We start from the raw sequence: 72,089 nt of genomic DNA on the forward strand, positions 1-72,089 counted from the left end.
CAGATATATGCTCCTAGTCTATCACTTGTTTTTTGTATAGTCTTTATAGTGCCAATTTAAGTACTCATGGATTTTGGCAAGAATTAGTGTGATGCCAAAGGGATGCCTGTGTTATTTTCACTTTTAACTATTTACCATGCAAAAGGATTTGCTACCTTTTAAATTTGGTTATTTAAGTAAATGCTACTTGTCTCATTCTTAGATCTTGTTTTGCACATCAATGAATAATAAGATTGGATTTAGAGAATTGGTTCCAAATGGGGGAGGGAGGGAGCGGGAAGAAACAATGTATTAGTGATAGATTTTTTCATAAAGCTGAATTTTATTACTCGATATATTGAAATACCTTGTATACAATTTTTGGAGATTTTACTGGTTACTTAGACCCTAAAGTATAGAAAACACTGAACTAATTTAGTTCACCAGTCTCTTTCATTGTTAACATTCCCTGATTCTGTGATTTATTCTTCCCATGTCTTTCTAAATTCCAAGGGAAAGGAAATGTCATATAAAACGTCTTGTGAATCAACAAGCTTAAGGGAACTTACTGGCTGTATCAATCAGGATAGAATAGTTTATGCTGCACTAACAAAACAACTAAAAATTCTCAGTGGCTTACAATAACCAAGTTTATTTCTCATGTTCATCTCAGATTAACAAGGGGAATCTTGTTATTAGTTCCTTTGCCATATGTCACAAAAAAACTTCATTTTGACAGGCACTTTAACAATCTAGGAGTCTCCAAATTAAAACATATAATTTCAGCTCACATTTTATGGCCAAAGAAAATCATGTGGACCCTCCCACATTCAACAGGACAGGGGTATATATTTCACCTGCCGGAGGAGCAACCAACCAACAGTTGTATTTGTGAATAATAATGCACTATGTGTGTAAGTATGAGATCATAAATAAAAACTATAAGAGAAAAAAAGTAATTTCTTTTGGAGTGAACATTTGAAACACAAGAGAGAATAACACTTACTACTTCTGTAATCTTCTAAACATATTAGTATTATCTAAGCAAATTTCCAGATTCCAAAATACTTTTATATACAATATTTTATTTAATTTTCATAACAATCCAACGAAGAAGAATGCAGGACTCAGTAGTAGGTAAGAGCTCACTGTGCAGTTAGACTGCTTGGCTTTTAATCTCAGTCCCAACATTTCCTATGATGTGACCATGGACAAATCCCTTTACTTAATTTTCCAGTGTCTCTGTTTCCTCCTTTTATGGATAATGTCAGTGTGTGTGTGTCTGAGAGAGAGGAATCAAAGTTATAATGTATGGAAATAGCACACAGTTACACTCAGTAAATATTGTCAGGATTGTTAGTGGTTTTTGTATTTCTGTCATATTCTCCAATAGTACTATCATCCTTCCTTTCTAAATGAGGACCTACATGAAATCTGCACACTTTAATGTTTTCCCTAAATTTCACAGTGTAGATAGCAAATCGTGGATTTAAAATTAGATTTTTGATTTAGTGACTTTCCTCACATTCTAGTCACACTTAATTAATTTGACCCAGTCTTATGCTAATCTGGACTTTAAGGCAAAAGTTTTTTTTCCAATACATTGATATAAATGTTTCAGGAAAACAGAAGATTAGTTGAGATTGGGAGAGGATATTGTAGAAAGAAAAAGGAAAACAAAGAGATACAGAGTAATTAGAGACAAGGCAGGGCAGCAAAACGAATAGGGGAGGGAAGTCTGTGGTTTGCTCAGGAACAGGAGTGATAGTGGCCAATCTGGTGACACTGTGGAGATCAGATTAGACTGCTTGTGCACATTAGATTTTAAAAATTGGGGCAGGGCTGTAGAAGTGCATATTAAAAGGAAGAGGTTATAGGAAATCTGTAAAATCCTGAATCCAGCATTTTTTGTTTCCAACTGAAGACAAATTAAAACCAGACCTCCGAGATTTTTGTTATTTTATGACTGGAAAACATTGAACTGTGGTTTCGGGAGATTGCTAGTTTGAAGAAGTCTGTGTGGTAAGTTATTTTCACATTTTTTTGAATATTATATAAAAGTCCTTCCTCACTCCCTCCACACACTTTTTGTCTTGAAAGAAGTGGTTTCTGTTAAATGATTTGATAAGGCCCAAAATTTTACAATCTATTTTAGTTTTGTTAACAGCTCATATTTCAGTGCCCAGAAGCAGCAAAATACTATTTATGTTGGAAATGTGTCTAAATCTTGACTCAAAATGCTGCTGATTTCAGAGATCTGGGATGCAAATGATTTTCTTTGCCTTCTTTTCTCTAATTTTCACATGTGACTTATACTGAGCTCAGGTTCATTTCCTTTTTTTTTGTCTTTTCTATTTTTTTCAGGGGTGTTGTGAGTGCACATTTACTGTTTTTAGAAAATTGAACATAATTGTAAAATTCAGAGGAATTATGACTTTTTTTCACTATGAGAAACCACTAACTTGATCAAGTCTTATGATAATACTACGACAGCTTTAGAATACTGAAAACTGAAATTTAAAAATGTGAAAAGGAAAATCACTTGGAGATAAATATAAATAATGAAATAATGTGCATATGTGTGACATTAAAGTATTTCCATTACAATTGTTAATAATACATGTATTAAATTACTTGCTATAAAGTTATTTAATGATAAGGCATCTAGTCTAAAAACTACAAGTGAGAAGAATAGTTAACTTGTCTCTTTGTGGTCAGAGTTAATTCATTTGTATGGTTATAACCCTTAATATATGGTATAAATATGTGGGTACTTTAGATAGGGTCAAAGTAATATTTATGTAGGTAGAAAGGAAACTATAGAGAGAAATACAAGTTTCTTGTAGATTACTACAAGGAGGTTGCTTAATATTTTTTAGAGCTCCTTCATTTTATTTCATTCGTGGCTATTGTGTGATTTAAGTAGCCTTTAGGTACTAGGTACATTTATAGTAGTCGATGTGTTGAGAGAAATCCTGAATTTACTCTACAGTCCTCCCTCTATAATGTTATTCATACTGTAAATATTAAATAAAACAACAAATACCTCATGTAACATTGGTTAGAAACAACACTTTTGAGAACTTTAGATACTGTTGGTAATTTTGAGTTAACAGAATTTTCTGCTTCTTAACATTGGATATATTTCATTGACACTTCAGATAAAAAATCCTCCTTAAGGATTATTGATTTGTTGTTGGGATATGATCAAATGTCTTATTTCATGTTTTTAAGGAATTCCCAGGATATCTTCTTAGGCAAATTATAGTAACATTAGAACTCTGGAGTAAAGGGAAATTTTTGCTTTGTAGTGCAATACAGGAAATATAAGATATGGGCAACAGAGCATTGATATGAATATTAATAACTCTGATTGGCTTCTCTGAAGGTAACTCTTTTAAGATAACAATTCCAGGAGTACACATGACAAGTATTTCAGATTCTTATCATTTTGTTTTCTTTTTGATGATGCCAAAGATGTCAAGGATTTCTTTGCACATTTTACTTTATGAGATAAAAATATATTTTAGTTGTTTTAATGCCTCTCCCATGGGAATTTACCTCTTCATATCACTTGTTTGAAGTGAAAATTAAGGTTAAATTAGAAAATACATGACAACATCTGACCTTAGTCGAAGCTTATTTTATATTTGTATAACTCCACCTACCCTTCGATGTTACTAACATTCCCCAAATTATGTCTGCAAGTAATTCCTTATTTTAATAGCATCCTAAATGCATTGTGAAAAATTTTGATTTGTTATTAAAAGAACAGTTCAAAGTTGACTGATGAGGGAGTGATTAGAAGTATATTTAAAAAACAGCATGGGTCTGTCAGAAATCCTCATGTGAGAGAGAGAGAGAGAGAGAGAGAGCGCTGGAGGGGGACAGGGATAGGGAAGGAAGGAAAGGTGTGTAGGAGAAAGGAAAGAATGAAGGAAAAGGGAAAAATGTGGAAAAATTACAGGTGGAAAACATTGCTAATTCCTTCTCCTCTGCATGTGCTCCTCTGGGGGATATGAAAGTACTTATGAGAAGTAGAAAGAATTATTACTGTTTGTAAAGTGTGGAATGCAAAGAGAATGGCCAAGTGATAGTAGAATGTGGGTGGGAAGAATTCATAAGTTTGTAGAAGTTTTAATATAACCAGTAGTAAAAATAACGACAAAGTAGTAACAGGAACATGATAGCAATCGAATCAATTGAGCTTTTATGTACCTATACACTGGGATAACAGCTTTAATTGCATTAATTTATTTGATCATGATAACGACACTATGATGTACATATTTTTCTAGTTCATAGATAAAATTTGATGGGCTACTTTCCAGCATCACAAAGTTGATAAATGGAAACGTCACAATTAATATTAATAATATGTCTAATTAATATTATTAACCATTACATTTTAGCATTTGCAATTTTAATCAAGTATGAAGGTTAACTGAAACCCCTCTTCTCTAACTCTCAACTTTTTATGCAATCAACTGTATATCAATCACCATCTAGTCAGTCTTCTGTCCTATTCCCATTATAATCCTTATCCGCACCCAGTTGGTCTGTCATATTCCTTGCAAATTTTCCTTCTCTGTTTGCTTTTGAAATTCTTTCTCTGGTATTGAAACTTCTCTCCTTCTTTGAAAGCACCTCTTCATCCTCCTCTTCTTACTCCCACTGCCCCATCATTTATGGAGACTGGTGGATTTTGCCCAAAGTTGTGAAATTGTATTCAACATGTCTCTTGGTACTTTGTCAGCTCTGGAGAGCACAGCTTTCCAGCCCTCATAATTCAGCCAGTGTGCATTGGCCTGTGCATATTAGCTGCTTAGAGACTGCATTTGTTCTGTAGGGTGTTTGTGCTGTATCAGTTGTTAAGTATTTTGTCTGTCTTTTCTCAAACTATTATTGCTTTGTTGAAATCTCCCAAATTTCTCTCTTTCTTTATCCACATGCTTTTTAAAAATTTGTTCTTAAACTTAACGTTTGAGTTTAAATGTGGTACCTAAAGCTCAGTATGTCCCCATATTAGGTCTTCAGTTTCCCTAAACCAAATCTACCTCTAAATTGTATCGTTAGTGGTAAAGACATAGCCATTCTTTCACTCACCCCAACATCAAATCACCGAGAAAGTCTTTCTTTGTTATGTCCCCTTACATCTAATTAGCTACCATTTTTTGTAGAGTCCATCTCCACCAAATCTATAGCATCTCTCCTCTCTGTATTATCATTAATTATTGCTGAGTGACAATGACTCATGCCTCACAATTCTATGGGTTGACTAGGTAGTTCTTCTGCTGTCTCAGTTGTGGCATGTCATTCAACGACTGTCTGCTGGTGTGTCAACTCAAAGGGATGGAATGCCTAGTGACAACTAGACCTCTTCCTGTGCTCTATCATCCCAGTTATGCTCACAGCACGATGTCTCAGTTTCAAGAAATCAAGCTTCCTTGTGCAAATTCTAATCAGACTTCTGCTTGTGTCTGGTCTGCTGAAATCTCACTGGACAAAAAAAGTCACAAGCCCATTCCATAGTCTATATAAGAAGAGACTCCACACAAGTCTGGATACCTGTACTTTTCATTGATTGTGTGTCCTTTATTGTAACAATCTACCACACTCTCCTAATTTTCGTTCTTACTACTGTAATACTACTTCAGATTTCCATCACTGTACTGTTTACTAATGCACATATTTTCTAGTCTTTCTGTCTCACTTCTCTATGCTTTCCAATCAATCTGAAATGCACCAAAAGTAATAATTGATTTACTTTCCTTTTTAAAACAAAGAGACAAACAGACAAAACCTTCAAAAGCTTCTTATAGCTTCCAGAAGAAAGTGTGTTTTCTTCTCCCTGACTTTGAGTTTTCCCAATACAGCTCTCCTACCTTAACTCCTAAGGCAACTAACATATGGTCTAAAACAGTCTGTTGACTTCTTTCCATTCTCGTTGTCCCTTTCCTATATTTGACAATTATGTTTTTTTTCTTTTACTTGAGAACAATTTTAACTTATTTCAGTAGAGTGAAATCCATTCTTCAAGTCAATTTTATATTCCCCTATTCTCACCTGTCAGTAATGATTTTTCCTATCAGTGAAATCTTGAGGCACTTTACTCATAACTATCTTAAAATAGTGATCACATTCTTAACTTTATTATTGTTGTTTGTTTTTGTGTGTGTATGCATTCCTTCTCTGACTGAACATAACCTCTAGACAGCTTTGTCTAATAGAAATATAATATATAATGTAAATCAAATGTCATTTAACATTTTTAGTAGCCACTTTAAAAGAATCAAAAAGAAACTAGGCAAATTAATTTTAATAATAAATTTTATTTAGCCTAACATATCACAAAATATAATTTCTACATGTAAGCAACATAGAAGCTATTAATTTTTTACATTCTGTTTACACACTAACTCTGAAATCCATAGTGTATTTTATACCTTTATAATGTATCAGTTCAGGCTAGCTATAGTTCAACTCCTCATTAGCCAATGGTTGCTACCATATTGGACATCAGAGCTTCAGAATTCTAGGAATTCATTGGTGTAAAACAGAGAGTGCTGACTGGTAGACCTATTATCAAATTCTGCCTATGTTATCTACCACAGGAGTCTAAACAAATCACTCGAACTGTCTGTGCCTTAGTTCCTTCATACGTACGAAGTTTTTGCAAGGATTGGAGTCAAGTTTTTAACACAATTTCAGACATAGGGTTTATTTATTTCAAAAAAATCAATGAGGACATATCCCATGGCATGCTAATGTCCTGCACAATACCTGAAACTTAAAAGTTTGTATGTCAAAGCCATTTATTGAGCAAATAAGACATTATGGCAATCAGTTTGCTAGGTTCTGGGAGTGGCAGATATGAAATCTACCTTTAATGAGTTTGGTCCACAATGGCAAACATGTAAAACCTTAATTATTAACAATACATATTTGATATAATTCAAAGATAGTTTAAAATGTTAAATAAATTAACAAGGTATCGTACAGCAGAGGAGTTATTCACCACACCTGGGAATATGAGGATAATTGTCACAAAGATGTTGCTTCAAGTGAATGTGGAAGGAAGAGTAGTTACTATTTCCACAAGGGTAGTGGAAGGGTATTACAGGAAGAAGGAAAGCACTTGAAAAATCATAGAGACACGCAATTGTGTGTAAAATACAAAGAACTTCTCTTTTGCAATGTGTAGTGTTCACATGGTTGACCGGCAGATTGATGAAAGGAGAACATTAGGATTGACAGAAGAATAATTGAAGGTCAATAGCATTCTTAATACCCTTCCCCACAGCTGTCACTTCCTTGTTTTTCCTCATCTTAATAAATGGTATCACCACCTAAGAACTATATTTTTAATATTTTTATTTTCCTTCTTCTTAAGCTTTAATTTATTCAGAAACCTATTGTCTCTTTACCTCTGAAATATATCCTGTCCATGCCCTAGTCCGAGGCACTCACCTCTTTCCTAGTCCACTATGGAAGTCCTTTAATTGATCTCCCTTTCTCCAATCTTATCCTTGTATTATCTGATTACTATATCTTCCCAGAGGCAAGAGTGATTTTCTTGGAAAGTATAGCAAATCTTTCAGTTTCCCTTCCTATAGCCTAGTTTAGTCTTTCATATTCTAAAAGGTCCTACCTGATCTGGCCTACCTGACACCACCTCATTTTACCCTGTTTTTATCATCAATGCCTTTTGTTCTTTTTAATAATTTTCCTTGAGTATTCTAAGCATTTTCTTTCTTTGCCTTTTATTCTTGGTCTTTCCTCTATTTAAATTGCTACTGTTCTGATCCTTCAATGACTGGCTTCTTCTAATCCTTCACATCACAGAGGAAAGTCACTCCCTAAGGGATGCCTTCCCTGACTATCCAGACTATGATACCTCTGTTAAGTTACTCTCTACTTTGTTATCTTGTTACTTTATACTTGCTCTAATTGCTATCTGAAATTTTGGTATCATCAATGTAAACACTATTACTGTTATTATTTACTTGTATATTTTCTACTCCTTCCACTAGAATGCTACTAGAATGCAAGTTTCCGAGAGCAGATGCCTGTCTTTCTTGCTCATCATTGCTTCCTGAACATCATCCATAGTGCTTGGCAAAAAGCAGACAATCACTTAATACTGATTGATGGATGGATGAAGTTTTTCCCACCTGGATGAAAGAGCATATACTTTCATAGGTTTTCACTTACATTAAGAAGGAAAAGGGATTTGAATTCATTTATTTAGTATTTTATCAGGTAAAAGGGATACTTGGCTGTAGGGAAAAACAACTATCACCACCACCATAAACAGTGATAGCTGCTGTATTAAGCAGCTAATTTGATGGAGGGTGAACAAGGTCTGTTTCTCCAATTTACTGACATTTAAATCCCACGTACATTTTAAATCTCAAGGTAGAAATTTCAGTAATTAAAAATTTGGACTGGGGATGAAATACTGAACTAAATTGAATAATCTGTTTTGGTTTTTTTTTTTTTTTTTTGGTACGGAATCATTACAAATGTTTGCCAATAGATAGAGCAATATTCTGAGTATGAATTCAGTTGGTTTTGAATGTTATTTTCTTTCCATTAGTGAAGGACATCAGAAATAAGATTTAGTCCTAATAAAATAATACATGAGAGAGTCACAAGAAAATACAGACAGAAAATTAAGTGATATCATAATGTGGGGAGTGAGGGTTAACTGACCAAAGCACAGCAAGGCAGATGGGATCCCCATCAGCATTTTAGGGTGGGGGAGGCTACAAAGGATACAGGTCTTCTGTGGGGGTCCCCTCTGCACCTGCACATAGCTAGAGCAACTGAGGGGCTTGAGGCTCAAGAGCTCTGACACAGCCATTGGTGCCCGGACTTCCTGCCCTCTCATCTGGATGCCCTACAGCTCCCACCCTGGCTTCTTCTTCAGGCCTGGAATTCACAGCTTCATACTCCTGGGTAGAGCCAAATTGATCCTTCTGGATTTGAGCTATATAGAGCACATCAGTGTCAGGCAGTGCCTTCACGATGCTGGAATACAATCTAGGAGCAGAATGAGAAACATGAGAAATAAGTTGATTCAATTAAAAAAATAGAAATTCTAGAAATAAAGAATATATTATCTGAACTGAAAAACCTGATAGAAAACTCCAACAACAGAATTAATCAATCTGAGGAAAGAATCAGTGAGTTCGAAGACAAAACTTATGAAATTATCAAATCAGATAAGCAAAAAGAAAAAGTGAAACAGAAATATAGCAAATAAGGGGTCCTCTCAAGTGAAATAACATCTCATAATTGGCATACCCAAAGGAGAGGGATCTTGGCATAAGGAAAAAAAAATTGAGCATTTCAAGTGCCATAAATAGTGTAAAGCTATTTTCTATATAATATTAGTTTCCTGGTTACAACGCTATAGAGTTCTAATGCAAAATGATAGTTTTTCCTATATTTCCACTAGGTAATTGATCTGAGCATTGAGGCAATTTTAAGCAGTGAGCACTTAGGAAATGGCCGTGTGACAGAGTTCAAGTATGGTGCAAAACTAGGCACAGTTATTCGCAAATGGAATGGAGAGACGTCTTAGTTAAGTAAACAAAATATGATTTGCCCTTTGAATTATTTGACAGAACTATTAGTCATATTACCCCAATATGAGTTATCTTCTTTGACTCTTATTTAGACTGTCAAGGAATCCATTATTAATGACGCATTATAGTTCCACAGACCCCAACTGATTTTTTTTTTTTATTTAGAATGTCAATCACAAGGAAGTACATCTAGCAATGCAAAACATCACCTGGGGATTTTAATCTGTGTATGATATGACTATACCAGGTTTGCCTAATATTTTCATGTAATCTGTTAAAGCCAGGTATTTATTAAAATGATCTTGCCATTTATAAAGTACCTACAAAGTTGACCTACTGTGGAATTTACATGGACTATATGATTGAAGTATTAGAATGTTTACATCAAAACAATACAGTACTGAACCCTTATTTTAATCCAGTGTGCCATTCTGTATGATTTGATATGGATGTTGACTTTTCAGAAGTCTGTCTAAATATAGTGAAACATGTAAAAGGGCCTATTTTTATTACAAAAATCTTAGTCCTGAAACATGAATGGAATACAAGTAATCTGTACATATACACAAACATGGAATGTGTTTGTAGACAACATATGTATACATATACATTTATAAGTATATAAAAATCCCACAGGATAAGAACTTAATTAGGGAGAGAATATAATCTGAGGATGCTATACAGAAAGAGATGCAGATTTAGGTTACTCTAAAGCTATTGTAAAAGAATTCATATGTTATATATATTATTGTTTTTTAAATAGAAACTGGGAAGAAGGTTGGGGTTTTGTTCCTTCTAACAGAGCACTTGTCTTTGTGGATAGCCATGACAGTCAACATGGACATGGAGCTGGAGGAGCATTGATTTTCACATGCTGGAACTCTCGGTAGGAAACTGAGTCCACAAAACAAACTCTACATTTGTTTTTTTATCTGTTGTTTAAGGATCGTAGAAACACTCTATTTTTCTATGATAATATCATTTTGTAACTTTCAGACTGTATAAAATGGCAGTTGGATTTATGTTTGCTCATCCCTATGGATTTACATGAGTAATGTCAAGCTACCATTGGCCAAGAAATTTTTAGAATGGAAATGTAAATTTTGGAGTTCAAAATATCATTTTCCAAAGAAAAACAAGGCAATTTTGTTCTAATTTCACATGAGGCTATTACATTTAGTATTTTTTCATCAAATAATTATTAGGTGTAAATCTGAAGGAGGACTCTGATTTTATTAAAACAGAGGATATAAAAGAAGTAAGGTTCATGTTAACTGTTTTCAAAGTGTACGCAAATGCTTTCAGAAATTTGACAAGCTTGCCCTCCCACAGGAAAACAAAACAAAAAGAAAACTCTAAGTACAGGGACTAAAATATGTACTTCTAATAAATACCTACTTTATAGGGTTGATATGAGGATTATACACACTAACACTTGTAACAAACATTAAACAGTGCCTGTCCATAGTTAGAGCAATATAAAAAATTGTTAAATGCCTTTTTTAAAAAGTTCTATGAAATTCAAATAAATTATTTAGTTGAACTGAAGTTAAATAGGTAAAATGTCTTATAAGAAGAAGGAAATTATGTGTATCAATGAACAGGAATTTGCAAACTATTCCAGGAAAGGTGAGAATGAGAAAAACCTTTGAGAATATGGTAAAAGCATTGAACTGACTAGCAATTTCAGAAAAGGACTGAGAAATAGGATTGGGAAGATATTTTGAAAGGTAGTGAAAGGTTTTCTTTGTAAACTGAAGATTTCGGAAGCAGCATCATGCAGAAACTTCATACCTAATGCAGAAATTCTTTTTCCCACCAAGTCAGACAGATGTCTATCTAGCATTTTTCTAAGTTTCTATTGATTTCAGAAGCCCACTACTTTGTGCAGCAACTCACAGCTGTTGTTAAAGCTGTGAGTTTAGAAGGTGTCCCTTTTTATTGAGCCAAATTCTTATAATTTCCTCTACATGGTTTTATTTCTGATGCCAGGAGTCATGGGCTATTTCCATTTACCTTTTCCCTGTAAAATTTCCACTTTTCCAAGACTTCTGCATGCTAAAATCTCTTTGTGTTTTTCACTATTCATTAAGTGACATGATTTTAAGATAGATACTAGTAACTCTCCTACTCTTTTTGAAATAAATATCTCTAAAAGTGCCAATCAGAAAATCATAATATTAAAAATTTGGTCAGTTTATAAAGAATATTAGGATGTGTTCATGTAAAGGAGCGTGTGAAAGACACACATATTTATTTGGCAATTATCATACTGAAGGCACTTTTCATGCACACTGTTTAATTTTTATAGCAACCAAGCAATATCCCCATTTTACAGAAGAGAAAATTGAGGCACAGAGAAGTTACAATATTGACTACGTTTCCTTAGCTAGTTCTAATGGAGCCTATATTTTCATTCTGGTGTTTCTGACACTAATGTCCTTGCCATGTTAATGACATTGCACTGCTTGCAGAGATACTAAGAAGCCGTTGTAGTTCTTTGGAAAGAAAGAGGATAAAAATGTTACTCTTTTTTGAAATACGGCACTAGAGAATCAGAGGTGAGATATGATGAGGATTCAGTAAAGGGCTGTAAAAACAACGAAGGCTTTGGATTCTAAATAAAGATACTGCAGAGACTTATGGAGTAGGGTAGATTGGGTTTGATCTAATGGAAAAGGAAGAGACAAATACATGTCTGTAAAAATCTGAGGGTTGGTTTGTTTGTTTACTTTCCTAATTAAGGATGTTAATAATTGGATTGGGCCACCATATGATAATGGAGTAATTAAAGAAGTTACTATAAATGAAGACACTACTTGTGGCAATGACTGGATCTGTGAACATTGATGACATTAAAAAAGGTGGGAATATTTATTTAGAGATATCCCCTCACAGTAAACATTTCTTAACGTTTTATCTTAAACTGTTAAAGCTTTTAGCATATCAGCATTTTATGATATTGTGCTTTTAGGACCATGGTTATTTTCCATAATGTAGTCGATGGCCAGGATTTTACAAACTGGTGGGATAATGGTAGCAACCAAGTGGCTTTTGGAAGAGGAAACAGGATTCATTGTTTTTAATAACGACAACTGGTAAGTAGATATTAAGTAAAAATTTTATTTCATACTAGTATGTTTTTTGTTTACCCTTTTCCCTTCCTGCTCATTTATTTTTTTCATACCTGAAAAAAATTCTTCAGTCAGTGGATTAAAAAAAACATAGAATTTAGAAAAAGGCAGAAGAAAAATGACGATGGCTTATTCTTTTGTCCTCTGATGTTTATAAGGGCTATGTGTTGTAAGTAGAGTCCCTTATGTACACCCTTGCCATATCGCGTGTCTGTATATGATGCACATATATATGCTCACACCCCCTAGCCCCATACACAATGTAGTTAATATAAGAGCAGTGACATCACTAAAAGAACTTGTCTTGTAGTCCTGTTTTTTAATCATGGGAAAATACTGACTCAATACTGAAATATCTTTTTTCTAGCTCTTTTTCTCTATTACTCCCCTAACTGATTCTTTGGTATACTTTCTTTACTTGTCTGACTCTCTGTGACAAATGTTTTTAAAGCATATGTATAGAGAGCATGTATCTTATGCTCAATGATTTGCCTCAGAGGATTTTTGCATTTTAGTTCAGAAACTTCTCATTACTGGAATTCAATTTGTGATGCTCATATTGTCTACCTGTCGTAGAACGATTCCCAGGACTCTTTGCTAACATCAGAAATGTCTAAGTTCAAGGCCAACTTTGGCTCATGCTTAGCTCATTCTAGCCTAAGTTACATTTTACTGGCCAATAAATATATAAGAAAGTATGTCTCCTTTTTTCCTGAAAGAGCCCATTGCTAGTTCTTTAATTTCTTTCTTTTGTGGATGGGAAACCAAAATGAATTTGTTTGAGATTTCTTTATGTTTCAAAGTAGGTACTTTTTCACGTACATGCTAGATTATTTTCAACTCCAGTCCGGGTTTTCTTTAGCCTCAGAGACAAAAACAACAACAAAAAGAGATTTTTAAAGAGATAATCCCATCTAGTACTTTAAGTATAATCAGTATTTTCTTAAGTTCATATTAGGATAATTTACTTTAAATTTTTAAAAATTATTTATGTATGTATTCTTTTCTATTTATCATTATATAATGTAATCATGTTTTGTGGCTTCTTACCAACTTCTCACTACAGGTAATACTTTTATTCAAGAGTACGTTTTCTTCAAATCTTCACTGCTATTCTTCAAGCTTTACTTTTTGGTAATATTCACTACAGACTAGAGAATTATTAGGTCCTATGTATGGTTACTTTTTCCCTGAGATAGCAATCCACATCCACTGGAGGGGTCTTTGTGTTTGAATTGTCTTCTTATTTCAACGGTTTAGAATTCCACAGCACAAAGCGAATGTTTAAGAGCTATCTATATTTTTGCATCTAATTGTATAGAATTTAAGTTAAATCTTAAATTTTATTTTACAGGTCATTATCTTCAACTTTGCAAATTAGTCTTCCTTCTGGATCATATTGTGATATCATCTCTGGAGTTAAAATTGGTAGTGATTGCACAGGAATTAAAATCTATGCTTCTGTCAATGGCAATGCTCATTTGTCTACAGTAACTCTGCTGAAGATCCATTTATTGCAATTCATGCTAATTCTAAATTATGGAATTCAAACTAAATACATATCAAGAGCTATAGACAAGTATGTTTATTTTCTTGTAAGTACATTAATTCTTATAATTTATGACTTTTTATTAAAAGTTATAATTAATAACTTAAAAAACTGGAAAAAGCATTTAAAAAAATCACATATAATTATAGAATTACAAGGTAACTCCAAAGAACATGATGTTATGTTTGAGAAGATTCACTTTAACCTCTTTGCCAGAGGAATTTCTGAGAACTCAGAAAGGCACCATTTTTATTTTTATTTTGTTAAGGACTTTATTTTTGAGATTATCCTTACTTTTTTGCTTTAGCAATTTTTTCCTTTTTGCCAAATTATTTTTATCAGATTGAATGTGTAGTCATGTACCACATAACTACATTTTGGTCAACAAAGAACAACATATATGACAGTGGTCAAAGCAATAGGCCATAACGTATAGCCTAGTTGGTAGCAGGCTACAGCATTTAGGATTGTGTTTGAAAATGATGAGATCTCCCAGTGACACATTTCTCAGAACATTTTATTTATTTATTTATTTATTTATTTATTTATTTATTTATTTATCTGTTTGTTTGTCTATTTATTTATCTATCTATCTATCTATTTATTTGTTTGTTTATTTATTTATTTATTTATTATTTCGTATATTCATGAGATGCAAAACTGATTGTCTCCCCTCCTGCCCATGATGTGGTGGCCAGATTTATCTTGGGGACATATCTATTACCAGAAATTGCTTTTGTACCCTTTGTCCCCTTACAATTATCCCCCAACCTCCTTCCCCCTCCCGCTCTTCCCTCAACTTCAATTTGTAGCCCGAGGAATGTTCCCTCCCTCTATTGGATCATGGGACTACTGTGGTCTTTCTTTCCTGCCTTCCTTTCTCTCTTAGCTCCCACAAATGAGTGAGCACATGAGGTATTTATCCCTCTGTGCTTTGCTTGTTTCATTCAACATAAGTTTCTCCATGTTTATCCATTTTGCTGCAAATGGGAGTATTTCATTCTTTTTTATGGCAAAGTAGTATTCCATAGTGTATATATACCACATTTTCCTTATCTACTCATCTATTAATGGACATTTAGGTTGGTTCCATATCTTGGCTATTGTAAACAGAGCTGCAATAAACATGGAAGTGCAGGTATCTCTTTAACATTATGATTTCCATTCGTCTGGATATATACCCAGAAGAGGGATTGCTAGATCATATGGAAGATCTATCTGCAGTTGTTTGAGAAACCTCCAAATTGTTTTCCAAAATGGTTATACTTATTTACATTCCCACCAACAGTGCAGTAGTGTTCCCTTCTCTCCACACCCTTGCCAGTATTTGTTATTCTCAGTGTTTTAAATAATGGCCAGTCTAACTGCAGTGAGGTGGTATCTCGATGTGGTTTTAATTTGCATTTCCCTGATGACTAGTGATGTTGAGCACTTTTTCATGTATCTGTTGGCCATTGTATGTCTTCCTTTGAAAAATGTCTATTCAGCTCCTTTGCCCGTTTTTTAATTGGGTCATTTATTTTTTTACTGTATAATTGCTTGAGTTCTATGCATATTCTGGATATTAGTCCTTTCTCAGATGCATAGATGGCAAAAATTTTCTCCCACTCTGTAGGTTGTCTTTTCACTCTATTGATTGTTTCTTTTGCTGTGCAGAAACTTTTTAGCTTGATATACTCCCATTTGTTTATTTTTTCTTTTGCTGCTTGTGCTTTTGGGCTCATGTACATAAAGCCTGTGCCCTGACCTAACTTCTGAAGTGTTTCACCTATATTTTCCCTTAGTAATTTTATGGTTTCGGGTCTTATACCTAGGTCTTTAATCCATTTTGAGTTGATTTTAGTGTATGGTGAGAGATGTATATCTAGTTTCATTCTTCTGCATATGGACATCCAGTTTTCCCAGCACCACTTGCTGAAGAGGCAATCTTTTCCCCAATGTAGATTTTTGTTGCCTTTGTCTAATATCAGATGGCTATAAGCCTGAGGAGTGATTTCTGGGTTCTCAATTCTACTCCACTGGTCTGAATGTCTATTTTTATACCAGTACCATGCTGTTTTGGTTACAACAGCTTTGTAGTATAATTTGAAGTCATGCAGAGTTATGCCTCCGGCTTTTCTCTTTTTGCTCAGGATTGCTTTGGCTATTCAGGGACTTTTGTTTTTCCATAGGAAAGGTAAGATTGTTTTTTTTCCATTTCTGTGAAGAATGTCATTGGTATTTTGATGGGGATTGCATTGAATCTGTAGATCGCTTTGGGTAGTATAGACATTTTCACAATGTTAATTCTTCCAATCCAAGAGCATGGAATATTTTTCCTTCTTTTTATGTCTTCTTTAATTTCTTTCAGAACTGGTTTGTAATTCTCATTGTAGAGGTCTTTAACCTCCTTGGTTAAATTGATCCCTAGGTATCGTATTTTTTTGGGGGGGTCACAATTGTAAATGGGCTTACTTTCTTTATTTCTCTTTCTGTTAATTCATTATTTGAGTATGTAAGTGCTACTGATTTCTGGGCATTTATTTTGTATCCTGCAATGTTACTGAAGTCATTAACCAGCTCTAGGAGTATTCTGATAGAGTCTTTAGGTTTTTTCTATATACAGTGTCATGTCATCTGCTAATAGGGAAAGTTTGACTTAATCTTCTCCAATCTGGATTCCCTTTATATCTTTCTCTTGCCTGATTGCTCTAGCTAGTACCTCCAGCACTATGTTGAATAGAAGTGGTGAGAGCAGACATCCTTGTCTTGTTCCTGTCCTTAAAGGGAAGGCCTTCAATTTTTCCCCATTCAGAGTAATACTGGTAGTAGGCTTGTCATAAATGGCTTTTATTGTGTAAAGATATTTTCCTTCTATGCCTAATTTGTCTTTATCATGAAGGAATGTTGAATTTTATCAAATGCTTTTTCAGCATCTATGGAAATAACCATATGGTCTTTGTCCTTGAGCTTGTTGATGTGATGTATCACATTTATTGACTTTCATATGTTGAACCATCCTTGCATCCTTGGGATGAATCCCACTTGATAATAGTGTATAATTTTTTTTAATATGTTGCTGTATTCTAATTGCTAATATTTTGCTGAGGATTTTAGCATCTAGATTCATCAAGGATATTGGCCTGTAATTTTCTTTTCTTGTTCTGTCTATCTAATTTGGGTATCAGAGTTATATTGGCCTAATAGAATGAGTTTGGGAGAGTAGAGTCTGTTTCAATGGTTTGGAACAGTTTCATGAGAATTGGTATTAATTCCTCTTTAAAAGTTTGATAGAATTCAGCTGTAAAGCCATCTGGACCTGGGCTTTTGTTGTTGTTGTTGTTGAAAGATTGCTAATTACCACTTCAATCTCCTTGCTTGTTATTGGTCTGTTCAGGTTTTCTATCTCTTCTTGGTTCAGTCTTGGTAATTTATATGTGTCTAGAAACTTATCCATATCTTCCAGATTCTCAAATTTGTTGTCATACAGTTGTTTATAATAGTCTCTAATGATTCTTTGTATTTCTGTGGTGTCAGTTGTAATGTCTCCCTTTTCATTTCTGATTTTTGGTATTTAGGTCTTCTCTCTCTCTTTTTTTTTGTTAATCCAGCTAATGGTTTGTCTATTTTGCTTATCTTTTCAAACAACCAACTTTTAGTTTTGTTACTCTTTTCTATTGTTTTTTGGGTCTCTATTTCATTTAGTTTTGCTTTGATCTTAATTATTCCTTTCCATCTATTGACTTTAGGTTTTGATTGTTGTTGATTTTTAAGTTCTTTGAGGCATAGCATTAGGTCTTTTATTTTGAATCTTTCCAGTTTTTTGATATAAGCATTTACTGCAATAAATTTTCCTCTTAGTACTGCTTTTACAGTATCCCACAAGTTTTGGTATAATGTATCTTTACTTTCATTAGTTTCTAGAAATTTCTTCTTGGACCTATAGGTCATTCAGGAGACTATTATTTATTTTCCAAGTGTTTGTATATCTTCCAGTGATTTGCATATTGTTCATCTCCAGTTTTAATCCATTGTGGTCTGAAAAGATTGTTGGAATGATTTCAATTTTTTTTAATTTGCTGAGACTAGATTTGTGACCTAATATGTGGTTTATCCTGGAGAATGTACCATAAGCTGATGAGAAGAAAGTGTATTCTTTAGCTGTTGGGTGAAATGTTCTGTTTATATCTGCCAAGTCCAGTTGGTCTAGTCTAGGGTGTAGATTAAATCCTGTGTCTCTTTGTTGACTTGTTGCCTGGAAGTCTTGTCCCATACTTATAGAGAGGTGTTCAGATCACCCACTATTAATGTATTAGGACCTATCTCCTTCTTTAGGTCTAAGAGTGTTTTCTTGATATATCTGGGTGCTCCAGTATTGAGTGCATACATGTTTATGATATGTCTTCTAGCTGGATAGTTCCCTTTATCATTATATAATGGCCTTCTTTGTCTTTTTTAATGTTTTTTGGTTTAAAGTCTATTTTGTCTGATATAAGAATAGCTGCTCCTGCTCGTTTTTGATTTCCATTTGCATGGTAAATCTTTTTCCATCCCTTCACTTTTAGTTTATGAGTGTCTTTACAGGTGAGATGGGTCTCTTGAAGACAACATATGCTTGGGCCTATCTTTTTAATCCAGTCAGTTAGTCTGTTTCTTTTGAATGGGGAGTTTAGTCCATTCACATTTAGAGTAGTTGTTGAGAAGTGTTGTTTAATTCCTCTCATTTAATTGCTATTTAGGTGGTTTAAATATCTTTTGATCATTATTTCCCCTTTTATTTCTGTTCTCCAATGTGAGTTGGGATTTAAGGCAGAAGGATTTAGCTTCTTTCTCTTTCTTGCTGGCATTTGTGTTTTAACTGTGGGTTTTGCTCTTTCTTGTGTATTCATGATGATGGTCACCATTATTCAGAATCCAGATGAATGACTCCCTTGAGAATTTCTTGCAGGGCTGATCATGTGGTGGTGAGCTCCCACAACTTTTGTTACTCTGAGAAATACACTATTTTTCACTCATTTCTGAAGGAGAGCCTTGCTGGGAAAAGAATTCTTGGCTGGGGCATTTTTTTTCTTTTAGTATTTTGAATATATCATTCCTCTTTCTTCTGCCCTGTAGGGTTTTGATTGAGAAGTCCACTGTTAGTTTGATGGGAGATCCCCTATAAGTGACCTGATGCTTTTCTCTTGCTGCTTGTAGAATTCTCTCTTTGTCTTTGAGCTTTGTGAATTTAACTATAATATGTCTTGGGGAGGATCTTTTTGGGTTGAATCTGTTTGGGGACCTTTGAGCTTCCTGGATCTGAAGGTCTGTATCTCGTCCTACATCTGGGAAGTTTTCAGTTATTATTTCCTTGAGTAGGTCTTGATATCTTTTCCCTTCTCCTGCCCTTCAGGAATTCCAGCAATTCGGATGTTAGAGTGCTTGAGACTGTCTGCTATCTCTCTTAGGTTTTCCTTATTATTTTTAATTCTTTTTTCCTTTTTTTTGTCTGCCTGAGTTATTTCAAAAAGATCATCTTCAAGCTCTGAAATTCTTTCTTCTGCTTGCTCTACCCTGCTGCTCAAGCTCTCAGTCATGTTTTTTATTTCACTGAGTGAGTCTTTCATTTCTAGAAGTTGTGCTACATTCTTTTTTATCATATTAATCTCTTCGTAGATTTCCTCCTTCATATTCTGGATGCTTATTTCTTGTTTCATTGTGTTCTCTAATTGAGTCTTCCTTTATTTCTTCATGTTTTCTTAAAATCAGTACTCAAAATTCTTTTTCAGACATTTCAAGAATTCCCTGTTCCATGGAGTCTGCCTTTGGGGTATTACTGTATCCTTTCGGTGGTGTCATTTCTTCTTTATTGTTTGTACTTCTAGTGTTCTCTCACTGATGCTAGGTCATTTGATAGGGGGGTTGCTTCTTCTATTACACTGAGGAGGACTGTGTTGTGGCCTTGGTTGCTATTGCAGGGGTGAACTGTATTACTTGACAGTAGGTGTGGTGGTGGTTATGTTAAACCAACTTGATTCCCATTCTAGACTCTGTGGTTATAGAAAGAGCCCCTAACGCATGGAGTTCTGCTGGGCCAAATTTGGTGGGTCAGGTCTGTAGACTGGTGTTTCCCCCTGGGTCTGAGGTCAGATGAGGGGCCACTTGGAGCTGTGTGGTTCTGCTGGCTGGCTGGCTGTTGCCAGCAGGCTCACTCATGCAGTGCTGGTTTGGGACAGTGAGGCAGGGCTTGGAGCTCCTCTCCTGCCTGGGTTCAAGGCAGCCAGGTGAGGGGGCTGTGTGGAGCTGCGCAGTTCCGCTGGCTGGCTGGCACCAGTGGGCTCACCGGCACAGTGCCAGTTCTTCAGAACATATTCTTGTTGTCAAGTGACATATGACTCTCAGGACACTGAGGGCAAGAGGGAAACTGTAGGCAAGTGTCTTCTTAGTGGTTTCCACAGGAAGGAAAGACAGAATTTCATTCTTTTTTATGGCAGGCTAGTATTCTGTTGTGTATATACATCACAGTTTCCTTATCCAGTTGTCCATCTGTGAATATTAAGATTGGTTCCATATTTTGGCTACTGCAAATAGAGCTGCAATGAATACAGGAGTGTAGGTATCCCTTTGACATGATGATTTCCATCCCTTTGGGTATATACCCAGAAGTAAGATTGCTAAATCATATAGTAGTTCTATTTGTATTTGTCTCAGAAATCTCCATACTATTTTTTATAGTGTCTGTGGTAAATTATAGTCCCACCAACAGTGTGGAAGAGTTCCCCTTTCTCTGCCTCCTTACATGTGTTTGCTATTCTCAGTCATTTTGATTATAGCCAGTCTAACTGGGAGGAGATGACGTATCACTGTGGTTTTGATTTGCAATTCCCTGATGATTAGTGATGTTCAGCATTTTTTCAAGTATCTGCTGGCCATTTGTATGTCTTCCTTAGAAAAATGTTTAATACCTTTGCCCATTTTTTAGTCAGGTTATTTGGTTTTTTACTATGAAATTGTTTGAGATCCTGTATATTCTGGATATTAATGTCTTGCCAGATTGCATAGGTTGTAAATATTTTCTCCAGTTCTGTAGGGTATCTTTTCACTCTGTTGATTGTTTCTTTTGCTGTGCAGAATCTTTTTAGTTTGATATAATCCCATTTATTTATTTTCTTTTTTGTTTTGTGCTATTGGTGTCTTATTCATGAAGTTTTTAACCAGTCCTTTTTCCAGAAGTGTTTCCTCTATGATTTCCTTTAGTAGTGTTACAGTTTCAGGTCTTGTATTTAACTCTTTAATCTATTTTGAGTTTATTTTGGTATACGGTGAGAAGTGCAGGTCTAGTTTCATTCTTCTGTACATGGAGGTCCAATTTTTCCAGCACTATTTATTGAAGAGACAGTCTTTTCCCTAATATATGTTCTTTTGGCCTTTGTCAAAGATCAGTTGGCTGTAAGTACGGGGGTTGATTTCTGGGTTCTCTATTCTGTTCCATTGATCCAAGTGTCTGCTTTTATACCATGCTGCTTTGGTTACTATAGCTTTGTAGAATAATTTGAAGTCAGGTAGTGTTATGCCTCTGACATTATTTATTTTTTGCTCAAGATTGCTTTGGCAATTGAGGGAATTTTGCTTTTCCATATGAATGTCAGGTTTGCTTTTTCTATTTCTATGAAGAATGTCACTGGTATTTTGAAGGGGATTGTATTGAATCTGTAAATCACTTTGGGTAGTTTGGACATTTTTACAATGCTGAGTCTTCTAATCCAAGAACATGGAATGTCTTTCCACCTGTTTGTGTCTTATTTAATTTCTTTCAGCAGTGACTTGTAGTGCTCATTGTAGTGATCTTTCACCTCCATGGATAAACTAATTCCTAGGTATTTTATTTTTTGGTGACTATTATAAATAGACTTATTTCTTGATTTGTTTTTCTACTAGTTTGTTATTGGAGAGTAAAAATGCTGCTGATTTTGTGGTATTGATTTTGTATCCTTCAACTTTACTGAAATTGTTAATCAACTCTATGAGTTTTTGGTAGAGTCTATAGGTTTTTCTAAATATAGGATCACATCATTTGCAAATGGGACAGTTTGAGTTTGTCTTTTCCAATCTGGATGCCCTTTATTTCTTTCTGTAGCCTGATTGCTCTTGCTAGAAATACTAACATTATATTAAATAAGGCTGGTGATAGTGGGCATTGTTTTCTTGTTCCTGTTCTTAAGGGAAAAACTTTGAGCTTTTCCCCATTCAGGATGATATTGGCAGTGGGTTTGTCATATATATGGCTTTTACTGTGTTGAGATACTTTCCTTCTATGCCTAATTTGCTTAGAGTCTTTATCATGAAGTAATGTTGAATTTTGTCAAATGATTTTCCTGCATCTATTGAGATAATCATGATTTTTGTCCTTGATTTTATTGATGTGGTGTATCACATTTCCTGACTTGCATATGCTGAACCATCCTTGTCTCCCTGGGATGAATACTACTTTATGGTGTATAATTTTTTTGATGTGTTGCTGTGTTTTGATTGCTAGTATTTTAGTATTTTGTTGAGGATTTTTTAATCTACCTTCATCAAAGACAGTGACTATACTTTTCATTTTTTGTTGTATCTTTGTCTGGTTTTGGTATCAAGGTGATGCTAGCCTCATAAAATGAGTTTGGGAGAGTGGCCTCTGTTCAATTCTTTGGAATAATTTGAAGATAATTTGTATTATTTCCTCTTTAAAGGTCCGGTAGAATTCAACAGTAAAGCTATCTGGTCCTGGGCTTTTCTTTGTTGGGAGACTGCTGATTACTGTTTCAATCTTGTTGCTTGTTGCTGGTCTATTCAGGTTTTGTATGTCTTCTTGGTTCAGTCTTGGTAGTTTTTATGTTTCCAAAAATTTATACATTTCCTCCAGCTTTTCAAATTTGTTGGTGTGTAATTGTAATAGTCTGTGATGTTTCTTTGTAGGTCTGTGGTATTGATTGGATGTCTCTTTCTTTATTTTATAATTTAAGTCCTCTCTTTCCCTCTTTTTATTTATTTATTATTTTTTTGCTCACCTAGCTACTGGTTTGTCTATTTTGTTAATCTCAATGAACCAACTTTTTGTGTCATTGATTTTTCTTATCGTTTTTTGGGGCTCAATATCATTTAGTTCTGCTCTGATCTTAGTTATTTCTTTCTTTCTACTAATTTTGAGACTGGATTGTTCTTGATTTTCTAGCACTTTGAAGCATAGTGTGAGGTTGCTTATTTGAAATCTTTCTTTTTTTTTAAATGTAAGAATTAATTCCAATAAACTTCCCTCTTAGTATTGCTTTTGCAGTATTCTACAGTCTTTGATATGATGTTTATAATAATTTTTTTTATTTCCTATTTAATTTCTCCTTGGTCCCATAGGTCATTTAGGAGCCTGTTGTTTTATTTCCATGTATTTGTATAGTGCCTTGAGTTTTGCTTGTTATTAATTTCTAGTTTTAACCTGTTGTGATCTGAAAAGTTGCTTGAGATAATTTTGATTGTTCAAAATTTGTTGAGACTTGATTTATGACCTAACTTGTGGTCTATCCTGGACAAGGTTCCATGTGCTGATGAGAGGAATGTGTATTCTGTAGCTGTTGGGTAAAATATTCTGTTTATATCTGCCATGTCCAATTGGTTTAAAGTGTAGTTTAAATCCTGTGTTTCGCTGTTGATTTGCTGCCTGGATGATCTGTCCAGCAGTGAGAAAGGGATGTTCTGGTCCCCCCACTATTATCATATTAGGATCTATCTCTTTCTTTAGATCTAGTAGTGTTGGGTTTCTATATCTGGGTACTCCCGTGTTGGGTGCTTATATATTTATGACTGCTGTCTTCTTGCTGGATAGATCCCTTTATCATAATATAGTAGCCTTGTCTCTTTTTATGGTTTTTGGTTTAAAGTCTATTTTATCTGATATAAGGATAGCTGCTCCTGCTTGTTTTGGGATTCCATTTGCAGGGTATATCTTTTTCTATCCCTTCACTATTAATCTGTGTGCATTTTTACTGATGAGATGGGACTCTTGAAGACAGCATACAGTTGGGTCTAGCTTTGAATCCACTGTCAGTGTGTGTCTTTTGAGTAGGGAATTTAATCCATTTACATTTATTGTTGTTATTGAAAGACATTGTCTTATTTCTGCCATTTTATTGCTTTTGCTTAGATGATTTAAACATCTTTCATTCCTTTCCTCCCCTTTTATTATTTGCCTTTGATACTTTTTTTTGGAGCTGATAAGATTTTTTTTTCTCATTTGCATTTGTGTTTTACCAGTTTGCTTTGTTCTTTCTTGTGTGTTCATGGTAGTGACTACTGTTTTTCAGATACTAGATTCAGGATTCCTTTGAGAATTCCTTGCAGGACGGGCTATGTGTTGATGAACTCCCACAGCTTTTGTTTGTCTGGGAAAAAACATATTTCTCCCTCATTTCTGAAGAATAGCCTTGCTGGATATAGTATTCTTAGCTGGCAGCTTTTTTCTTTTAGTATTTTGAATATGTCATCTCACTTTCTTTTCACCTGTAGATTTTCATTTGAGAAGTGCGCTGTTAGTCTGATGGCAGCTTTCATAAGTGATTTGATGCTTTTCTCTTACTGCTTTTAGGATTCTCTCTTTGTGTTTGAGCTTTTTCAGTTTGACTATAATGTGTCTCATAAAGGATCTTTTTGGATTGACTCTGTTTGGGGATCTTTGATCTTCCCAGATCTGAAGGTCTGTATATATCCATATATCTGGGAAGTTTTCTATTATATTTCATTGAATATGTTTTAAATGTCTTTACCTTTCTCTTCTCCTTCTCAACACCCATGATTCAGATGTTTGTAAGCTTAAGGTTGTCAGCAAGCTTTCGTAGACTTTCTTCACTTTTTAAAATTCTTTTAAAAATTTGTTGTTGTTGTTGTCTGCCTGTATTATTTCATAAAGACTATCTTTGTGATGGGAGATTCTTTCTTTTGCTTATTCTAATCTGCTGCTTAAGCTTTTTGCATTATTTTATTTCCTTGAATGAATCCTTCATTTCCAGGAGTTCTGCTGGTTTTTCTTTTTTTTTCTTTTTAAGGACATTAATCTCTTTGTTAATTTCCTCCTTCACATTCTGTATACTTATTCTTGTTTCATTGTGTTGTTTGAATCTTCTCTTATCTCATTCAGTTTCCTTAAGATGGTTACTTGGAATTCCTTTTCAGTCATTTTAAATTCTACAGGATCTGGTGGTTGAGAATTATTGTATTCTTTTGGTGGTGTCATATTTTCTTGTTTTTGTTTTGTTTTGTTTTACATATTTCTTTTATCTCTAAATTTATTTCTGCCTCTATTAATCTAGAGTGGGTGTTTGAGGAGAAAGACTTCCACTTCTTTTCCCAGGCTCCTCTGGTGACTCTCCTTGTGTCCATACAGTTGAATATGCAGCAGGCCACATGCATGGTGGTTGTAGCTGCTACTGTAGTGAACCATCCTTGCACCAGTAGAAGCTGTGGTGGTGGCTACTGTGGATCATCTCCTTGAAAGTGGTTTTGGGCCCCTTGGTCAAGGTGGGTTGGCAGTGCTGGCTCTTACCTTGTTGGCAGGTGGTAGGTGAGGTTCTTCCCTGCCTGTGCATAACTGGTCAGTGTAAGTGGGTGGTGCACTGGGTCCTGCCTTGTTAGCAAATGATGGGCATGCTCACCAGGGACTCTTTCCCTGACTGCGTGTCCTTAGTTGTGGTGGACTCCATACTGCTTCCTGCCTTGTTTGTGGGTGGCAGGTAGGATTCCAGGAAGGTACAATGTAATATTTTTAACATAACAACCTAAATATTAGAACAAGCTGATTTGAACAACAGTTTTAATTAACTTGACCAAACGTACATATAGAGAACACATTCTTTTTGCAATCATTTACATACATAGTCAGAAGGCATCTCTTTTAAAGGATTGAAATGATATAGAATATGTTAATTGAATTTACATCACATAGTAGGCTCTTACTGATTGTATTTCATGCAGCTATTTTCCAACATAATGAACATTTATTTACAAAGATTTTGCTGATATAAGAAATATTATAATAAATATCCATGTGAATGTCACCTTGCACACACGGGTGAATATTTCTGTATGATAGATAAGTGAAATTTAAATCACATTTTATATTTCAATATTGTAATAAATTATCCTTATAAAGATACCAATTTGTACACTCTCTATTAGTATTACTTAGTAGATCATAGTACTTTCTAATCACACTCTCACCAAAAATTGATATTCTTGAGACCCTAATTTGCATTTTCCAAATTACTAGGAAGGCTGAGCATCCTTTTACAAATTTTTGGCCATTTGGGTTTCCTCTTTTTCCAGTTCATTCCAGATTTGCCAGTTCATTTTCCCATCTATTTTTATTTTTAAGTTTTTAATGCTTTCAGTGAACTTGGAGTTGTTCTTATGTTCTTTTTATTTGTTATATATTGCAATTATATACTTCTAGTCTATAATTTGTTTTTTGAATAGTCTTTCTAATGCCAATTAGAGTACTCATGGATGTTGGTAAGAATTCGGGTAGTGCCAAAGGTATGCCTGCATGATTAGCATGATTATTATTTTTTAACTATTTATCATGCAAAAGATTTTTTTCATTTTAAAGTTGGTTATTTAAGTAAATGCTACTTGTCTCATTCTTACACACCTTGTTTTAAATATCAATAAAATAAGAAGATTGGAATTAGATGAGTGATTCCAAATGAAGAAAGAAAGAAAAAGGAAGGAAGGAAGGAAGGAAGGAAGGAAGGAAGGAAGGAAGGAAGGAAGGAAGGAAGGAAGGAAGGAAGAAGGGAGGGAGGGAGAAAGAAAAACAAAAAATCTATTAATGTTAGATTTTTTTATGGAGTTAAGTTAAATTTTTTTTTTGCTTTCTATATTGGAAGAGATTTTATACAGTTTCTGGAACAGAAATACAATCTGTGTGTGAGTATGAGATCAGAAATTAAATCTATTACAGAAAAAATGTAACTATGTGGAGTGAACTTTTGAAAAACAAGAAATATGAAAGTAACACTACCTCTGCAATCTTCTAAACATGTCAATACTTGCTAACCAACTTTTCACATTCCTGAATATTTGTATGTGCAATACTTTATTTGATTTTCATAACAACCCAATGAGGGAGACTGTAGGACTGAGTAGTAGGTAAGAGCTCACTTGGCTTTGAGTTTAAGTCCCAACATTTCCTATGATTTGACAAGGACAAGTCCCAGTACTTAATTTTCAGTATCTCTGTTTCCTCATTTCAAAAACAGGGATAACCAGGTCCGGCCCCGTGGCTCAGTCAGGAGAGTGCTGTGCTGATAGCGCCTGAGGCCACGGTTCAGATCCTATATAGGGATAGCCGGTGTGCTCACTTGCTGAGCGTGGCGCAGACAACACCAAGCCAAGGGTTACGATTCCCTTACCAGTTAAAAAAAAAAAAAAGAAAGAAAACCAAAGAGCAAAAACAGTGATAACCATAGTTGTATTCTTGCAGGTTGTATGCATGTGGGGGGAAGGTGGGCATGCTTGCCAGGGACAATTTCCCTGACTGTGTGTCCCCAGCTGTGGTGGACTCCATGCTGCTTCCTGCCTTGTTTGTGGGTGGCAGGCAGGATTCCGGGAGGACACTCAAAGTGATAATGCATGGAAATAGCACATAATAATATGTAATACATATTGTTAGAGGTTTCTGTAGTTCTATCACATTTACCAATAGTACTATTATTCTTACTTTCTACGAGGACTAAAATGAAATCTGCAAACGTTAATGTTATCTCTAAGGTTCACATAGCAGAGAGCAAAGCTTGGATTTAAAATTAGATTTTTGATTTAGCAACTTTGTTTACATTCTAGTTTCACTTATTTAATTTAATTAATTTGAGCCAGCCATATGCTAATCTGGACTCTAAGGTTCTTTTAGAAAAGATTTTTTTCTATATATTGATATAAATGTTTTGGGAGGACAGAAGATTAGTTGAAATTGGGAGAGGATATTGTAGAAAGAGAAAGGAAAACAATGAGGGACAGAGTAATTATGAGAGGAGGCAGGGCAGCAAATTGAAGAGGGGAGGGAAGTCTGTGGTTTGCTTCGGAACAGGAGTGATAGTGGCCAATGTGGTGACACTGTGGAGATCAGATTAGACTGTTTGTACACATTAGATTTGAAAAATTGGAGCAGGGCTGTAGAAGTGAATATTGAAAGGAAGAGGCTGTAAGAATCTATCAAATCCTGAATCTAGCATTTTGTCTTTCCAACTGAAGACAAAGTAAAAACAGAACTGCGAGATTTTTGTTATTTAATGACTGGAAAACACTGAACTGTAAATTCGGGAGATTGCTGGTTTGCAGAAGTTGGTGTGGTAAGTTATTGTCATGTTTTCTGAGTTTCATATGAGTCCTCCCTTGCCCTGCCCCCCGCACACTTTTTGTCTTGAAAGAAGTAGTTTCTTCCATATGATTTGATATGGTTAAAAGACTACATTCTATTTTAGTTTTGTTGACACTCATGTTTCAGTGCCCAGCAGCAGAAAATGTGCTATTTACGTTTGAAATTTTTCTGAGCCTTGGCTCAAAATGCTTCTGATTTAAGAGATTTGGTTAACAAAGGATTATCTTTGCCTTCTTTTCTCTCATCTTCACATGTGACTTATACTGAACTCAGCTTCATTTCCTTTTTTTCTCTTTTCTTTTTTGTTGATGGGGGTGGAGGGTTGTTTGGTGCATGGAGTTTACTCTTCTGAAAATTTGTACATGAATGTAAAATTCAGAGGAATTATGAGTTCTTTTCATTAAGGGAAACCACTAACTTGATCAAATCCTATAGTAATATTGAAAACTGTGAAAATTAAAAAAAAAAATCAAAGTCAAAACACTTGGAGAAAAACATAAATAATGAAATAACATGCATGTATATGACATTAAAGTATTTCCATTACAATTTTTCATGACAAATGTATTAAAGTACTTGCTGTAAAGATATTTAACTATAAGGCATCTAGTCTATGAACTACAAATGACAAGAGTAGATAGCTTGTGTCTTCTTGGTCAGTGTTAATTCATTTGCCTGGTAATAATCCTTAGTTTCTGGCGTAGATATGAGGGTACTTCACATGGGGGAAATCGATGTTTAAATAGGTAGAAAGGAAGTTATAGAAAGAGATACAAATTTCTTAGAGGTTACTTAAAGGATGTTTCCTAACATTTTATTTAGAGCTTCTTCATTTTACTTAAGTTTTGGCTTTGGTGTTACTTAAGTAGACTTTAAGCTAAATGAATAAATTTGTGGTACTCAATTTGTTAAGAGGAATCCTTAATTTAAGCTGCAGTCTTTCCTCTATAATTTCATTCATATTGTGGACTTTAAATAAAGTAACACATACCTCATGTAATGTTTATTTGAAACAATACTTTTGAAAACATCAGAAACTGTGGTTAATTTGGTCTAACTTTGAGCGTTCCCACTGTATAGCTCTCCTACCTTAACTGCCAAGGCTTCCCCACACCTAACTTATGGTTCTAAAACACTCTATTGACTTCTTGCTATTCTCTTTATCCCATTCCTACCTTTTTTTCACTTACAAGTAATTTAACCTCTCATTTATTTAGAGTCAAACTTAGAATGAAACCCATTCTTCAAATCAATTTTATTTTCCCCTATTCTCACCTGTCAGAAATGATTTTTCCTATCAATGAAATCTTGAGGCAATTTACTCATAACTCTCTTAAAATAGTGATCATATTATTAACTTTACTATCGTTGTTTGCTCTTGGGTGTGGATGTGTCCCTTCTCTGACCGAACATAACCTCCAGAACAGCTGTGTCTAATAGAATACATAAATACAATATGTAATATAAATGAAATAAATATACTGTAATCTGTCATGTAAATCACGAATGTAATCTAACATTTTTAGTGACCACCTTAAAAGAATCAAAATGAAACTGAGCAAATTAATCTTAATAATAAGTTACATTTGCATTCTATTTTCACACTAACTCTGAAATCCATAGTGTATTTTGCTGTTATAGCACATCTCAGTTCAGACTAGCTACATTTCAACTCCTCAGTAGCTAATGGTTGCTAGTGGCTAATATATTCAGCATCACAACGCTAGAATTCTAGGAGAATCATTGGTGTAATACAGAGAATGCTGACTTGTGGTCAGACCTGTTATCAAATTCTGCCTTTGTCAGTTACTGTTTGAGCTTGAACAATTTAGTAAATCAATCTGGACCTTAGTTCCTTCATGTGTACAGAGTTTTTGCAAAGATTAGAGTCAAGTTCTCCAAGGATTACACAATTTGTGACAAAGTGCTTATTTATTGTTAAAAAATCAATGAAGATATTTCCTATGCTATATCAATGTCCTGCAAAATACCTGGACTTTAACAGTTTTTACTTTATAGCCATTTATTGGACAAATAAGATATTATGTCAACCATTTACCTAGGTTCTTGGGAATATTAGATATGAAGTCTATCTTTAATGAGCTTGGTTCAGAATGGTAAACATGTAAATGCTAAATTGTTTACAAAATATTTATAATATAAATCAAAAATATTTTAAAATATTAAATAAGTTATAAAGGTATCATATAGCAGAACAGTTATTCACCATACCTGAGAATATGAAGATAATTTTCCTAATGATGTTGATTCAACTGAGTGTGGGAGGAAGAGTAGTTACTAGTTAAACAAGGGTAGTGGAAGAGGATCACAGGAAGAAGGAAAGCACTTGAAAAATCATGGAGATATGCAATTGCATGTAAAATACAAAGAACTCTTCTTTTGCAATGGGTAGTGTTTACATGGTTGGCTAAGGGAAGGACTAAAGGAGAACATTAATATTGACATAGGAATAATTAAACTCCAAAGTATCCTTGGTACCCTTTCCCAAAGCTGATACTTCCTCATTTTTCCTAATCTTAATAAACGATATCACCACCAAGTAAGTATATTCTTAATATTCCTCTTTCCTTATTCTTCAGGTCTAATCTATTCAGAAACTTATTGCCTCTTTACCTGTGAAATATATCCTGTCTATGCCCTACTCCGAGGCACTCACCTCTTTCCTGGTCCACTATTGAAATCTACTAACTGATCTCCCTTTCTCCAGGCTTATCCTCTTGTTATCGGATTTCTATTTCTTCCCAGAGGCAAGAGTGATTTTCTTTGAAAGTGTAGTGGAGTCTTTCAGCTTCCCTTCTTATAGCTTCAAATACTCTTTCTTGTCTGACCTGATCTGGCCTACCCCTCGGACCTCATCTCATTTTACCCTCCACTTTATCCATATGCTTTATCCATGTTTTTCTTTTTCCTTTTTTTCATTTTTTTTCTTCTTCCTTTTTTAAATGTTCCCTGAGTATTCTAAGCTTTTTTCCTTTCCTGAGCTTTTACTCTTGACCTTTCCTCTATCTAGATTGCTCTTGTTCTGATGTTGAAATGACTGGCTTCTTCTAATCCTTCACATCACAGCTGAACATCACTTCCTCAGGAATGCCTTCCCTGACTATCCAGTCTAAAATGATGGTGGTCACCCTCTATTTTATTATCCCGTATTTTGTACTAGTTCTAATTGTTATCTGAAATTATGTTCACATCATTGTTATTACTATTACTGTTATTATTATTATTTACTCATGTATTTCCTTTCTTTTAATAATTTTTTTTCAATGCACACTTATGGGATACAATTTGTTGTTTCAATACATGCATATATTATATAGTGATCTAATCAAAATAGTTATCATATATACAACCAAAACATTTATCATTTCTTTGTGGTTATGACATTCAAGGTCCTCTTTTCTGGCTGTGTTGAAATATACAGTACAGTATTATTAGTTATTGCCATCCTAGGGCACCAGAAATTATTCTTCCTGTCTAACTTAGGTTTGTATCTTTGAACAAGTCTACCAGCTTTTCCCTTGACCCTGTCACCCCTCCCTTTCCATACCTCTGGTAATCACTATTCTACTCTCTATTTCTCTCTTTTTTCTTCTTTTTAATTTATATTTCTTAATTGACCAATGATAATTGTATATGTTTATGGAGTATAATATGATAATTGTGTACATTCATACTATGTGCAGTGATCATATCAGGGTGATTAGTATATCTATCAGCTCAAACATTTGTGTTAAGAACATTCAACATCATCTTGATTGACTATTCAAAGATACACAGTACTGTTAACTCGTCTCCCTATATTACTATAGAACCTTAGATCCCTTTCTTTCTATCTCTCTAATAGTTTGTATTCACTGACCACCCTCTCACTATTCCTCCTTCCCCTTTCCCTCACCAGTAACTACTATTCTACTTTCCACTTCTATGATATCAACTTTTTAGCCTCTACACATCAGTGAGAACATGTAATATTTCTCTGTGCCTGGCTTATTTCACTTATAATCTTCTCTAAGCTCATCCACGTTACTGCAAATGGCAGAATTTCATTGTTTTTAATGGTTGAGTAGTATTCCATTGTGTATACATACCACATTTTCTTTATCCAATAATCCAGGGAAGGACATTTATTTTGGTTCTAACTCTTGACTATTGTGAATAGAGCCATAATAAACATGGAAGTGCAGGTGTTCTATTCGACTTTTTGATTTCCATTTTTTTGGAACATATATTCAGTAGTGGGATTGCTGGATCATATGGTAGTTCTATCTGTGGTAGTTTGAGAAACCTCTACCCTGTTTTCCATAGTAGCTGTACTAATTTACATTCCTACCAACAATGTATAAGATTACCCCTTTCTCTGCATCCTTGCCAGCATGGGTTATTCTCTGTCTTTTTGATAATAGTGAGTCTCACCGGGGTGAGATGACATTTCTTTGTAGTTTTGATTTACATTTCTCTGATGATTAGTGATGTTGAGCATTTTTTCATATGCCTGTTGGCCATTTGCAGGTCTTCTTTAGAAAAATGTCTAATCAGTTCCTTTGCCCATTTTAAAAATCAGATTGTTTTTTTACTATTGAGTTGTTTGAGTTCTTTGTATATTCTGGATATTAATCCCTTGTCAGGTCCATAGTTTGCAAATATTTTCTCCCATTCCACAGATTGTCTTTGTGCTCTGTTGATTGATTCCTTTGCTGTGCAGAAGATTTTTAATTTGACATATTCCCATTTGTTAATTTTTGCTTTTATTCCCTGTGCTTCTATAGTATTATTTACAAAGTATTTGCCCAGTCCATAAGTGTTTACCCTGTGTTTTCTTCCAAAATTTTTATAGTTTCAGGTCTTACCTTTAAGCCTTTAGTCCGTTTTTGAGTTAATTTTGGTATATGGTGAGAGTTGGAGGTCTAGATCTAGTTTTATTCTTCTGCCTATAGACTATTTCTATTCTTCTGCATATGGATCCCGCATTTTGCCAGCACAATTTATTGAAGAGACTGCCCTTTCCTCAATGTCAAAAATCAGTTGGCTGTAGGTATGTAAATTTGTTTCTGAATTCATTCTGTTCCATTGGTTGATGTATCTTTTTGTGCCAGTACTATGTTGTTTTGATTACTATCACTTTGTAGTATATTTTAAAGTCAGAGAGTGTAATACCCCCTACTTTGTTCTTTTTTTCAGGATTGCTCTGGCTATTTGGAGTCTGTTGTTGTTCTATATGCTGTTTCAATTGTTTTTTCTATTTCTTTGAAATATGTTATTGATAGTTTGATGGGGATTGCATAGACTCTGTAGATCACTTTGGGTAATATGGTCATTTTGATAATATTGACTTTTACAGTCCATGAGCATGGAATGTCTTTCCATTTTTCATGTGTCTTCTTTAATATTTTTATTCAGTGTTTTATACTATTCATTATAGAGATCTTTCACCTCCTTGGTTTAATTTATTCCAAGGTTTTTGTTGTTGTTGCTATTGTAAATGGAATAGCTTTATTGATTTCTTTTCCTGCTAGGGCATTATTAATGTATAGAAATGCTACTGATTTTTGATGTTGGTTTTCTATCCTGAACATTACTGAATTTGTTTATCAGGTCTCAAAGATTTTTGGAGTTGTTAGGCTTCTCTCTATATAAAATCATGCTATCTTTAAACAGGGATAACTTGAGTTCCTTCTTTCAAATTTAGATGCCTTTGGGCCGACCCCATGGCTCACTCGGGAGAGTGCAGCGCTGGGAGTGCAGCAGCGCTCCCACCACGGGTTCGGATCCCATATTGGGATGGCCGGTGTGCTCACTGGCTGAGCGCAGGAGGATTGATCCCCTTACCGGTCACAAAAAAAGAACGAAAAAAAAAAAGATAGGGAACAAATTTAGATGCCTTTTATTTCTTTCTTTTGCTTAATTGCTCTGGCAAGGACTTCTAGTACTATGCTGAATATAAGTGGTGGCATCCTTGTCTTCTTCCATTCCTTAGAGGTAAAGCCTTCATTTTTTCCCCACTCATATGGTGTTAACTTTGGGTTTGTATTTTTATTGTTTTAAGATACTTTTCTTCTGTAGCTAATTTGTTGAGCATCTTTATCATGAAGGGATGTTGGGTTTTATCAAATGATATTTCTGTATCTATCAAGATTATCATATGGCTTATTTCTTTCATTATATTGATGCAATGTGTTATATTTATTAATTTTAGTATGTTGAACTGCCCTTGCATCCCTGGGATAAATCCCGTCTAAGTATGCTGTATTATACTTTTGGTGTGCTGCTGGATTCAGTTTGCTAGTATTTTAGAGGATTTTTGCATCTGTGAACATTAAGGATATTGGTCTATAGTTTTCTTTTTTTGTTGTATCCTTGCCTGGTTTTGGTATTAGGGTAATACTGGCCTCATAACATGAATTTGGAAGAATTGCATCCACTCCAATTTTCTGAAATACTTTAAGTAGTATTAGTATTAGTTCTTCTTTAAATGTTTGATAAAGCCATGTGGTCCTGGGCTTTTATTTGTTGGGAGATGTTTCATTACTAATTTTATCTCATTATTTGTTATTGGTTTATTTAGGTTTTGTATTTCTTCTTGGTTTTCATATTTATTGGCATGTAGTTGTTCATACTAGTCTCTGATGATCCTTTTCTTTCAGTGCTATCTGTTGTAATGTCTACATTTGAATTTCTGATTTTATTTATTTGGATCATTTTTCTTGGTTAGTCTGGCTAATGGTTCATCCATTTTGTTTATCTGATCAAAGAACCAGCTTTTCATTTGATGTTTTGTATTGTATTTTAAATCTCAATTGCATTTACATCTGTTCTGATTTTTACTATTTCTTTTCATCTACTTATTTCGGGTTTAGTTTGTTTTTGCTTTTCCTAGGTCCTTGAAGTGCATTGTTAATCTGTTCATTTGAAAATTTTCTATTTTTTTGATGTAGGCATTTTTTGCTATTTACTCATGTATTTTCTTATTCATCCACTAGGATGTAGGCTTTCTGAGCACCGGAACCTGTCTATCTTGTTTATCATTGTCTCCAGAATATCATCCACAGTATTGAGCAAAAAAAAGACACTCGCTTAATGTTTACTGAATGGATTGATGAAGTTTTTCCCAACTATGAAAGAGCATACACTTTTATAGGTTTTCACTTATATTACAAAGGAAAAGCTATGTGAATTCATTTATTTAGTGTTTTATCAGGTACAAGAAATATTTATTTATGAAGAGGAAGCAAATATCACCACTACCACAAACCCTACTGTGATAACTGCTGTATTAAGCACAATATTTGATGGAGGGGTAAAGTGTCTGTTTCTCCAATTTATGGGCTTGTAAATTCCAAATAGTTTGTTAAATCTTAAGGCAGAAATATAAATAACTGAGAATTTGAGTTCGGAGTGGATATCAGAAATGAATTGAATATCCCATTTCTTTTTGAAATGGAAACATTACAAATGTTTGCCAATATACAGTTAAAGAAATATTTTGATTGTGAATTCAGTTGGCTCTAAGTGTTATTTTCCTTCTATTAGTGAAGGACATCAGAAACAATAAGATCTAGTCCTAACTGAATAATACATGAGGGAGTCACAAGAAAACAGAGATAGAAAATTAAATGATATTTGGAAAATAATCCAGAATCAGAATGATTTCTATCATTTGCATCTCCCTCATATTTGAAGGAGAAATAAAGTCTTTCTCAGATAAAGAAAAGCAAAGGGAATCCATCCACACAAGATTTGCCTTACAAGAAATGCTAAAAGGAGTTATTTAATATGAAAGAAGACAACACTCAGGAGCAGCAAGAAAACTCTTGAAGATATATAACTCACTAGTAAAGTAAGTATACAGACAACCTCAGAATACTCCAACGTCATAAGGGTGGTGAATAAACTGCTTATATCCTTAATATGAAGACTAAAAGTCAAACTTAACGAGATGATATCATATTCAACAATCATTTAAGAGATAGGAAATATTAAAAGATGTATTGTGAAATAACAAAATGTCAAAAAGTGTGTGGGGGGGGAATGACACCAAAGCATAGAGCTGGCTTTAGTTTTCTGTTTCTTCTTAGATATCAAAGTGAAGTTGTGATTAGTGTAAAATAATCTGCTATAACTGTAACATGTTTTTTGTAAGCCTGCCAGTAATCATAACACAAAAACTTCTAAGAGACAAATTAAAAATAAATAGCAATAAACCAAAATGCATTGCTAGAAAAAATCACTGAACCAGAAAGGAACTCTGTAAGATCAGAAAAAAGGTAAAAAAGGGTCAACAAAACAACCAGAAAAAAAGAACCAAATGGCAGTAACAAGTCCCTACCTATCAATAATAACTCTAAATGCACATGGATTAAATGTTCCAATTGAAGACACAGAGTGGCTCAATGTGTTATAAAACAAGAACCAACAATATGCTGCCTACGAGAAACTAACTTCACCTATGAAGACACACAGTGACTGAAAGTGAAGGGATGGAAAAAGATACTATATGCAAAGGGGAAAAAAAGATCAAGAGTAGCCATACTTACATTAGATAAAATAGACTTCAAGCCAAGGAAAGTAAAAAAAAGATAAGGAAGGTCATTATATGATGATAAAGAGATCAATTCAACACGAGGATGCATTAATTTTAAATATATATGAACCCAACTCTGTAGTACCCAGTTAGATAAAGTAATTACTATTAGACCTAATAGGAGAAGTAGATTCCAACACAATTATACTTGGCAACTGTAACACTCCACTTTCAGCAAAGGACAGATCATCCAGACAGAAAATTAACCAGGAAACCTCAGAATTAATCTCTACTGTAGGCCAATTGGACCTAATGGACATATATATATATATAATAACAGCTGAAGAATACACATTTTTCTCAGCAGCACATGGAATATTCTTTAGAATAGACCACATGTTACATTACAAAACAAGTCTCAACAAATTTTTTAAAATTAAAATCATATCAACTAGCCTATGTCACCACTCTGGAATATAACTATATATCAACAACAAAAGGGACACAAGGAACCATACAAAGACATGGAAATTAAACAGCATGCTCCTCAACAACAAATGAGTCAAAGAAGAAATCAGAAAGGAAATTTAAGAATTCCTAAAGACAAATGAAAATGAAAACGTAACATACCAGAACCTATGGAACAAACACATTCACTGACAACCAACTGATTTTTGACAAAGGTGCCAAAAATGTACAGTGGGGAAAGGACAGCTTTATCAACAAATGGTGCTGGGCAAATGATATCCACATGCAGAAAACTGAACATAGACCCTTACTTCTCACCATACACAAAAATCAACTCAAAATGGATTAAAGACCTAAATTTAAGAGCTTAAACTATGAAAATACTAGAAGAAAGCATGGGGAAATGCTACACAAAATGGGGAGTGAGCAGTGCTTTTTTGAGTAAGACTACAAAGGCACAGGCATCTAAAGCAAAATTACACAAATGAATCTACATCAAACTGAAAAGCTCTGCACAGCAAAGAGCACTATCAACAAATTGAAGTGACAACAGAGAGAATGGGAGGAAGTGTTTGCAAACTGCACATCACACAAGGTGCTAATATACAGAATATGTAAGTCACTCAAACAACTCAACAAAGGAAACAACAATAACCCAATTTAAAAAAGGACCTGAATAGACATTGGTCAAAAGAAGACTTACAAATGTACAACAAGCACATGACAAAATGCTGAAAAGTCACTAATCATCAGGGAAATGCAAATTAAAACCACAAGGAGATATCATCTGACCCCAGTTAGAATAGCTATTATCAACAAGACAGAAAATTACAAATGCTGGAGAAGATGCAGAGAAAAGGGAGCCCTTTTACATTGTTGGTGGGAATGTAAATTGGTACAGTCATTGTGGAAAACAGTATGGGGATTCCTCAAAGAACTAAAAATAGATCTACGTTATGAAACAGCTACCTCACTACAGGGTATATGAAACCAAATGAAAATGAAATCAATATATCAAAAAGATACCTGTACTCCCATGTTCATTGCAATGTTATTTACACCGGCCAAGAGATGGAATCAACCTAAATCACCATAAATGCATGAATGGATAAAACAAACAAACAAACAAACAAAAAAACCTGTGGTATGTATACATAGTGGACTACTATTCAGCTATGAAAAGGAATAATATTCTATCATTTGCAGCAATATTTATGGAACTGGAAACCATCATGTTAAGTGAAGTAAGCTAGGAACAGGAAGACAAATACCACATGATCTCACTCATATGTAAAATTTTTAAAAGAAGAAAAGAAAAAGAAACAAAGTCGATCTCATAGAAACAGAGGGTAAAATAATGGTTGTTAAAGGCCAGCGGCCAGGAAACAAGGGGGTTACAGAGAGGAGAAGTGGTGGACTAGCAGGTACAAAACCATGCTATCTTCCCTTAGTGAATCAATCATTTGCAGTATTTGCATGTACAAAATCAACCCAGTGTACCACACAAAAATAAATATAAATAAAATTTTAATAACCAAACTGAAGGAAGTATAAAAAATAAATAATTAAATAATACATGAATACGAATGGCTTCTATTTATGTGTATATACTGCCACGGCTTTGAAAAGGTTACTATTACCTCTCTAAGAAGTAACATTAAATTTTTAAAGTTCATATAGATTATTTTATGGTAGATTTTATGGGTGTTCCTTAGCTTCTGAATTAACATCATTATTGATAATCCTTTTCAGATTATCAATAAACAGTTTGTACTCTAAATATTTATTCATGTTGACATTTACTTTGTAAAATGTGCTTCTTACAGGAATATAAATAGTTTGCTAGAAAGAACACTGGCAACTTCAAAGCAAAATGAAGATCCTTCTGTTGCTTTCAGCCATTGGGTTCTGCTGGGCTCAGTATTCCCCACATACTGAAGCTGGGAGGACATCTATGGTCCATCTGTTTGAGTGGCGCTGGGTTGATATTGCTCTGGAATGTGAACGATACTTAGCTCCCAATGGATATGGAGGGGTTCAGGTGGGTGTTGTTCATCATAGAAATTGCAGAGTTTACTGTGCTTATAATAAATGGCATTCTGATAAGTATCATTTTTACCCTGAGTGAAACAGTTTTCCAGGAAGAAGCAATTTGGTATTGCTGGCAACTTTACATTTTGTTTCTGATATACTCTTTCTTCAGCTGAACATCTTCAATGTCCTATTCATATTGGTAGTTGTAAAGAAATGTAGCTGCACATATACAAATATTCCAAAATGATTTTAGGTTATTGGTTAGTTTCTAGAGTATCCAGTGATATACAGTAAGCCATAATCTGATACTTATTGAGAGTTCTTTATTTGTAGGTCTCACCACCCAATGAAAATATTGTAGTAACCAGCCCTTTTAGACCTTGGTGGGAAAGATACCAACCAATTAGCTATAAATTGTGCACAAGATCTGGAAATGAAGATGAATTCAAAGACATGGTGACTAGATGTAACAATGTTGGTGTAAGTGAACTCAAGTTTCCTTTCAAAATACTATATAGTACAATAATTTCACTCTTCTGTCTCTTGCTCCTCTTGAGAAGAAATTTTTCCGTATTTAAAAATTTTTAATTTTACTTCCTGTTTTAGCTATAACTCAAAATTAACTGTTGCCTAAAGTTCAACTTTAGCAGATCTTTGTGTATGTGGCATGTGTCTACTAAAGAAGAGATAAGTTAAAATTAAAAGCAGAATTGACTTATAAAGCAAAACATCAGCTTTTAACCATTTTAACTCTGCATGTTTTCTGGAAACCCTTTTCTGGTTAGGAAGTGAAAAATTCAATTATAATATTAGCCTTCATTTTTAGGAGACATATCTCAACCAGTAATTCCTGGGTCATCTCCCTATACATTTTTTTGATGATAAATACCTATTTTCTCTCTTTAAAGAGAAGCACCATGAGAGATTGTTATCTATCTGCCTCTCTTCATATGGAGGTACAGAGTAGAGGCTAACTGTATCTTTCTCCTGGTGACCCACTGAAATTTCAAAAAAACAATAATATCTCTTGTTTCACTGATTCTTACATCCCACCCAAAAATGGATATCTGCATTTCTTCATAGTTATGATAATTTCTGGTTCTCTCAATTTTTAACTTATGTAAATATTTGACCAATTGGCTGGAATGGATGTAGGTCTTCGGTTCACATTAGTTTCCTTTCACACTTGACTTCTGGTCTTAACAGAAAAAATAAGTTGTTAAATAGAAAAGAAATATTCTACAGTTTTATTAACATGTTGTAAACTTTAATCAATAATGCCTTAGATTTCTACCTCTCTATAAGTCAAACTGAAGTAAAAACTTTGCTTTTCAGGTCCGTATTTATGTGGATGCTGTGATTAATCATATGTGTGGTAGTGGTGCGGGTTCAGGAACAAGCAGTACTTGCGGAAGTTACTTCAATGCTGGAAACAGAGAGTTTCCAGAAGTCCCATATTCTGCTTGGGATTTTAATGATGGTAAATGTAAAACTGGAAGTGGAGGAATTGAGAGCTATAATGATGCTTACCAGGTAATATTTTTTTAGGTACTAATCTGTAATCTGAGCAAAGAGCTACCTACACCTTTAATTATAGACATGTAACTTGTTCAACTTCATTTTAAATGATACTTTAAATTTCATAGTAAAATAGCATACCAGTTTTAACTGCTTGCAAATAAGACACTAAGATCAATATTTAAAAATTCCCCCCCAACCAATTAAAAAGCTCATCTCCTTTATTTCCTACACTCCCTGTTTTTGTATCAGAAAATAGTTCAAAGATAGGACCATAAGAGAATGTCAGTACTCCCAGTACCCAATGCAAAGAAAGCACTATAGAAATATCTATTGACAAACATGTAAATGAATGAATGATTATGTGGACTCTCAGGTGAAAGATGATGTGTTATGAATCAATTATAAAATTTTTACCTCAACAGGTTAGAGATTGTCGTCTGGTTAGTCTTCTTGATCTTGCACTGGAGAAAGAGTACGTGCGTTCAAAGATTGCTGAATACATGAACCGACTCATCGGCATTGGTGTAGCTGGGTTCAGACTTGATGCTGCCAAGCACATGTGGCCTGGAGACATAAAGGCAATTTTGGATAAACTGAATAATCTAAACACAAATTGGTTCCCTGAAGGAAGTAAACCTTTCATTTACCAAGAGGTACATTGATGCATATATGTGCATATAAAATAATATTATTTTGCATATTAGAAAATAAATGGCAGATTTAATTAAATATGAAATTTCTGTGATGCATATTTAATCAAATCTAAACTTAATGGATGAGTCATTTATATAGAGCTGTGTTATTTAATCTCCTTTTATTTGGAAAAAGCACATGTAATTCTTTATCGCAGTACTTTGTGGGGAAGTGCAGAGCATTTATTTAGGTTGCAAAACGTCACTGTTTGCAGTGAACTACCATCTCCCGAGAGACCATTATGGAACAGAGAGAATCATGTAGTTGTTGTCTCGAGCCAGTCTGAACTTAGTGCAATAGTTTTTTTATGTGAAGAAAAGAGTTAAGGATAATGGCTTTGTTTTTCTTTTCTTTAGAGAATTGATTGAGTTCATATATATGAAGAACTGAGTAATGTTATTATCATTTATGTGCAACACTAAATTAGGTCAGCATTCTCACAGGATAACAGATCTCATTGACATAATGTTTCTTTAAATATTGTAGCATATGTTTTATAAATAAAATAAGAATTTTGGTATAAGGAAAATCATTCTGAGCATTTTGAATAACAAATAGTTTAAAGCTATTTTCTACATAATATTACTATCCTGGTTAAAACACTTTACAGTTCTAATGTAAAATGATAGTTTTTCCTATATTTCCACTAGATAATTGATCTGGGCAGTGAACCATTTAAAAGCAATGAGTACCTTGGAAATGGCCGTGTGACCGAGTTCAAGTATGGCACAAAACTAGGCACAGTTATTCGCAAGTGGAGTGGAGAGAAGATGGCTTACTTAAAGTAAGTAAAATATGATTTGTCCTTCGAATTATTTCACAGAACTATTAGTCATATTACACCAATATGAGTTATCTTCTTAGAATCTTCGTATTTAAACAACTGTCAAGGAGTTCGTTATTTATGTTGTGTTGTAGTTTCAAAAACCCCAATGATCATCTTTATTATTAGAATATCAGTCACAGGAAGAATATACAGTAACCCAAAATATCACCTAGAGACTTTAATCTATGTATGAAATAACTGTAGTAGATTTGCCTAGTGTTTGCATACAATCTCTTAAAGCCAGGTTTTTATTAGAATGATCCTACCATTTATAAACTACCTCTAATGTTGCAATACTGTGAAATTTACATGTATTATATCATTTGAAATATTAAAATATTTATATTACAACAACAAAATATTGGACCCTTATTATAACCCAGTTTGCCATTCTGTGTAATTTGATATGGATATTGACTTTTCTTAAGTCCACCTAAATTATAATCTAATGAAACATCTAAAAGCATCTTTTTTATACCAAAAATCTTACTGCTGCAACATGAATGGAATACAAGTAATCCATACATATATACAAACATGAAATATGTTTGTAGATAATGTATATATACATATATATATATATACTTATAGGTATTTAACAATCCTACAGAATAAGAATTTAATTAGAGAATGAATGTTATCTGAGGATGCTATATAGAAAGAGATGCAGATTTAGGTTGCTCTAAAGCTATTGTAAAAGAATTCATATATGTATATATAACTGTTTTTTAAACAGAAACTGGGGAGAAGCTTGGAGTTTTGTGCCTTCTGATAGAGCACTTGTCTTTGTAGATAACCATGACAATCAACGTGGACATGGAGCTGGAGGAGCATCGATTCTTACATTCTGGGATGCTCGGTAGGAACAGAGTTCTCCACGTTTTTATTTTACCTACCTTTTAAGGATGGTACGAATATTGTGTTTTTCTATGATAATATCATTTTGTAACTTTCAGACTGTATAAAATGGCAGTTGGATTTATGCTTGCTCATCCCTATGGATTTACACGAGTAATGTCAAGCTACCGTTGGCCAAGATATTTTCAGGATGGAAGTGTAAGTTTTGGAGTTATTAAAAATATTTATTTTTCAAGGACAACAAGGCAATTTTGTCTTCATCTCACATTTTATTCGTCAAATGACTATTAGGAATATACTTGATGGAGGACTCTGATTTTAGTAATGCAGACTATATTAAAGTAAGATTCATGTTCACTGTTGCCAAAGATTATGCAAGTACTTTCAGAAATTTTACAAATATTCCTCTCACAAGAAAAAATACTTAAAAACAAGAGCAAGATACAGGGATTAAAATAGGTACTTCTCATAAGTACTTATCTCATAGGATTGATAGGAGGATTACACATGCTAACACTTGTAAGGAACTTAAAACAGTCGGTGCCCATATTTAGAGAATTATAAAGGTTTGCAAAATACTTTTTTTAAAGGAAGCTCTATCTAATGCAAAAAAATTACTCAGTTGAACTGAGGTTAAATAGGGAAAGTGTCTTATAAGAGGAAGGAAATTATATGTGTTAGGGAACAGGAATTTGCAGACTATTCCAGAAAAGGTAAGAATGAAAAAAATATTTAGGAATATGATAAAAGCATTGTTCTGACTAGCAGTTTCAGAAACGAACTGAGAAATAAGATTAGGAGGATATTTTGAAAGCTAGTGAAAGGTTTTCTTTTTAAACTGAAGGTTTCAAAAGTCACATCATACAGAAACTTCATACCTAATGCAGAAATTTCTCTCCCTATGAGTTAGACAAGTATCTCTCTAGTTTTTTTTTCTAGACTTCTTTTAATTTGAGAAGCCCACTACTTTGTACAGATACTAACTCTATTGTTAAACAACTTTAATATTTAGACAGTGTCTCTTTATGTTGAGGCAACTTACAATTTCTGGTAATTGGTTTTATTTCAGATGCCAGGAGTTATGGACTATTTCCATTAACCATTTTCCTGGAACATTTCCATTTTCTCAAGAGTGCTGCAGGCTAAAATCTCTTTGTTTTGTCCACTATTAATCATGTGACAGGATTTTAAGATAGACATATAACTCTCCTAGACTTTACATTTTTTAAAAAATTAATATCTTTACATTGAACTGGCATAAAAAGAAATCAAGAAGCTAGTCCATTTATAATAGCCACCAAAAAAATAAAATACCTAGGAATAAATTTAAACAAGGATGTGAAAAATCTCTACAACTAGAACTGTGAAATTAACTGCGAATTATCACTGTTGAAATTAAAGAGGACACAAGAGGATGGGAACATATCCCATGCTCTTGAATTGGAAGAATTAACATTGTGAGTGTCCATACTACCCAAAGTGATCTACAGATTCAATTCAATCCCCATCAAAATTCCAATGACATTTTTCTCAGAATTGGAAAAGACTATCCTAACATTCATATGGAAGAACAAAAGACAAAAAATAGCCAAAGCAATCTTGAGCAAAAAAATAAATAAATAAAAATAAAGCTGTAGGCATGATACTCGTCAACTTTAAACTATACTACAAAGCTATGGTACTGGCATAAAAATAGACACATGGATCAATAAAAAAGAATAGAGAATCCAGAAATCAAACCATGCACCTACAGCCATCTGTTCTTTGACAAAGGTACCAAAACTACCTGCTGGGGAAGAGACTGTCTCTTTAGTAAATGGTGCTGGGAAAATCAGACATTCATATTTAGGAGAATGAAACTATATCAAACTAGAAAGCTTCTGCAGCAAAAGAAACAATTAGCAGAGTAAAAAGACAAACAACTGAATGGGATAAAATATTTGCAAAATATACATCTGACAAAAGATTAATAACCAGAATATGCAAGGAACTCAAACAATTTAACAGCAAAAAAACAAGTCACCCAATTAAAAAGTGGGCAACAGAGCTGAATAGGCATTTCTCAAAGGAAGGTATATGAAGGGCTGATGGACACATGAAAAAATGTCCAAAATCACTCAGCATTCAAGAGATGCAAATCAAGACCACTTTGAGATACCATCTCACTCCAGTTAGGATGGCTAAAATCCACAAGACTGAGACTGATCAATGCTGACAAGGATGCAGAGAAAAAGAAACCCTCCTGCACTGCTGGTCGGACTGCAAAATGGTGCAGCCTTTATGGAAAATGGTATGGAGGTTCCTCAAACAATTACAAATAGATATGCCATATGACTCTGCTATTCCACTGGTGGGTATATACCCAGAGTAATGGAAATCATCATGTTAATTGCATGTACCTCCATGTTTATTGCAGCACTATATACAATAGCCAAGAGCTGGAACCAGCCCTAATGTCCATCATCGGGTGAATGGATATGGAAAATGTGGTATATCTACATGATGGAATACTACTCTGCTATATGAGAAAAAGAAATACTGCCATTTGCAACAACATGGATGGACTTAGAGAAAATTATATTAAGTGAAATAAACCAGGCACAGAAAGAGAAATACCACAAGTCCTCACTTATTTGTAGAAGCTAATAAAAATAAATACATAAATATACAAATTAATGGAGGGCAGGGAGAAGAAGACACAACAATTATAATGATTCCTTGAACTTGTTAAGACAAATGAACAGATATGATGTTGATGGTGGGGAGCGGGGAGAGGGAGGGAGGAAAAGGAGGAATTGGTAAAGGGACATGAAAATTAACTATATTGTATATTGATAAAGTCAAATAACAATAAAAAAGAAAAAATAATATTAAAAATACAGCCAATTCAGTAATGAATATTACAATGTGTCAATTAGTATATTTATCCCAAAGAAAGTATAAAAGAAACTAATATTTATTAGGCAATTATCATGTTCAAGACATTTTCACACACCAAATTTTAACAACCAAACAAAATCTTCATTTTACACATGAGAAAACTGAGCACAGAGAAGTTACATATATTGACTGTACTAATGGAGCCTATATTTTCATCCTGGTGTTTCTGACACTAATAACCTTGCCATGTCCATAACATGGTACTGCTTGCGGTGATATTAAGAAGCCATTGTTGTAGTCCCTTGGAAAGAAAATTAGAGGATAAAAATTTGTTACTCTTTTTGAAAATATGGTGCTATAGAATCAGATGGCCAGAAAGATGATGAGGACTGAGTAAAGCACCGTAAAAACACTGAAGGCATTGGATTCTAATTAAAGATACTGCAGAGACACAGCTGGTAGGATGGATTGGGTATGATGAAGAAGAAATAGGGAAATACATGTATGTTAAAAAAAATCTGTTGTTTTTTCTTTCCTAATTAAGGATATTAATGATTGGGTTGGGCCACCAAATGATAATGGAGTAATTAAAGAAGTTACTATTAATCCAGACACTACTTGCAGCAATGACTGGGTCTGTGAACATCGATGGCGTCAAATAAGGTGGGAATATTTATTTAGAGATATCCTCTCATAGTAAACTTTTCTTAACATTTTATCTTAAACTGTTAAAGCTTTAGCATATCAGCATTTTATGATATTGTGTTTTTAGGAACATGGTTATTTTCCGTAATGTAGTTGATGGCCAGCCTTTTACAAACTGGTGGGATAATGGTAGCAACCAAGTGGCTTTTGGAAGAGGAAACAGAGGATTCATTGTCTTTAACAATGATGACTGGTAAGTAGATATTAAGTAAAAATTATATTTCATACTAGCATGTTTTGGGTTTATTCCTTTCCCTTCCTGCTCATTTACTTTTTTAATACCTGGAAAATCCTTTAGTCAGTGGATTAAGAAAACGTAGAAATTAGAAAAGGGTAGAAGAAAAATGACGATGGCTTATTCTTTTGTTTTCTGATGTTTATAAGGGCTATGTGTTGAAAGTAGAACTCTTTATGTGCACCCTCACAATATCATGTGTGAATATATAATATGCATACATATGCTTACACCCTCTCCCCATACACAAAGTAGTTAATATAAGGGTTGTGACATCACTAAAAGAACATGTCCTGTAGTCCTGTTTTTAATCATGGGAAAATACTTCCTCAATACTGAAATTTTTTCCTTGCAGTTTTTCTAAACTACTTCATCTGATTCTTTAGATATTCTCTTTACCTTTCTGTCTCTCTCTTACAAATAAAGTTTTTAAAGCGTATGCATAAAGAGTGTGTATCTTATAGTTATTGATTTGCTTCAGGAGATTTTTGTGTTTTAATTCAGACACATCTCATTACTGGAATTCCATTTGTGATGCTTGTATTCTCTGCCTCTAGTAGAACGAGTCCCAGGACTCTTTGCTAACAGTTGAAATGTCTAAGTCCAATGCCAACTATCACTTATGCTTAGCTCATTCTAGCTTAAGTTATATTTTACTGGCCAATAAATAAATATCTCAAGTATATCTTTTTTTGCCAAAAGTGTTCATGGCTACTTTAATTTCTTTCTTTTGTGGATGGGAAACCAAAACAAATTTGTTTGAGATAACTTTAAGTTCCAAACTAGGTACTTCTTCACAGAAATGCTAGGTCACTATTACCTGCAGCCCAAGATTTCTTTGGCCTCCCAAAACAAAAATAAAAACAACAAAAGAGATTTTTAAAGAAATAATTCCATTTATAATTTTAAAAATAATCAGTATTTTCATAAGTTCAGATTAGAACAAATTTAAAATATTTATTTTTACTACAAGGTGGTGATTTCTGCAAAAATTCACTGCTGTACTTCAACTTTTTGTGGGGAGGTGAGTGATATTCACTACTGACTAGTGAATTGCTAGGTCTTGAGTAAGATTATTGTTGGTCCTGAGAAAGCTATTCACATCCACTAGAGCAGTCTTTGTGTTTGGATGGTCTTCTTACCTCGAGTGCTTAGGGTTCCACAGCACAAAGTTAATCTGTTTGTTCATTTCAGACATACTTGGTATTCTTGCATCTAACTGTGTTGAATTTAAGTTGAATTTTAAATTTTATTTTACAGGTCATTATTTTCAACTTTGCAAACTGGTCTTCCTGGTGGCACATATTGTGATATCATTTCTGGAGATAAAATTAATTGCAATTGCACAGGAATTAAAATCTATGTTGGCAATGATGGCTATGCTTATTTTTCTATTAGTAACTCTGCTGAGGATCCATTTATTGCAATTCATGTTGATGCTAAATTATAAATTCAAATTAAATGCATATCAAGAGCAATAACCAAGTGTGTTTATTTTCTTGTAGGTAAATTAATTCCTTTAATTCATGACTTTTTAGTAAAAGTTATTATAGGTAATCAACTTAAAAAACTCAAAAAAGCATAAAAACCCATATCGTTATAATATTATAAGGCAATTCCAATGAACATGTTGTTATGCTCTAGAAGACTCACTTTAACCTATTTCTCAAGGGAATTTCTAAGAACTCAAAAAGGCATCTTAAAAAGTCTTCTTGTTGTCATTAACACCATTTACCCAGCTATGGATCTCTTATTGTGTCTTTATGTAATTCTACATGGAGTATTCCTATCAATTAGTTAGGAATAGCTGGTTTAGTGGTCATTCCTGTACTCAGCCCATTTGCATGGTTTTTACAATGCAAAAGCACTTTTGCAGCTATTGTAATTAAATAATAGAAGAAAGTTATATTATCCGATCTACAATTCTTAAATATAGTGAGGTCACAGTCTACTCTATGTTCTTTCCTTTTTTTTAATTTCTTTTTTTCATTGGCTTTGACTTGCTGTCCTATGACTTTTTGTTACTTCTCTTAATCTCCAATATGAATATTTACTTAGGGCTTTCATGACACCATGTGCTCAGGTTTTCTTCCCACTCCTCTAGCTGTTTATTCTCCTTCAACTTGACTTTAAATGTGGAATTTGTTAGTTTTCTCACCTAGGTCTCTTAGAACTTCCAGTTGTTTTTCTTATGGTTAAATGAGAAAATAGATGCCATAACTAGACGACTCTCTCTTCTTTTCACCAACAAATGTGTCTATTCCTTCTCAGAAGCACATTCACTATACATTGGTTACTGCTTCAGGACCACAATTTCTACCATTTGCATTAATCCTGTGAGACAGAACACATAAATGCAAGGAGTTATATGATGCAGGTGTATTATGCACTAACAGGCAACAGGGAAAGCAGAAGCCTAGGATTCATAACGAAGCAGCCTCCCCAATGCTCAAGAAAGCTACTGGGTGGATGGAGTCTCATTTGCATGAGACATTTCCTTGCCCCATTTTTACTGAGCTGGGGGACCCCAGTAGGCAACCTGCCCTGTCTTTTATACCCTCAGGCTACATGATGTGCTGGACTAAAGCTTTTAAGGACATCCTGATTTAAGAGGGACAGGAACAGAGCCCAGGCAGTTTCTGCTATTTCCTCCTTATCTCAGGATTTTGCATTCCCAGTACATACATTCTACAATTCTTGAGAGCTACAAGTAAGAAGAAGGGAAGAACTGGGTTGGTCCAAGGCTACCCACAGAACTTTTGGGCATTTGCCCCTGGCATTCTTTTCTTCTCTCCTATCATGATGAAGAAAGTGCACCTCATTCTAACTAAGGCCGTTCCCTCCATGTGTTTTGATACTATTTTATTTTTGTTTTTTCCAGACTTTATTTCTGGGATTATCTTTCCATTTTGATTTAATAATCTTTTTCTTCCTGCTGAAGTATTCTCCTCAGATTACATGTACAGTCATGTACCACATAACCACATTTCAGTCACTGATCAACAGCATCTAAGACAGTGGTAGGAATAATAGGCCATACCATATAGCCTAGGTGTGTAGCAGGCTATATGATCTAGGTTGTATTGCGCAATGATGAGATCTAATGGTTCATGTCTCAGAACATGTTCTTGTCATTAAATGAGACATTACTGTATTAAAGTCTTCCACCTAATAATTTATGACCCCGCCAGATTTTCTCCTAGTTAGAGTTCATTTCTTTGTGGTTTTTCTTAGTCACACATCTATGTTTTCATCACACATTGTCCATATCCTTAACTTCAGTCATTTTGCATTTGTCTACTGTCCTGTTTCGATCATCATCAGTTCATTAAATATGCTTTTGTCAGCATCATCAATGACATTTATGTTACCAATTCAATGTACTTCTCTGTCCTTATTGACTCTGCTTCACAACATTATTCAATATGGTGGGCCATTCCACTTTCTCTTCCTTTGGCTGCTTTTATTCTATTCTTTCCTGGTTTTCTTTCACCTCACTGATTACTCTTAGATTCTTTTACTGAACCATAGTATCCTGTTTGGCCTAAGGCATCATTTGCATCTAATTCTTTTCTTTCTGTACTTCTCCAGGTGATTGCAATAATTTCCACGGATTTAAAACAAGTTCTTTTGCATGAATATCTGTGTCTCTAAGGCAAAACTTTTCTTGGACTTCAGTCTCATATACCCAATGGATGCTTGTTAATGCCATTTCAGTTTTTCACAGACATCTCACATTTAACATATCCAACATGTAACCCTCATTTTTTTTTCTTGCACAAACATTTTATTGACCCCCCTTCTTACCACTTACTTAGAAACCTAGGGTATTTCCTTGATTTCCTTTCCTTTCCCTCAATACTTTCCCTATCTCCTCACATAAACCTTAGTGTGGCCTATTAATTGTATCTTCAATATATTTCATGATTCCTTGCACTTTTTTTTTGGTATTTTCTATGACCCCTTCATCCAGGTCACCATTATCTCTTGCCTGCATTACAAACCAACCATACAACTTGTCTCCTGTTTCCATTCTTTTACTCTCTCAGTCTATTTTACCACACACCACAAAATAAAATTTAAGAAATTTAAATCAAATTACAGACTTACATGCTTAAAACTCTTAATTTTTTATTTTATTTAGAATAAAATTTTAACTCTGTGGTAGGTTACAAAACCACACCTTATCAGGCATGAACCTACCCCTCCAACCTTAGCTTTGCTCTTTTCCCTTGGCAATCCCATACCCTTAGGCATTCTGGCCTTTGTTCATTTTATTTAATATGCCATGCTATTTTTCATCATGGGGACTTTTTTTGGATGTTTCCTCCCGTTTTTCATAATGCTCTTAACTCGGTTCTTAGCATGGCTGGCTCCTGTAGTTTATGAGTATTTCCTAACTCAGAGACTAGCATTTCCACTTATTTAATTCTGCAATCCAGAATCTTGGTCTCATCTTTGAACCCCCCTTTTCTTATAAGTCCCAGAACCAAGAAAGCACCGACTTTTTTAGAATTTGCCTTCTAAACATTTCTTGACTATTATCTTTTCTCTCTCTACTGCCAGTATATAGCCATCCTTTTCTAAAATGATCAAAATCTCCTATTTTACTTCCATCAATATAGGAAGCAGACAACTGACTCCCAATATAAAGCCTGACTTTATTGTTTGTAAAAATGAGTTGCAAGATTTAAGAAGGGAGAGTAACCACAAGCCAGAGTCTGGGAACACCTGATACCAGTTTCTTAACATGTTAGAATTATATTTTTTCTTTAATATAGAGCATAAGCACAGAACCACTCTAAGAATTTCCCAGTGGTTAGCAGAGATTAGAGTAAGGTGCTTACAATACTCAGGTAATGATGAAGACATATCTTTACCCCCTGTGGGAGAGGGAAAACTGAACATTACGGACACATACTAACAAACTTCAAAAGGTGTATTTGAAAGAAGTTCTATAATTCAATAACAGTATTTGTACAAGGGATTATTTTTGAACAAAGGTTAAAGAGCTTGTCCAGGAGAGTAAAACATCAAGCACGTATCTCAGTTGAATTTTAACTTTTAGAATACCTTATGTGAAGTTCTGTTGAGTACGGAAGAGTTGACTGAAGAATTAGCATCCACTTTAGCCCTTCTTCCAACGACTGCATTCTCTACCATGCAACTTGAGGGATCTTTTCAAGTCAGAAAACCATGACCACCACAACTGTAACATTTTCAAAATCCCATAAATGAATTACCACTTACCACAGGTTAAAAAGCCAAAATTCTTAAAAGGACTATCAAGTCTGAATCTGAAGCCTCACCTCACAGCCCTCTCCTCTTTAACTTTTGTTCTCTAGCCATGCTGAGCTTTTAGTTACTCAAACTCAGCAAGCTCCTTTTAGTTCCTCAAGTTCAACACAAGGAGCATTCTACTCCTTCTACCTAGAAGGCTCTTTTCTTATCTCTTTCCTTAATTAACTCCTAGTAATCATTCAAATCTTAGTTCAAAGGCTAATCCTACATGGACACTTATACAGGATTAGGCCTGGTCCCCCATTTATTGTCATGACTCTCTGTACTTTCTTCTTATCACTCATCATAGTGCTGTGGGAAAAGTCCGTTCTGCTCTTTATACATCCTTAGTTTCAGGATAGTATCCAGAACATATTATGCAGGAGCTCAATAATTATTTGTAAAATTAATTGAGATAATGAAAGAGAGGGAAAAAAAGAAAAATATATCTATTTTTGAGAAGGAGAAAATTTTTAGTGAAGATGTGGCCTTGGAATAGAGATGCTCCTATCACCCTCTCTCCAGTTCTTCCTAAATATAATTAATTTCTGGTTAACCCTTATTTCTCAGATTATAGAAGTTATGAGGAAGTCAAGTCAAGCATGTTGGCAATAACCCATCATGTTATCAGGATTTTTAAGCCACAGCACCAATCAATCTTTTGGTGAGCTATGTCCCTAAGAATTCTTAACAAAGATTTCTTAAAACAGCATTGGGAAAATGATATCATACTGGTCTAAATATAATAAATGTGAAATTCATTTTTACTATGTGCTTAGAGCTTTATAATACTATCTCATTTTTAGTAACTTAAAAGTTTCTTCCTTCAGATATTTTATTTTTTCGATAAACCTAATTCTGCCCATGAAACTAGTGACTTATTTTGCTTCTCACAGAAAGAAAAAAATAACTATTTGTGTTAAAAGTCATCATTATTCATGATTAGGCTTTCATTTACAAGTCAAAACGAAACCAACAAACTTATAATCGTAGAGTGTGACTGATCACAGAGGACGGATGGGGCATTAACTCAGTACCCGCCAAAGTAAGCTCAATATTATGATTATTGTTATTGTTATTATTATTCAGCTTCTACATAAAGTGCATCTAGATGCTAGATCAATACATGATAAAAGTTACCAAAAAGGCAGTTATGTTCAGTAAGCCAAATCTCTGAAGAAATCACTTTCTGCATTATAAAGAGAAAAATAAGACAGTTTTTGCAAAGGATAGAAAAATCCCTAATCATTTAAAGCAAAGTTTTTAGAATATTTGCATTTCGTTCTTATGAATATATCAAAGTAAATTGCTTCTACCGTTTTGAAAGTGACTGAAAAAATTTTAGGGTCTTGCTCAAGGCTAGTTTAAGTGAGTCTCATTTTTTCCTCTGGTTTGCCCTTGAAAATTTCTTTAAAAGAAAAAAGAAAGGCAGATATAAAGAAAAAAATTTAGATATTACAGATGTAGCTTACAATTTGTTGCAGAAAATTATAAAGTTTTAGAAGAAGTCATTTAAGAGCTTACTGAAAACAACTCTTTAAAAAAAGCAAAAGGGAAAGTGATATATTAAAAGACCTTTAAAGGTCTTTCACAAGAAATTGAACAGATGGGCAAATACACCATGTGTTTGCTTTCTTTGTCCTTGAACATAAACTCTGAAAAATAAATAAAAAGTGAAGTGTGGCTCAGAGCCACTCACATAATTGTTTTTAGGTAAAAATAGGTGTATTGAAAGGATTTAGGTACAAAGAGCACTATTTAGTTTTGACTAAAAACTTTCATTTATTATTTTCCTAGAATTGCAAATTTGTCAAATTCAACTCACGATTCTTCTTTAGTACTTTTAAAGACTTTTTTGAGTCATGAAATGATTATTTTTCACAATTAGTTCAATCAATGTACATTTTTTAAAAGCTCTCTGAATCCCAGTTTTCTTACCTGTAAAATAGAAATAATACCTACTCTTTCAGTTTGTTATATTAAATGATAAGTTGTATATTATATATTAAGTACTGTCTTTGGCAAAATGCATACTTCCTCATCTCTTCAATAAAGATGTGCCTTTTAAACCTGATAGTCTACTAAAATCTAACTCAAAGAAGAAAAAAACATCACAAAGTGTTGAAATTAGAGCAGAAAGCAATGTTGTACTCTTGTTGAAATCTTGCCATATTTAATCTGTGTGCCATTAGCTGAAACTAATTGACAAAATTGTTGTCATTAGTTTAGTGTTGTTTCTAATTTAGTTCTAGGTTATAGGATTTGTAGGAATGCCTCTATCAGAAATCTCAGCCTCAGCTTTGTATATTATGATCAGGTATCCCATGTGTGCTTTAGGGCCACAAGTAAAGATTAAATAAATGTATATGTTACAATAAAAACTCATATCAACCAGTCAACCATACATCTGTTAGTTCACAACATTTTTTTAGGTGCTTTGAAACTGTTACGTATATTTAAATACAAAGGATAGTTGGGAAAACAAAAGATAATTATATCATACATTAATAAAATACAGGAAAATAATTAAAGTGATGCATAATATGTGTGGAAAGTAGGCTTTTGGTTTCAAAGGAGGGAAAAGGTGGATATGCTGGAATGATCTGAGAAAGCTTTGTGGAAAAGGAAGGCCTTGATAAAGATAATCAGGATTTGTAAAGAAAGAGAAAGGTGGGAAGAATTTTTCAAGAAGAAACGGTATGACAAATGCACAAAGGAATGACAGAGACTGTGTGGCAATGAGCAAATCAGTTGCTTAGTAATGTTAGGGAGGTGGATTTAAGGGATACTAGTGGAAAATACATTGGAAAGTAGAATGAGACCAACAACAAAAGAATCCATTTCCTGTCAAGACTTTCCTATTAGATTTGATATGTTCATACCAGCAATGCCATCTCTGAATACAAAGAATATCTCTACTTATGCAAGATAATCATATGCTACCACTGGGAAATTACAGGAACTAATTCCCATTCCTTATATTAATATTGATACAGAATCAGTTTATTAGGTTTAGTCTACATTGCCTTTATAATTCACTTGCCTTCTCCCTCTAACCCAGCTTCTTAATTTAAGTGAAGCTGAATTCCACAGAAGTCCACTAGCACAGAGGTCTAGCAGTCTTTGAATGCCTTCAGATTTACCTGAACCTGTATTTTTAAATCCTCACTTCCAGGCTTCTGTTGCCATCTGTTGAAGTAATTGATTTTGAGTGGCAACCTACTTCCTGCTTACTACTTTTATACCATTCGAGGTGAAAATAATAGAAATTCGCTTTAACTGTCAGTCAAATGAGAACTCAAGCATACTATAAAATTAAACAAAGCCCCACATTCTGCCAGGAACTGATGGTATTAGTAATAATTCTATCTTTGTAGAAAAAAGTTTAAATATAAAACATTTTTCTATCTCCTTATGAGTATTGTAATACATTTATAATGTATTAATATAATACGTTAAAAAAAATAAAATATAGAATTGCATCAAGCAAAATACTCTGAAGAGGACTAGAGTAGGCCACTCCAAAATATGCCATTTTGGCATAAAGATTGTTTTGAGCTGAAGGCAATTAGCTCTCTGGCCCCTATCTTTCTTTCTAAAAGCAGGACATAAATTTCCATTTGTAAAAGTGTTTTCCTCTCCCATGCTTGGAAGAAAACTACTCCAAAGACATCTCTTAGCACCTCAGAACTCTTAAGTGCATAGAAAACTTTACTAAACATCACTTATTCACATACATTTTGTCCCCTCACCTTTCCTTAACTTATCTCCCCCCATCCAAAAGGTCCAAACTCCTTTTCTTTTGTCTAGCCTAAGGTGGTATAAACCCCAAATTCTAGCTACCTATTTGTCCCACATTTTTTGTGTACTCCCACATGTATGTACATAATTAAATCTGTTTTTTCTCTTGTTAGTCTGTCTTTTGTCAGTTTAATTTGTAAGGTTTCAGACACTAAAGCTAGAAGGATAGAGGAAAAGTGTTTTTCCTCTCCTATAGTTTTGGTGACCATGAAGGAATATTTAGGGAACCATACTCACTCCAGGGGCTGCAGCTGAGTTCCTGGGACATATGACAAAGTCAGTAAATGTAAATATTTTTACTGAGTCAGCCTCCTGGATCTGCCTGCAGTGTCTGATGGAATGAAGACTGTAAGAACTGTAAGAATCTCTTTGTCTTTTCCTTTCCAAATTTAGATTAGCAGGGGGAAACATTTGTAAGAATTACTTGTTTGGATTGTGACTCTGGTGAATTTGTATTGAGTATTCATTGGTTATTGATTCTTTTCCTCTCAGAAACAACCATTGCTTTCCTCTTTGTCTCATTTTGTGTCCTGAGAGCTTGACTTGCTTTCTGCTTGGTGGGGAGAGTGGGAGTGCAGATTGCTGGGCCTGCTATGCAGGCAGCCAGCCATCAGATTATGGGCCTTGAGAATTTATAGATGGCCAGATAGAAATGTGGGTTGCACCCCATTTTGACTGATGCTCTACTGACCATTGCCAGCTTTTGGAGACTTTGTCTTAGTTTTTCTTTCTTCTGGCTATTCTTGTGAGTGACTTAGATCACGCAGGCAGCATCTTTTGCACTATCTGTGGGGACACATCTTGCATTCTTGGTTACCTGCATAATTAAATCTGTTTTTGTTTTTTTGTAAATCTCATGTTAATCAGCCTTTTATCTGTTTGTTTCAAGGGCCCTTGCCATTGAACCTAGGAGGTTAGAGTAAGAGTTTTTTATCCTTTCCTATAAACTCTTCAATGAAAGTAAACTTTTAAAAATTTTCATTTGAGAAGGAAAAAAACATTACTTGGTATAAATACTTTCTGCCTTTTCTTCCAAATCAATGAAGTAATTTGTATTCATTTGAAAAATATAGCTAAAAACAAGAATAAAAATAAAAAGAGGGACTAATACATCTGTAGAATTTTTTCTGAGAAAGAGAATGTTTCTGTAAAATGCAAGTTTAATTTCAGAGGTCCTATATGGAGAAATTTTGAGAGTATAGAGTACCTTTTCCTCTGTCCTGTATTCTAATTAAGTAAAAAGGAGAACAAAATAATAAGGAAGATAAAAACCAAAATGTCACCTTTATTAAGAAGCTAATATAGGACAATATATGTTGTATCAATGGGCAAGTAAGCTTCCTAACTATGAACCAAGAATTAGATGGACATTCCCAGCCAACAGCCTGAAATTGAGCAGGACTCTGCTGGGCGGGGGCAGAATCCTTCCAGTGGAGAAAAGCAGACCATCTTTATTCATACATAACCTACTTTCAAGAGAAAGAGAAGGAGCTGGGCTAAATGTGCCCAACATTTTCTTCCAAATTCATCCAAAAGATGTTACCCCATTTCTTCTAATGAGTAAAGGGGCACAGAGAACCCAGATTGTTGTGTAAATGTAGCTGTTCCTCAGGAAAAGAAACAATGAGTACGGAAAAATCATCTCGGTCATGCTTTTGGGTGTGTTAGAAGGGTAATAAGTACATTTAAAGTAAAATAAACATTTTTAAAGGAGAAGAGGAAAGAGAAGAAAAAGAATATGTAGAATATCTCCAAATTTTAGTTTCTTTTTTGCATTTTTTCACTTTTACTTACTAGCGACATTATGATAGAAATTCAGAGTTCTTTCTAATAATTTATTTGCTTCAGAATTCCTGTCCCATGCCCCATGATTGTCTTTGGTCTTCTTCCTCTTCCTTTAGAAACTCTCCTACCCTTATGCAACACTTGGACATTGAGAACCCACATAGAGGAAACTCTACAGTTTTATAATTTTACTCTTCCCAATTCTTCCATTGAGCTTTTTTTTCTTTGTTTTTCCTTTTCCTTTTCTTTGTTGTTGTCTAATCTAAAAAAAAAAAAAAGTAACATGTTTATCATTCCAAGGAGATACTAGCTTCATTACAGTAAATGTAAAATAGGGCTTATTGGGGAGAATGTTACAAACACATGTAATCTTACTGTGCTTTCATTTTTCCACAGAGACTTATGCCTTGGCTGGGCACATCGTGACTGGGGGTATCACAGAAAGCCCTCCAGTAGATAGGAACCCCCGCCCCATAATGCAATACAAATATGAGAAGGGAATAGTAAATAAATGGCTTTGTTAGTAAAGGTGGCTTCTGTATTACCTGTTGCCCCACTGAGCTCACTAAGACCTGTGGAGTCAGCTCCTTGTTAAGTTATCAAAAGGAAAAACGAAATGAGTCTTTGAGGAAAATTGAATTTATTCCTCCTTATTGTCTCAAAGTTTTAGTAGATTTTAATGGCTTACTATAGTTTCTCTCTATGAACTGACTTAAATTTTAATAAATATAAAAAAATCTCCTGGAGATAATGTCTTCCCCTGAGTATTAATACTGTGTTAGAGAAGATACAGGTACATTAAGTAGGCTCTGGGTCGATTTCCAAACACTAAATGTCAGTCACTACCTACTAAATCGTTTTCCACTTAAGGTTAGATGTCAGAATCTGTCATAATCATTTCCACCTACACATTAGCTGAGAAGCTGCATAAAAGTATTTTTATTTCCTACTTAGTAGTAACAGGTATATTCCAGACACATAGGCCCTTATGAGCACAAATGATAAAATGGTTCCTTTCCCCCCTCAAGAGTATCCTACTCAAGGAACTAAAATCTTTTACATTGACAATTTTTAACATGGAACATATTCTGTTAAAGGAATAAAGGGGTAACAGGAAAATAATATGATTATATAGGCTGTGGAGAAAACAGGTATTTCCTCTATGATATATAATTTTACATAATTATTTTTGAAGCTGTGTATATTTGGATTTAATTGATATATACATACAAAATTACTTTTTAGGACTAAGGGGAAATTTTTTAATGTTCTAAGTAAGATGACTATGTAGTGAAGTAGGTTACAAACTTTTTTTTTTTTTTTAACTTAGCAGAAGAACCCCAATTTTCTGGCCCTTTAAAAATTGAAATGTTATGTGGAATCTCAATATACAAAAAACTAGCAGTGACGTTTCTGTTTGAAGTTGCAGTGGGGTGGAGTGGAGAAGCTGGATTGCCTGCCCCACTGTCTTCCTTCCTGTCCAGGCTGACTTGAAAATATTTGTAGGGTCATAATATGTTGCTTTTAAATTTATGTACAGGAAGAAAACCATTGAAATGTGATGTTTTTTATATTTTTTATTTCAATATCTTCTATGGGAAATGTTTTTGAGAGGTTTAAAAGTCAAATTTGTTTTAAAGAGTACTATGAAATAATAATCTATTACATGTAGAAATTTTCTTACTCAGGGCCGACCCCGTGGCTCACTCGGGAGAGTGCAGCGCTGGGAGCGCAGCAGCGCTCCCGCCGCGGGTTCGGATCCTATATAGGGATGGCCTGTGCGCTCACTGGCTGAGCGCGGTCACAAAAAAGGACCAAAAAAAAAAAAAAAAAAGAAATTTTCTTACTCGTTTTAAAAGCATCATTTTTTAAACATTTTGTTTAAGATAAGTAAAATGTAACTCACAAGTGGTATAAAAAAAGGTTAATATTTAGTTTTCTTTTGCAATAATTCTGCATAATGACCTCAGCCTCTCAGTAACTTAAAACAACATTTATTTTTTTTGCTCCCAAGTCTGTTTGGGGGAGGTCTGCTCCCTATTACAGTTTATCTGGGCTTCACTCCAGGCTCTGGGTTGGAGTTTGGTCTGATTCATTTTTCTTCAATCAGTGGCTGTTCAAAGTATGTTCTTTTCATGGTGAGAGGGAGAAATATAAGTGACTATATTTGCCTGTTTCTATTGGGTAATTTATGAAGAAATAGAATTTATTTCTTATAGTTTCAGAGACTGGGAAGTCTAAAATCCTTGGAACACATTTGGTGGGGGCCTTCTTATTGGTGGTGACTCTCCACAGAAACATAAGGTATTATTACATAGCAGATGGCTAGCAAAAGAGAACTAATCTCTTCACTTGCTGTCCTTTCAAAGCAGTCAGAACTATATGTATATTCCGGTTAAACCCTCAGTGAATTAATCCATTCACTAAAGCATGGTCCTCACAATCAAATTACCTGTTCAACTCCCCATTTTTCAATAACCATAATAGGACTTCTCACCCACTTAACACTGTCACAGTGGGTACTAAGTCTCAATGAGCATCGGGGGGACATACAATCCATAGAAGGAACCAAATCTAATTGTGAAAGCCTTTACTTACCTCCCTGTGCAAACATTACATTGGTCAAAGCAAGACACACGGACAACACAATATCAATCAAGTGGGAAAATAAACTCTGTATACTCTAATGGGAGGAAGTACAAAGACATGGCAAAAGACATGGATGGATAATTCTTCAACATTGATGGACAGAAGATTTTGAATAATAATCTCAACCAAAAATATCATAGACAGGTAAAAACAAAAATCAAGCTCAATTTTGATCACAGATCCTTAAGGCAAATATGGTACACTGATTCAGCAACATATTATATAACACATATGCATGCACAGGCACACTTTCCATTACCATAATTCTGAGATTACATAGTTTCCTTTTAAAATCAATTACTATAAATAGCAATAACTTTTAGTGATAATATCTTCTAGACCTGCATGAATCAGAAGCTTCCAACACAAGCATGTGAGGAATATTTACTGTTTATATCTGTCAAGCATACTTATCTCTTTATTGGTAACAGCACATCGCTCTCCTGTTAAGAAACCACCCAAAGACCATGTTTTACCCATGCAATTAAAATACAATTGACTCCATTTCTCAGCTCCAGAGATAGAAATGTAATCTGTAAAAAGTTTTTCTTTACCTTTTAAATAACTGGCCTAGGAAACTTATTTCATGTTTTATCATAATTTCTTGTGCTCTTTGCCTTTAAAATCCTTTGTCACTTTGGTTTTATTTTTGTAATGATTTGTGAGTATTTTAAGCCTTTGTTATTTGACTAACTTTCCAAAACCAAATTCTAAAAACTCAGACTCGAACTAACTTTGGGAGGTTCCAAGGGCCCTGGAGCTTCTCAAAATATAAATATAAATATAAATATGTACACACACACACATACACACATACATATATATATAAAAGAGATGTATCAAAACCAATTGGCTTACTTGATAAATTAGACTATATGAAAAATATTGTCAAAACAAGAAATAATGTTTGACCTTCTTTGGTTATACTAAGATGTTATTAATATGTGTTCCAAAATCTTGTAAGGTTCTTGGAAACCTGTGTCTTGATATAAATGCTACCCGTCGTAATCTTGGTTCAATTATAATTTTAAAATGTTATGTCTTCACATATTTCATGAAAAAACTCTGACAGGTACAGTTTCCTGACAAACTTTAAGTTCATGGCATTGAGCTGAATCTCCAAAATTCTAATGAAGAAACTGATGGGTTTGTGAAATTACTCACCAAGTTCAAAATAACAAAAGTTAATTACATGAAACTAATGAACTGATTAAAAAGAATTACAGGTTTTTACAATTTTTATTTTAAAACATCACTCATTAATGTCTTGTTTTCCAGATTTAAGAAAACTCTCTCTTAAGCTATCTATAACTAACAACAGTTTGGTAAAATATAATTTAAAACAGAGAAAAAAGCATTTGTTTTCTCCCTATTTGATCCCCCCAGAATTTAAAAACTTTGAGCATCTTTATGATTATTATGGCAATGTGGCTATTTTCATAAGTTCAATAAAAATTGACTCTCTCTTTATAACAGGATATAATTTAAAACTTTGGTTATAAAATAGCATGTCTCTTCTAAGTTCCTGACCCCTCTTCATGTTGCCCTAATTTGGCCTAACTGCTGTTTCATCTTTCCCCCCAACGTGGGACATGACAACCTTGGAATGAGCCTACCCCTAATACAGGATAACCTGGGAATGAGCCTTTTCAGTGCCAAGAAATAGAAACAAATAAAAAAAGAAAACTTTGCAATCTGAAAATTGATTATCAATGCTTTTATGAGGAATGCTTTGATTGAAAAGGGGGAAATAATATCTTGTCTACAAAAGCAGTTCTCTAAAGTTTCACTGCCTTAAAGGGGGTGCTTATGACTTGGATGAGATATCCAGTTCCCAAACAAAAGATTTGTAATTGATCAAAAAATTTTACAAAGATTAGATTCTGTGAAAGCAGTGATGTCCTGGATGGATGAACACCAACAAACTCTCTGGACTCAAAATCAAATATTACACAGAAAAGAACCTCATTCTGGAGTTTCAACAACTGGTAATAACACCCCAATTCACACCACCAGGAATGATGCTGATGCAACAGCCCTGAGAGACGATGACATCATCAGTCCCCACCTGGGATAAATTAAAAGGACTTGCTTGCCATGCTAAAATAATACTAACTTTGCTTTATCAAAATGTTTTTTGTCTTAACTGTGAAACATTGATCTATAGCATTTGCTTTTTCTTAAATAAAATAAAATAAAATAAAAATTGGGGATATGTGGAGTATAATAACATTTATAAAGCAAATGTATTTCACAGGGCCTAGCTTCCAAGGCCCTGTAGTTTCAGGTATAGCCTAACTTTTAAAAATTACACATAGAAGTGTTAAGCTTGTGAAAGACAGGAAACTTTCCCCAGGTTAAAGTCTCTGTTGTTGATAAAGAATTGTAAGACAGCAAAGTTGCTGGCTCTAAGGGGCAGATGTCCTTGGTGCAGCCAAACCTAATGATTGTTGCCATGACAATCATCTTACTGTTCTTTTCTAACCACCTATGTTCCTTTTCTGTAACTTTCTGGCCCAGAGAATAAATACTGAGAAGACCCTAGTTCAGTGTTATTTTCCGAGGAGGAATGCCTCTCTCTTGAGGGTTCCTGGAAATTAACCCCTCCAAGGCTTCTCACTGCTCAGAAGAAATGGGCTTTGAGTAATCCTTTGTGGAAGGATTGGTAACAGCACATCCTGGAAGAGGTGACACATGCATATAAATAATTCTACTCAGAAGTGGTATGTTTCACTCAGTCCCTCAAATGTATTTATAAGGTTAGCAAAAGATATAAGCACTTGTTGCAATGTTTAAGTATGTCAATACTTACATTTTAAAATATATACTTTAACTTGGTACTGTGATAATTATTTGTATTTAATAACTTACTTTATCTTACCTGAAACCAACATTTTTCACAATGACACTGCTTTGTATGGTAAAATCTACAATTTTTTCCAAAATGTAATTGCTACCAGATCCTTGAAGGGAGGAAATTAAGTCAGGTAAGATGTTTTGGTAAAGCACTGTCACTGAGGGACTGCTCAGATGCCAAAGGCACAATAGCAGACTAAATGAGTTAGGTGTAAAGATCTTACACCTGGTCTGAATCGGGTCTTCTGGTGATCTCCCAATGGGATAGAAGACACTGAATTACCTTCTCTCTGTTTAGTGCCTTGTTGTAGCTGATATTCTGTGGTTGTACATTTTATTAATATCTATTGACCCCAGAATGGAATGTCATATTGAAATTGAAGAGGGATGTTGGGACTCTGCTAAAGAAGATTGCTTTTTCAGATGCAATGAGATGTAAAATGGAACCTCTGTTCCTAGTGATACATTTCATAAGAATTGGTGTTACTTTAGGAATATTGCACAATTTTATGTTAGACACTCGTATTCTATCAATGTCAATCCTCTCTGTAATTTAATTTGACTGAGATATTTCTCTTCCTCTCTTTTTGTTTGACAAGTATTATTTTGCTAAAGATTTTTATTCCTGTTCCACTAGAGAATAGGTTTTTTTCCTTTTAACTTACTAAAAATAATACTGAGAGTCTTTAGAGATAAATGGCATGGTACAAATGAAAAAAGTAAAAGCGGATAGTTTAATTGAAATATACTAACCAATTAGAAGAATGCTAACAAAAATATATCATTTATATTTCTATCACATTATTGACAGCAGTTCAATGCCCACCACCAGCAAGGTATAATGGTAGGTATGAAAGGAAAACGTGAACTAAGTGCGGCCTTTGCTCTGGAGGACTTACTGTTTAGTGAAAACTGGCCAATAGTTTCCTATACCCTCAGAGAATTTTGCATTTGATTCTCTTGTTAATCCAACATATATAAAAAGAATAATCCAAAATATATAGAGAAAAGAAACCCACATAATATAATAAAATATTTTCCCTATCTCCTTGAGATGAATTAAATTCTTTATCACTGCCCATAAAATTGGTACTGTAGATTCTTATTTAAAATAGTTGAAAGTGAATCTAATGATTAGTTGGGATATTATTTTTTTACACTTTTACTTGACTATGTCATTCATATACTTTCAGAAGCTAAAACATAAGAATTTAATCATTTGTTTTTCAAAAGCTGTTTACATCTTTAAAAAATTTACATAGGGTCTTAGATAATTACACATTTTTAACTGATTAAAAATCAAACAAATTTGAAGCAAATTTTTTTTGTAAACTTCCTCAAATCAAAAGATTTTAATTATATTTGTGTGAGGTAATTTTATTAAACTTATTTAGAGACCGAATACATTTTTTTGAGCTAGATGTACATGTCTAATGCAGGACAATGGGACTGAGGGAGTTGTTGATATTTCAGGCCTTTCTCTGCCTTGTTTGAACCTCTTGATTGACTGTATCCTTGAAATTATTAGTAGCGTTTGGTGCTGGAACAAGATCTCTGATTCACACATGTCTGATTTGGCAATCCAATTCTGTGTGTTAGTTCAAGGGGAAGTAAAATGCACTCTCACAACACAAAGAAAACACTACAAAGGAAACCTATACCATAAAAAGCTTTATAATGAGCCACACAGATTTTCTGCTCATTCTGAAAAGATATTCAGAAACAGGAAAAAGTATTATAAAGAAAAAAAGTATCTTAAAATAGACACAACAGTTTTGATGAAAAGGTGTTTTAAGAAAATATACACAAAAGAAAGCTGTCCCAGCCCACAGGTCCACCCCAACACCAACATCAACACACAAAGCTTTTGCTGGATTAAGAGATCTACTCATAATAAGATGAGTAATAATCAAAAAGAGAGCTACACATGGTTCATTGTAAGTAATTATAAAAGAAGGAAAGGAAGATTAAAAAAGGCATATAAAAATTCTCAGCAGTACAGAATCAATGGCAGTCTCAAACACCAGCAGATATTTGGAAAAAGCAATTTAAAAAATATAATTCACAATAACAACAAAACTGTGTGGTACTTAAAAATAAATGTAACAAAAGATATAGATTGATAGTACAAAGAAAATTCTAGAATTTTTAAAGACACATTAAAAACTAAAGAAATAGAAATAGATTTACAAGTAAAAATGGGACTCTTAAAGTTAAAAAGTTGAAATCTAAAATTGAGGAAATTTCCTGAAAAGTCAAGTAACGGAATAAGAGATGAAAAACAAAATAGAATATTTAAGATGATCAGAGGATTATTGCAGGTATTTCAAAATCTAATTAGAGCAAGAAGATGCAGTAGGAAATCCCAGCCTTGACCCCTCACAAAATACAATTAGCTTTCTGTGAACAACAACAAAAAAGCCTTAGGAGAGCTTATGTATTCAATTAGCAATCTGAAGTAACACAGTGGAACAAAAAATGGAGAATAATTGCACAGAAAGGGTTGCTAGAGAGATTGGCACACCTTACATGACTGGTGATGGCTAAGAAGAAAGAAGTGTAGGGGCTATTACTATAGTCATGTGGTGGATGCCACCACACTCCCCAGTGGCTTGCTATGTGCAGGATACCAGCAACCTTCACTACTGAGGTAATGTAACCAGCCACAAACCCACTGGAGGCAGAGGCACTGGTGCTTCTTCCTCCCTGCAAGAAGGAGCCACTATTGTGCTGCTTCAGAACGATGACTACCACCATCTTCCCCAACCCCAAACATACTTTGGGCCTTGAAGCCAAAGCCACAGCATGTACACCTGCCCCACAGAGACTGGAGCTACTGCTGCTGATAATTAGCCCTTTCCTGGGCCCTGGTGCTACTGTCCATCTGCATGTGCCTATGTTCCAGACCCCAGTTCCTTGGTCACTTCATGCTTTGCCTGCACCATTACAGCAGAGTGACCACTGCAGTTGCTGTGTCTGTGGCCCAGTCTCTAAAGCAACAGTAGCCCTGAACATACTGTGCCATGGGCCCGGGCCCTGTGGCTGTTCTGAGAGCATCCATATCTTGCACAAAATTAAGAACATGGCAACACGAGGTGCTTAGGCTCCAGGCACTAATGTCATCACCACTACAGTCCCTGGAGCCATGGTCACTCCATACGTGCCCATGTTCCAGACCCCAGCTCTCTGACTCTTGTATGGGTGCCACACATCAAAAATTGGTGCCATTGTGACCACAAGCCAGACCTGACAACAAGAGGGATCCCCTCAGTGATGACTTCCTCTGGAGGGAGAAAAGAGATCAGGAGTACTTTAGCAGCTTTCACCACTGAAGACCTCGAGAGGATCACTGTTGATGTGGTCACCCATGGTCTTGGCCACTGAGGACCCTTGCATTCTCCAACAATGCCAAGCACAACTTGCAGAGCTGCATGCAGATTATTCTTTTGTGCCATAATTAGAGCTGGAACTGCCCAATCCCACCCAACTAGTCCCTCACACCCACCTGAAGGTGAAGGTCTTTTTTTACTGAAACAAGCCCATGAAGACCAGAAAAGGTAACTGCTTCATCAAATGTCTAGAAATCATTGTAAGGAAACAGGAAACATGGAAAACAAAGGAAATAGTTCATCACCAAAGGAACACATTAATTTTTTAGTAACCAACCCCAAAGATATGGAAATCTAAGAATTGCCTGAGAAAGAATTCAAAATAATTGTTTTGAAATAGATCAATGAGGTACAAGAAAACATAGACAGACAACCTAATAAAACTGGGAAAACAATACAGAAAGAAAATCAGAAATTCCAAAGAAAAATGACAAAAATAAAAATTAAAAATAACCAAACAAAAATTTTAGAGCAGAAGACTACAATGAATAAAATGAAAAACACAAAAAAGAGTGTTAGTAGCAGACTTCATCACAGAGAAGAAAGAATCTGAATTTGAAGAAAGGGTATTTGAAATAGTCAGTCAGAGGAGAAAAAAAAAAAAGAATGAAAAGGGATTAAGAAAGTCTATGGGGTGAATGGAACAAGACCAAGAGAGCTAACATTTACATTATAGAAATTTCAGAAGAACTGAGAGAAATAGAGACAGAAAACTTATTTTAAAAAATAATAGCTAAAAACTTCCCCAAACTTGGTAAAAATATAAACATTCAGACACACATAGCTCAAAGGTCCCCATCAGATTTAACACAAAGAGGTCTACAATGTTATCAAACTTTCAATAGTCAAAGACAGAATCTTGAAAACAGGAAGAGAAAAGAGTTTCCTTGGGAAGCCGCATATGGCTATCAGTGGATTTTTTAGCAGAAACTTTGCAGGCCAGGTGAGCATGGGATAATATTTGTAAGCGCTGGAAGAAAAGAAAACCAATGAGTATAATTTACTCAGCAAAGCCATCCTTAAGAAATAAAGAAAGCAAACCTGTCCTTAAGAAATGTTATGAATATTTATATACTAACAAATTGGATAATCTAGAAGAAATGGAGAAATTCCTAGGAACATACAACTTACCTAGACTGAATCACACAGGAATAGAAAATCTGAACAGACCAATAACAAGTAGGGAGATTAAATAAATAATCAAAAATCTCTCAACAAAGAAAATCCCAGGACCTAATGGCTTCCCTGATGAATTCTCTCAAATATTTTAAGAAAAAGTACTCCCTATCCTTTTCAAATTCTTCCAAAAAATAGGAGAGGAGGGAAAACTTTCAAACTCATTTTATGAGGCCAGAGTTACTCCGATACCAAAGCCAAACAAAAACACTACAGGAAAAGAAAATTACAGGTCAATATACCTTATGAAAATAGTTGCAAAAATCTTCAAAAAATTCTAAAAAGCTGAATTCAACAGCACATTATGATTATGCATGTAATCAAGTGGAATTTATCCCCAGGATTCAGGGATGGTTCAAAACACACAAATGAATAAATGTGACACACCACATTTACAGAATGAAGTAGAAAAGTCATCTGATCGTCTCAGTAGATACATAAAAAGCACTTGTCAAAATTTAATCTTTTCATAATAAAAACTTTCAACAAATTAAGTATAGAAAAAATGTACCTTAACACAATAAAAGCCGTATATCATTAGCCCACAGCCAACATCATTCTACATGGTGAAAAGTTAGAAGCTTTTCCTCTAAGATTAGAAACAAGACAAGTATGCCCACTCTTGCCACTTCTATTTAATATAGTACTGGGAATCCTAGCTAGAGCAAAGAGGCAAGAAAAAAAAATGCACCTAAATCAGAAAAGAAGAATAAAATTGTCTATTTGCAATGAACTGATCTTGTATATAGAAAACTCTAAACCCCCTGCAAAAAAACTGTTAGAACTTATTAAAAAAATCCATAAAGTTGCAGGACACAAAATCAACATACAGATATTAGTAGTGTTTTTATATACTAACAATGAACAAACAAACGAACAAAAAAGTCAAAGAAACAATTCCACTTAAAATAACATAAAAAATAATGAGATACTTAGGAATAAATTTAACCATGCAGGCAATAAATTTATACAATGAAAACTTAAAAACTTTGATGAAAGATATTGAAGAAGATGCAAATAAATGGGAAAATATCCTACATTCATGGATGAGAAGAATTAATATTGTCAAAATGTTCATATTACCCAGAGTAATCTACAGATCCAATGCAATCTTTATTGAAATTCCAATGGGATTTTTCAGAGTGTCTAGACAAAGAAAATCTACAATTTGTATGGACCCACATCCTCAGAATCAAATTTTCCTTTTAACTCTCTTAGAAGTTTAGGCACAAATAAAGTAAGGTCAAGAAGGTGTCTGTTGTTCTTGATCTGTCTTCCATCAAATTAGTTAAAGTAGATTTGGAGCATGTTTATATCATTTAGGTCATCCTTGGTAGATTATTAGAGTCAAGTCTGTCTTTTAATACATGATTTTGAATTTAAAAAATAAGGCAGGTTTATTTTTAGAAAAATAAATGATTTATGCTGGGAATATTGGCTGCTCACAGAATTAAATCATCTGTATTATGTGAATGCTGTATGTACTGCTGGGTCAGGTATGCTAATGATCTTATTGCTGCCAAGTCCATCATCACATGTCACCTAAGAAAATGTTGACATGTTGCCAATTATGGTGAGTCTTACTGTCATCCCTGTTCTAGATTTTAGTGCTTTGGAATGAATACTGTGCAAGTATGAACCAATATATTAGGGCCAGTAAAAAAAGCTAAGAAAATATGTTTGATAAAATTAGAACAGTGATTCCATATGCAGGTCAAGCAAGGCTGCATGCTCATATTTCTAGAGATTTTGGAGGAACATTTTTAAGTGAGGAACTGGCAATATTCCCAAGGGGGTAAAAATCTCAGTCAGTTGTTTAGAAAAACATTTTCAAAATTTATTATTGCATTAATAGCATTTTAAGCTTTTTTTTTTTTTTTTTTTTTGTCTTTTTCATGACCGGCACTCAGCCAGTGAGTGCACGGGCCATTCCTATACAGGATCCAAACCCGCGGCGGGAGCATCGCCATGCTCCCAGTGCTGCACTCTCCCGAGTGCGCCACGGACTCGGCCCAATAGCATTTTAAGTTTTAATAAATATTATGATAATTCAAGAAAAGCCTATAAAAGAAAAAATATTACTGGGAAAGACAAATCTTCAAATTATTTAAATGCCTGTTTACATTCAAGTGTGCATTCAATCCTTAGCATCTACCATGTTGTCTGATACAAAGTAAAAATTTGTTGAATAAATAAATGAGTAATTAAAAGAAAATCAAGTTCTTAGTAAACACTAGTATGCAACCTCTTTTTGAAAAAAACCTACATGTAAATTGGTATGAATAGTGCAAGAATATTGATAATTGTAAGGCAAGGAGCATGTGGGGATCCTAGGCAGGATCCAAGGGTAGCCCCCACTGCCCAGAATCAGGCAAGGAGCATGCTGAAAACACCACTTCCACACGGGTGGCCCACACCAGCTGCTGCCACAGCCACAGCTGATTCAAAAGCAGCTCATAGCCACAGCCACTGTGCAGGTAGCCTGTCAGACACTAGACTGTACCAATATAAACACAGTCACCAGCAGGGACTAGAAAAAGAGCAAGTCTCTCTCCTCAAAGCCCATTCCAGAGTAATAGAAGAAGCAACTGCTCTACCAGATGACCAGACATCAACATAGAGATACTAGAAATAGAAAAATTCAAGAAAATATGATACCACCAAAAGAATGCAGTAGTTCTCAAATACCAGACCCTATAGAGCAGGAGACCTTTGAAATGACTGCAAAGGAATTCTGAGCAACAATCTTAAGGAAACTCACTGAGATACAAGAAAACTCAGAAAACAAAATGAAATGGAAAAAAAAAAAAAACCAAGACACGAAGAAAGAAATTTACAAAGAGATTAATACCTTAAAAAAAGAATGTAGCATAACCCATGGAACTGAAAGATTTATTCAATGAAATAAGAAACACAACTGAGCTTAAGCAGCAGGCTAGACCAAGCAGAAGAAAGAATTTCTGATCTTGAAGACAGTCTTTTTGAAATAACCCCGGCAGACCAAAAAAAGAAAAAAGTAAATAAAAAATAAAGATAATCTAAGAGAGCTAGCTGATGACATTAAGTGCACAAACATTTGAATCATGGGTATTCCAGAAGGGGAGGAGAAATGAAAAACCTATTCAACAAAATAATAGCAGAAAACTTCCCAGGTAGAGGGAGAGACACAGATCTTCGGATCCAGAACAAAGACAGAGAATCTTAAAAGGAGCAAGAGAAAGTGTCAAGTTACCTATAAGGGAACACCTATCAGACTAACAACAGACTTATCAACAGAAACTCTACAGGCCAAAAGAATATGGGACAATATATTCAAAGTACTAAAAGAAAAAACTGCCAGTCAAGAATACTATATTCAGCAAAGCTATCCTTCAGAAATGAGGGAGAAAGAGTTTATTTTCCAGACAACAAAAACCGCAGGAGTTCCCCACCACATGACCAGCCCTGCAAGAAATCCTCAAGGGAATCTGCATCTGGAATCCAAAAAAAGATAATCACTGCCAGGAATACACAAGAAAGAACAAAATCCACCAGTAGAACAAAAATGCATGCAAGAAAGAGATAAAAACAAAATCTTACCATCACAAAAAAACATCATGACAATGAAACAAAAGCAAACAAACTCTCAGTTTCTTTGAAAGATAATAGGGAAACAATTCATGTTTCTAAAAGTAGTAAGTAAAAGGAAAGAGTCAAGCATTTATCCTGTCTTCCCTATACAAATTTTTCTTCAGGGTAACCATAAGTAGCTGAGGAGGGAACATTTCTGGCTATTGA

The 72,089-nt window shown here is 34.4% G+C and overlaps 1 protein-coding gene and 1 pseudogene across 1 annotated transcript; both read left to right on the forward strand.

The window, feature by feature from the left end:
• The first annotated feature begins 7,010 nt into the window (after nucleotides 1–7,010).
• LOC134384221 (pancreatic alpha-amylase-like) lies at nucleotides 7,011–14,261 on the forward strand (annotated as a pseudogene).
• A 25,215-nt stretch (nucleotides 14,262–39,476) lies between these two features.
• Nucleotides 39,477–48,826, forward strand: LOC134383382 (pancreatic alpha-amylase). The gene is made up of 10 exons (XM_063104350.1): nucleotides 39,477–39,665; nucleotides 39,992–40,138; nucleotides 40,994–41,191; nucleotides 41,602–41,832; nucleotides 42,523–42,656; nucleotides 43,435–43,557; nucleotides 43,655–43,754; nucleotides 46,981–47,099; nucleotides 47,209–47,334; nucleotides 48,637–48,826. The coding sequence occupies exons 1-10, from the start codon at nucleotides 39,498–39,500 to the stop codon at nucleotides 48,824–48,826; spliced, it is 1,536 nt and encodes a 511-aa protein (XP_062960420.1). The 5' UTR covers nucleotides 39,477–39,497.
• Nucleotides 48,827–72,089: the final 23,263 nt, after the last annotated feature.

This window comes from Cynocephalus volans, chromosome 8 (genome assembly GCF_027409185.1).
Source record: "Cynocephalus volans isolate mCynVol1 chromosome 8, mCynVol1.pri, whole genome shotgun sequence".
In the NCBI taxonomy this organism is placed as follows: Eukaryota; Metazoa; Chordata; class Mammalia; order Dermoptera; family Cynocephalidae; genus Cynocephalus; species Cynocephalus volans.

Coding starts and splice junctions, on each gene's coding strand:
- LOC134383382 (XM_063104350.1), top strand. CDS start 39,498: ATGAAGATCCTTCTGTTGCTTTCAGCCATTGGGTTCTGCTGGGCTCAG. Junction 43,755..46,980: donor GATATTTTCAGGATGGAAGT/GTAAGTTTTGGA, acceptor TTCCTAATTAAG/GATATTAATGATTGGGTTGG. Junction 47,335..48,636: donor GTCTTTAACAATGATGACTG/GTAAGTAGATAT, acceptor TTTATTTTACAG/GTCATTATTTTCAACTTTGC.